This window comes from Macaca thibetana, chromosome 15 (genome assembly GCF_024542745.1).
Source record: "Macaca thibetana thibetana isolate TM-01 chromosome 15, ASM2454274v1, whole genome shotgun sequence".
NCBI lineage: Eukaryota > Metazoa > Chordata > Mammalia > Primates > Cercopithecidae > Macaca > Macaca thibetana.
The window spans coordinates 25,017,433-25,089,521 of NC_065592.1; the positions used below are offsets into that span (position 1 = coordinate 25,017,433).

A 72,089-nucleotide genomic window follows, 5' to 3' on the forward strand; every position below is an offset into this window, starting at 1 on the left:
ACATGATGTGAAAAAATAAAACTTTATTGTTTAATACACTGAGTGAGATTTGGGGGGTTTGTCTACTGCAGCAACTAGCGTTAATTACCCTGACAAATCCCCACTGCTTTACCTCCCTCAACCTCCCACAGATACTCAGTGTCTGTTGAATGAAGAAATGAGCACCAACTCCACACCAGGCTCTCTGATTTCCAGGTGACATCCTATAATCTTCCTATTAGGTTGGGATGTTGTGCCTTTTATTCCCTAGACAAGGGAATAAATGCCTTGGTCATGTAGATATTTTAGAATGGATAATTCATTGTCATGGGGGGACTGTCCCCTGCATTGTAGAATGTTTCATGGCAATCCTGCCTTCAGCCCACTAGCTGTCAATATCACCACCGCCTTTGGTCGTGACAACCAAAAACGCCCGCTGCTATTAACAAAAGTTCCTACAGCCAAAAGTACCCCCAGTTGAGAGTCACTGCCCTAGGCCTATGATCTGTAAGTACATTTTCTACATCCTTCTCTGCCAACAACCCCTATACCCCACTACACACACTACAAATCCAAGATACAAAGATGGAACAGGACGGGACAGCCACAGGAAACACACCTGCTGGAAAGAATGGGACACACACAGAAGTCACAGATTCAGAGCTGCTCTGAAATCCTGCTGGGCAGATGTCCTGAAGGCTCCAGCTCTGGGTGAGGGGCTGTGAATCTTCTGTCAGGGAAGCTCAGCCTTGTCCATTGTTCTCATGACCACTGGATCCACTCTTTGGTTGGGAGTTGCAGGAGAGTTCTCCTTCCCACAACACTCCTTGGAGTTTAAATAGTTTCCTTAATCCACTTTCTGTTCATGGGAGGCTGGCATCCCAGGGATTGCTTTAACTCTCAAAGATTGTGCAGCCCAGACTTGAGGCTTCTTTGGTGTTGCATTTCACTCAATAACTTAAGAGGCTTCTGATGTCTTTGCCAGTGAACACAGGCAAAGTTCTTTTTAAGATACATTTCCTAAATCTGCCTTTTCCTTTTCTTTTTCATCACTTTGTTTCTCTCTCTCTTCACCTAATAGCAGCTACCTTGAGGCTACATGGAAAAATCAATGACAAGACCACACTTCTAATTTGATCTTTGACCTGAGTCATTTCCCAAACAGGAGATTTTACTGGGCCTTTGCCACGTAAATCCCTTTTAAATTCCATCTCATATTGTGTGGAACCTAGAAATAGTCTGCTGTTTCAACTCCAAGGTCCCATCTTTCTGGGCTCTATTATTCTGAATTTCTGTTTGCAACTCATCTAACAATTTCTTGAACTCATGTAATACTCCTAATACCTTGCCAAATACAGCTATGCTACCATCACCCTATTTTCCTACTTGTTACCCTGAAGTGATGAGTTCAATGAGTACTCTTTGCCCTTCTAGTCATCACAGGTGACAACTTTCCAAAACCTTGCCCCTGCGTAACCTGATCTCCATCTTTCCAGTCTACGGTTCAGTTTCCAATCACCTGTCTCTTGACCACTAAGCTAAAATCATTTCTATTACCCTTTTTTTAATGAAGCACCCTCACTACCAGTATCAATTTCTGCATTAGACTAATTGGCACTAGCTGCTAAAACAGACAAATGCTGAAAATTTCAGTGGATTAATAAAATAAATGTTTATCACTCACTCATTCAAAATCCAATGAAAGTAGGGAAGACTTTTCTCGTCTTGGAGCTACAGAGGAGAAAATTGCTTCTAGAACTTAAGCAATAAAGGACGAGATTGTTCAAAAGGCTTCGAGGGATAAAGGCCCACTTAACCTGGGTAAAGAGATCAGATTAAAGGTGTGCTTCCTCTCTCTTCATGGCCTTGGCAAACTCAGTGGACACGTAATGTATATGGTGTAGCTCTAAGACACAGGAGGACCATTCATGAGTATGATCACCTGGTGCCCCGTGAGCATCACCTCCCTCCAAGTGGCTTGTTCTGTACTGGCTCCCAAATATCAAGAGAAACATCAATAAGCTTGGAAGCCTCCATGAACAGGGGAGTAGCTTCTATAGAGAGCTAGAAACTGTGGGATGGGAGAAGCCAATTGTAGTAGACTATTATTGTTCACAAATATTTGCTGTCCCTTCCTAAGAGCAAATTTCCCTTCCCCACCTCATTGGCATAGGCTATGGCCAATGCCACATGAGTGAAGGTGATATGTTTCACTTCTGGTAGAAACTTTCAGAAACAGGGTATGAAGACTCGTGTTCTCTTTTTCTTCAATCACCATGATCAGCAATGTTTTAGATAGAGTCTACTTGATCAACCTGAGTCCTGGGGTGAATATGGGTTGGAGCAGAGTAAAGTTGTTTTAGCCTGTGTTAAATACATAGTGTGAGCAGGAAATTAACCTTTGCTTCTAAGAGCTCCTGAGATCTTGGATTTGTTTGTTACTACAGCATAACCTAGCTTGTCCTGACTAATAACACCAGTGAAGGAAATGCAGGAGATTGACCCAAAGAAGAAAGAACATAGTTGGGAACAAGGTTGTTATCATCAACAACCTGAAGAGCCAAGAGAAAAATCAACACTAGATTTGCTCATGTGTCACTCCCAAACTGTGGAAATCACAGGGATATAGCTCAGTTTAAGGAATGATGTTCTGGAAGAGTAATGAGCAACTGGTGATTGGAGTTAATTGCAGAGGAGCAAGCAGCAGTCTGAGATAAGAGAATGGGAGATGGCTCCAAGGCCTCTCTCTTCTGGTGCTAAGATGCTATCATTACATGAAAAATCTGTATTAAAGGCAGCCTTTGGCCCAGGAGTTTCCACATGTCAGTGAGTACTATGGTCTGAAGGTCTGTGCGCCCCATCAAAAAAAAAAAAAAAAAAAAAAAAAAAAAAAAAGATATCTTGAGGCTTAATCCCAAATGCAATAGTATTAATGGGTGGAGAGAAGTGATTAGGTCATGAGGGCAGAACCTTTGGGATTAGTGTTTTTATAAAAGAGGCCTGAGGGAGTTGGTTTTTCCCTTCCTCCATGTAAGGACACAGCAAGAAGGCACCATATTTGAAACAGAGAGCGAGCCTTCACCAGACACTGAATCTGTTGGTGCCTTGATCTTGGACTTCCCAGCCTCCAGAACTAAGACCAATAAATTTCTATTATTTATAAATTACCCACTTTACGGTATTTTGCTATAGCAACCATAACAGACTAAGACAGTGAGGAAGGCACAGAGACTTAGGACCATGCAGTATCTCAGCTAAGCCAAAGAACCCATCCTCCTGGGGAGGCCCCAAGGCCCAGGATGCAGTACTTCCCGGGAAGTTTCACTGTGTTTTCTCCTTTTTTTTTTTTTTTTTTTGAGACGGAGTCTCGCTCTGTAGCCCAGGCTGGAGTGCGGTGGCCGGATCTCAGCTCACTGCAAGCTCCGCCTCCCGGGTTCACGCCATTCTCCTGCCTCAGCCTCCCGTGTGTTTTCTCCATTAAACACAGCTATGCATTGGGCATTTGTGTCATTGGGCCGCTTCCTCTTTCTGTCTCTGTCCTTTTCTCCCTGTCTCTGATTCTCTCTGTCCCGGTTTCCTTTTGTCCCTGGACCTCCGGCCTGTTATCCTCCTCTGTGTCTCTGGGTTACTGTATTTGTATTTCTTTTGCCTTTGTGTATTCCTGCCTCCATCTCGGTCTGTCTTTCTGTTTCTGTGTGTCTTTTCACCTCTTTCCCAACCCTCCCTCTATCTCTCCCTTATACAAGTTGCCTCCATCAATAAATCACTCAAACACTTTTTTATGAAAAATGCACCCGTAGGAAACTGGTCCTTGAGCATTTCTCTCTCACCATAGCTGGTACTAAAACCATTTACTTGTTCAACTGCATCTTCAGTTTCTGACTTGTTGTCTTTTTATTTTTTTAATCACTTTCTTTTCATCCCTCTAATGAAGTTTCTCCCCTATCCAGGCAGGCATTACTCATCTCCAGCCCCAGTGACTGAAACCTTGTGCTCAACCTCTCCACTCTAAATTCTAAAATTGTTGTCTCTGGCCCTGATTCCAGGGCAGCACTTTTCCTTCCATTGACCCTGAGCTCTGTGTCCAGTTCCAGAAACATTCCCCAGCAAGGTCATGCCAAGGGTGTGAGCTTCCTCAGAAATGAAGGAAGAGAATGTTCCTGAACACAGATGCCTGAATAGGGTACTTTATCCACTCCAGCCCTAAGGACCCTGCTAGACCTCTTCTAAAGCCATATCTCCTGCTTTTTGCCCACATTCACCCTTGGGCCTATCTCATGGCTCCTGCTCAAAACCCAGTAGGCATCTTCTCTCTGATCCCTACTGCCCATACCTTCCAGAGAGAACAGAGCACAGTCCTAGCAACTAGGAACCTGGGCTCAGCTTCAGCTCCAGCCCTGCCACTCGTGTCACCCTTCTGAGTCTGTTTCAAAATTGAAGTAATAGTGCCTACCTGTCAAGGTTGTATGAGAATCAGCAAAGGTCATATACAAAAAGGTCCTGATACAGAGCTGGAATAAAGGTGGTGATGCTGAAACATTTATTCCCATTCTACCACAGCACCATCATGGCCCCATGCCCCTTCTCATCTTCAGGGCTGACCTGTAGCTAGGAGGCACAGGAGTGGCAATGCTGACTGTTTACAGCCAGAATCTACTCTGGTGGGTCAGCAGGGATGCAGTTCTAGTTATTACTTTGAATATCCCCCACCACCACCACCAATACCAAAACTCCCTCATCTCCACCTTCACTTTCCCTATCATCTCCATCCATAAAATACACTCAAAGCCCAAGCCAAACCACCCCTTCCTCACTCTAAATTCCCCTTGGATCCCTCCTAACCAGTGATCATCTATCCACACCTTGAATTTCACTCACCAGGCATCAGCTACAAAGTGTAATGTACGGTGTCCCCTCAAAACACTTATTTATCACCTACACTGTACCCTGGACTTGGGAGACTTGGCAATGAAAAAGACAAAACTCTATCCTTGAGATGCTCACAGGCTAGTGGGTGGCAGCCACGGGTAAATAAATCATGACAATGCAATGTGATAAGAATACAGTCATAGAGATGTGGGCTGCAGACACACTCAAAAGAGGGAGCTCTAACTTTGCCTGGGGCTGCCACTGTAAATGCAAGATCCACTTTGCTTTTAATAGCAAGATCCTTAATAGCAAGATCCTTAATAGCAAGATCCACTCAACGCAGCTCAGCACTAAAAGCTAGTACTGTCCTCGTGAGAAGTATGGCTACAACCATGGAAAAATAATAACAATCTCCAACTTCAGATCGAGGCTCCATATATATCTCCAGGTTCTGAAAGAGTCTGGGCCACAGAGTCAGTATCCAAGGAATGAGAGATGGTCCATACTCTCAGCCAGGCCTCACAATTTAGCAGCATTCTTAGTTAAAACTGAGTAATAATCTCAAGGCCAGAGAAGGAAGAAAGGGTCCAACGAAATAGTCTGGTTGGCCAAGACTCCTTGGGCTCCACCTGGCTGGCTCAGAATTGCAGATGCTCTGTCACTACCAGGTGCATCTCTCTACCTCGGTGCTGGCTGTTCTCTATTCCTGAATCTCTGCCAATCCTCTCTCCACATGGACACCACTCTCTCAACCAGAGCTCATCACCCACCCAGAGACAGGTCTACTCCTACATTCTAACTGGAACCAAATAGCCATCAAATTCAAAGTCGTAACTCCAGGCTCTTTCAAGGAAGTGCTTATTAGCTTTAAGAGTGGGGCCAGGTTCTGCAAGATCTCATGTGTCCGGCAACCCTGCCTGGACCAGCGCCAAGAACAAAGAAAAAGAATTTAAAAATGTTTCTCTGTGAAGCCAAAATAGACACTGTGAAATCTGTGCACTAATGCTCATCCCATGACTCAGGGAAAGTTTGTTAGGACCGCAAACAGTGTCCACTGACTCCCATTTCTTTTCTATTTTTGGATCTCAGATACACAAAATCGGAATCATCATCATTCTCAAATTATGTCACATTGTCATCAAGGTTCATACCTGGACTTATTTTTATTAAGTCAATTAGTTAATTAGTTGCAATGCTATAAGTACCTAATAACTCATGACATAAAATGAAAGCTAGGACCTGGATGGGGCATCAGATGACACCATAAGAAACCCCTTGCCAACCCACCCTCTGAACCCCCTGCTCAGAGTATCTATCACCCAGATTCCTGTATTCATCAGTGCTTTGCTCTCCATTTCAATGAGTGCTATGTACATATGTCCATATGTGTGTGTGTGTACCACAAATATGCACTTCTTATTTTTAACTTTATGTAAGCTTTGTTGTAGATAATCTTTGGAAATTTACATCTTCAATTAATATTGTTATGTTAAGATTTATCCGCATTGAAGCATGTTGCTGTTGATCCTTTATCTGGATGGCTGAACAATGCCCTATTGTGTGGCTCACCACAGTTTATTTGCTGCCTCCCTGATGATAGGCATCTGGTGTGCATCCAGGTTTGTGCCACTGTGATGATGGTGCTACAGTTAAGCTCCTTGTTCCTCATACATATCTCCCGTTGAACATATGTGAGGGCTTCTTTCGGGTATATGCCTATAAGTGAAATAGTTGGCTTTTACACTCTTGAGAATTTTGATTAATCCAAAGGGAAGCTAGATTTAAGCAAAGCAGGAAGAAAGAAAATAATTAAGAAGAAAGGAAAAGAAGAAAGATTTCTGAAAGCCTGATTTTCAGGGCAAATTCCGCATAGGAATAACATTGCTCTTTGTGATTCAATAAGTGCAGAAGACTCAATTGTCTTCTATTTCTTTAGTTTTCTAAAGTTAAAATGTTACTTTTATAATCATAAAAAATAAACTGCTTTAAAAGTTTAAACCATATTTTAGAAAGGTTTCTATTCAAAATGGTTGCACTTTTTCTGTTGCCACTTAGAAGACAGTAAGTTAGCCACTGAAATTTTCTATTTCATCAAATAGCTCTTTTCCCAAGAGAACCAGAGAGGGGAGGTCTTGCCAACCATCAATGCCAGTCCAGGAAAGTAGCGCTATGCCCAAATAAGCACCCTTGCAGAAAGGCTGTGGATATTGCTCAAGTCCAAAAAATAGCTAGAAGTAATTGCTGAAAAATGAGCTTTTTTTATTAACTAGAGCAACAGAGAAAACATCTGCTGACCCAACCCAGCCGCCCTTGCTAATCTCTCATTTGCACATCATGAGGAAATTGCTATGGCACATTCTGAAAAATATATTACTTAGCAAACAAGGATGTAAGCAAAGATGTGCAGAAATGGGTGGAAGGAACAACCAACAAGCAAAGAGAAGACACAGGGAAGCACGAGACCCTGAAAACGTTAATGGTAGAAGCATCCTTAAGCTCCCTCTCCCCATTTAACACATGGAGAAAAGAAGGCCTGAAAAGTAGAAAAAATGTAGAGTCATCTTGTTTAAATAAGAGTAGAAGCTGTAAAAGACATCAACTCCAATCACTTTTCCAATAATCAAATTTCCTCTAAAATATTCTCAATAAGTGGCCGTCCAGGTCCTGTCCTTACCCTTGAAATGGAGAGCTCCCACCTCTGGAAAAACATGATTTATCTTTGGACATTACTGACAAAGTCTTTAAATTGAGCTGAAGTGTGCCTTTCAGTAACTTCTACTTATTGCCTAGTTCAACCCCCTGAATGCCATACAGAATGGTAACAATAATAACAGCAACAATAATAATAATACCAGCCCATAAACAAAATCCAAAAATCTCTAAAAACTGAAAGCATTTGGCAGCAAAAGCTGACCTGAGAGGGCATGTGTTGTTGGGAATCACTACCTATTGTATTCAGTATGAGCATGTTGGGCTGCAAAATTATTTCTGTAGTTGATTATTAGGTGTTGTTTCAGACCCCACCAAAAGTGTTATGAAATATAAGGTATGTGTAATGGATTATTCAGGAGAACCATATATAACTATTATTATTACAGGTCCAAAATGACCAGATATATGCAATTTCAGACAGTTCAACTGAATGCTTTTTGAAACCTGGCTCCAAGGACTTGAGATACAGGATTTGAGGGCCTGCAACCATATGGAGAACCTCCGCTTTGAGCATTAACCGTGTGGTAGGTGTTGTGTCAAGCATGACTCTCAAATTAGTATCTCCACGCCACCCTCTGCCTGGAAGCCCCACATAACCATCCATCTACCTATTAATTGCCTCCACTTGGTCATCTAAAAGTCCCCCTAGACTTTGTTTATCTCAGTCTCCGCTCTCAAGCATCTAGCCATAACCTGCTCTGCCTCCATTAAAGACGTCTTTACACACCCCATGCTCAAACCAAAAACCCTCAACTCAGACTTTTCTCTTTCTCTCTCACTCCACATCTAGCATAATATGAAATTATGTCTGCTCTAGTTTAAAACATTAATATGTCCAGGATCCACTATTTCTTGTGACCCTCAGTGTCATCACCTCATCCAGGCCACCATCCTGCCTCTCCCGAATGATTGCAGTGGTCTCCAAATGGGTCTCCCAGACTTCACACTTCCTGCTTCAGACTGTTCTCAACACAGCAGACAGGATGATCTTTTCAAAGTAAAATCAGAGCCTGCCACCTCTCCGCCCATCACCTTCCAAAGAACCCCTACTCCACTCTCCACCACCCCTCTTCCCGTCAAACTCAGTGAAGAAGAAGCCAAGTCCTACCCGGACCCAGGAGGATATACACGGTGAGCCTCCTCCATCACTCTGACCTTGTGCCCCGCCCCCGCCACTCACCCTCACCCACTGCCCCAGCTGACCTGGCCACCTTGCTGCTCCGTAAATACACCATGTACACTGGCTTCAACGCCAGGCTGTCTTCCTCCTGACACATCCATGGCCTCCCCGACCCCATTCAAGTCTTCACTCAAATATCTCCTCTCAATGACGTCTATTCTGACAACTCTATTTTAAATTGCAATTAAGATCATTTTCTATCTTTTTTCTTTTTTTTCTAAACCACTTAAGGCTATCTAATATACTGTAAATTATTTGTTTTAATTACTGGTTATCTCCCCCCACCAGAATATAAACTTCATGAAAGCAGGGGGTTTTGTCTGTTCTCTTCACTGCTTTATCTACAGTACCTAGAACACTATCTTGTACATACTCAAGTGCAGTAACTCATCATTTATCTGTAAGTGATTTACCTTTTGCCTTTGAATCCACTGAGATTCAAGAAGGAAACAAGAAATACCTCGTGACAGCCAAAATAGATCTCTGTGTTATCAAAGAGGATATACAGATGGCGAATCAGTATGTGAAAAGATGTTTAACATGATTAGCCATTAGGGGAATGCAAATTAAAACCACAGTGAGATATGACCACACCCTTATCAGAATGGCTAAAGCAAAATATAGTAAAGGCACCAAATGCTGGAGGGAGGATACAGAGAGGATGCTGGATCTTTCACACATTACTTGTGGGAAGTAAAATGATACAACCACTCTGGTTGTAGGTAACTGCCATACAGTTACCTACAAAATTAATTGTAGGTAACTGCCATATTTAAGCAACTGCTTAAATTTTATAGGTAACTGCCATGGTATGTTTTTATCATGGCAGTTAGTTTTACCATGGCAAATTAAATATGTGTTTACCAGACAGCCAACAATTTCACTTTGGGCATTTATACCAGAAAAAGTGAAAACATGTTCACACAAAATAATCTGTACACAAATATTTGCAACAGCATTATTCATAATAACTCAAAACTGGAAATAACCCAAAAGTCCTTCAGTGGGTGAATGGTTAAACAAACTGCTGTGTATCCATACCATAGAATGCTACTCAGTCATCAAAAGAAAGGTTAAGTTACAATAGCAAAGATTTAGGTTAATCTCAAAGATATTTCTTAATAGATTTGTTCAACCCGGAATGAGTAACCATGGGACCTGAAAATCATCCTTCACTAGAATTCTTTGAAAATACATTAGATGCTTATTTTAGTAGGTGGTAATGAGTCTGTTGCATAACAGTTAGGAGCAATAGTCATGGGAAAGGGATATGACTTAATACCTGCTCTCCCAGACCTGATGGGGAGACAGAAGAAATGGTCAAACATGGTCTAGTAGGACGTATTCAATGATAGGGAAGAAAGGGAAGCAATAGGAACATAGAATATGAGCATCTTACCCAATCTTGGAGGCAGGGAGATACAAGAATGGTTTCTCCACACAATTAAGGAACCGGAGCATAGAAAAGAAAGGTTAAGTTACAAGAGCAGAGATTTAGGTTAGTCTCAAAGACATTTTTTAATAGATTTGTTAAACCAAGAATGAGTAGCCATGGGACATGAAAATCATCCTTTGCTAGAATGAGCATAGGAGCATAGTGATATGAAGGAAGAGGACTGAACACTTCCATTTTGCAACAGTACAGCTAGTCAATAGTGTATCCAGGGAACTGCAGCTTGGGAAAGTAGTAAAAGTTGAGGCTGGACACTGGGGAGGGGTGGCAGTGAGCAGGGACCAAGCCATGAAAGGCCTTTCCAAGTAGCCTGAAGAGTCCAGGCTGTGAAATAACCAGAAGTAGCAACTGGATGGAGGCTCTAGTCAAACTGGTTTCTACCATACATCACAGGCCATTCCTTAAACTTTCCTATTTCTAGAACCCATCTTTTCCCAGGGTCCTCTACTCTCCTCTGAGATCAACCCTCCCTGAGCTCTAAGGCCGAGTTCCAACACCACCTCTTTCTCCAGGAAGCCCCCTCAGCCCCCTCATTGCAGGGTATTACTCCCTCCTGGTTAAGAGGGTGCAGATATTTATGAACATACATGATCCAGCAGCACCTACAGTGAAGTGTGATGGTGAAGAAGCCAGCAGCCAGCCTGCCTGAGTCCCCATCCTGGCTCTACCACTTGCCCTCTGTGCTTTATTTCCTTATGTGTAAAATGAGAATGATAGCTTTATTGTCACAAAAGTTATCTCAGGATAGAATAATTTTATTGATATATTTAACTTAGAGCAGTGTTTGGCACAAAGTAAGCACTTAATAAATATAACCTTTTATTACATGTTGTGGCCCCCACACCGAATTGCAGGCAAAGCACATCACATGATTAATTAACTTTAATCAGGGAGTAGCGGTTAATGTTCTACCCTCACAGACAGTCACCTCCATCTGTGACCTCGTACTCTGATTAAACAATGGTCAGTGCAGGCTGGAAATACACTTTCCTTTCATAGGCAGTCATGTGCTAGAGGTTACAACTCCAAGCCGTGATTTGGAACTAGGTCATCTTCCTAGCTCCTCTGTCTTCATCCTTGGATGACCTAGGACAAGTGCCTTCACCTTTTAGAACTTTGCTATTCCCATCTGTACACTGAGAATGAGTTTCTAGGAGGTTCAAAATGACAGAGGGCTAGGCAGCACTTCGCAAAGGGCTGATGCAAATGTGATTTCCGTTTCCCAACCTGCAAACCACACACCTCCCATCCCTCACTTTCACTTCCAGAAGCACACTCCCCAGACTGGCACAGCTGGTAAGCCTCCAGTGCAGGGAACAGGTATATTTTAATTTGCCCCACCCACTGACTTGATGAATTCTTTCTCTCCTCCTTCAGGGACTTTCCTAACTTCCTTCTGTAAACGAAGGAAGGAGCACATGATCATACTGTATATAAATATGCTTGGGAAAGCTTTCTTCTTCTCCTTCTTCTTTTTTTTTTTTTTTTTTTTTCCTTAAACCAAACTTGGTTTCTGTTGTAGGCGGTACATTCTCTAGCAGGGTAGGGCCACAGTGTGCTCTTGAAGAGGGGAGGGGAGAGGAAAAGGGAAGGAGGAGACTGAGTGATTAAGTCACCCGCTGTGAGAGCTGGTCTTCTATTTAATGGGGGCTCTCTCTGCCCAGGAGTCAGAGGTGCCTCCAGGAGCAGCAAGAGCATGGCCGAGGATCTGGGACTGAGCTTTGGGGAGACAGCCAGTGTGGAAATGCTGCCAGAGCACGGCAGCTGCAGGCCCAAGGCCAGGAGCAGCAGCGCATGCTGGGCTCTCACCTGCTGCCTGGTGTTGCTCCCCTTCCTTGCAGGGCTCACCACCTACCTGCTTGTCAGCCAGCTCCGGGCCCAAGGAGAGGCCTGTGTGCAGCTCCAGGTAAGCCACATGCCACTCTGACCTTGGGGGAGATCAGTGGACTCTCTGCAGGGAGCGGCCACTATTTCAGCTCTGGACAGAGGACAGAGTTTCTTGGTGTATCACATTTCTTGTTTCTACATGCAGAGGAAATGTAGAGTGGGAGGGGTGGAGAGGTTCAATTTGGTGTTTATTCTCAGTATTTCTAGGGAATGAATAGTCCCTTCTTTTAATACGGGAATAACCTTAAGCCTCATATTTGTTAGATAATTATAATCATAGTATACTGGTAATTTGGGAACATTCTTTTTATTTAAGAAAAAAACTTTTAAAATTACATAACTAACACATGGTCATTGAAAAAAAGTTGGAAAATACATATAAGGAGAGGAAGAAAGTTATCATTACCCATAATTCTTATAACTGACCACTGTTAACAGTTTGGGATATAGAATTCTGTACAGAATTCTATGTAAGATGTAAAATGGAATTTTTTTAATGAGATAGATTATTCTGAGTCTCCTAATATATTACGATTTTATTTATATGCTAATGAATTCACAACAGCATGATGCTATAGATACACATTCCTATATGTGGAAGCTATAATTTCTTACCCACTCTTTTTCTTGGGTTTAGAACTTTTTCTCTTTTTAGAGCTTAAGAAAGAACCTCCTTCCTTATTATCTATCTCTAAGGTCTTGCTGGGGCCTGGGAGAAGCCTAGTCAGAAAAAGAATATACGGTCTAGGGAGAACAATGGTAGGGGCAGGGATAGGTGTCAAGAAGAAAGCATAATTCTTGGCTAGGAACATCAAAGATGTACCTCAAAACCTAAGGAATGTGTCTTTCCATTAATATCCTTTTTAAAAATGCCCCTTCATAATCTATGATGGCTGATTTCATTTCACTTCAAAGTATTAAATTGCAAAGGGAAAAAAATTGGGTTTTCAATGGGTGTAACTGGAAACCTCGTCTGTAAGCAATCCTGGCCAGCTTCAAAGCATAGACACCATGAGTAAGCCATGGAAAATCTGTAATTCTCTCTGCCCCATCAGGGTCAACAAACAGACTGTGATTCAGGCAGCAGCGTTCATAGCCAGATGCCATTGCTTGTAAAATGTAGAAATATACAGACAACCCGGAAACGCTGTTTATGATAAAGGAGAACCGCAGGTCATGGGAAGTCAGACTTTGACCCCTTGACCACCAAGGGGCCAGTTTCTGCTAGAAGTCAAGCTGCAGCCCCCAGTTGGTGCTCTGGGACTCTGTCCCTCTTTAGCCAGGAGGAGACAGTTGTCCTTGAATGAGACACTGAGTGGCCTCCAGAAACCTGCAGTGGGGTCTGAAGGAAGCCCAGAGGCATGACATGTTCCCATTGCCACCAAGATGATGTCTGAGAGCCCTTGGTCAGCAGAAGGCAAGGAATACTTTTGTCTATCTAGAAAACCAGCAAGCAGAATGTCACAGTCCAAGAAGGATCCATGACTTGCCCAGCCAGAAGGTGAGATGAAGACATGCGCTGTTACAAGACAGGAAGCTCAGTGAAGAAAGCCACGGGGTCTTTTTTACTCACTGCTACCCTGCCAAATCTATCACTGTGCCTGTCCAATTGCAGATGCTCAAGAAATGAATAAGGCTGACACCATCCATTCCATTATCATTAAACTCATCTTCCTGGAGAGCAGATGTATGGGGATGATTGCAGCTCTGGGTTGCCCAGGCTCTGTAACTTCTTAGTGTGTCAGAAGAAAAGGAGAGGGAAATGGTGGTGAGGCTGGGCTCATGTAGCAATCAGGGTCCTGAAAAGAAACAGCTAGCTCACTCAAGAAAGTGTGTTTATAGAAGAATATTTAAAGAGTTTGAAGGGGTTTAAAGAAGGACCTCTTTGCTGAGATGCAGACAGATTGAAGGGAACTGAAAGGGCTGGAGCATCCAGGACTAGCAACAGTGGGAAACCAGCGACCATGCCTTGGTGCGAAGGGCACATGGAGGGAGAAGTGTTAGAGAAACCCAGAGAGAACTAAAGCCTAGCAGAGGGCCTGCCTGGAAGACCTAAGGGCTCTGGAGAGAAAGGCAGTCACTGCCAAAACAGCAGCGAGAGCGCAGAAGGAAGGAGGGAATGCTGACTGCTCCCCCATCCCCCACCCTGCCTCCAATCCAATCCCATTGACCAGGCTCAGCAGGAAACCAGGGCTCAAAGGTCCAGGGGCAGCTGAGCCAGGAGTCAGCTTCACAGGACAGAGCAGGGCCCGGGAAGGGCTGAGAGGGGATCTGGAGGGACTGATGGAGAAGAAATGGTTCAGAGGAGATGGGAAAAGACTGGATTCAAGGAGGGAAAACTAAGGCACTAAGGAGAGCTTGGGTAAACATACAGTGAAATATGGCTCACTTCTGGATATGAAAATAGGCATATGGCTTCATTTCTTTGAGCCTTTTTCCTTTTCTCCAAAGGGGGTATTAATATCAATACTCTGACAGCACCAATAAGGCGTGTGCAGGAGGAGCACTATGCATGTTGGAAATGTGGGGAGAGCTACATGCACAGAGTGGCTGTGATGTGATCATCACTCTACCCCAGGCACCAGGCAACTACTGAGAAAATTTGATGTTCGCCTCAGGAAGTAGGCTATTTCAACAGAGAGGCACTATGGAATTCCAGATGTTCTCCTGGCCCAGTCACAGGGATAGGGGTGGTTCAGGAAAAGCTTTCTGGAGGAGGGAAGGAAGGCACCTGGGCTAGATGCTGTGGCTGAGGTCCAGATCACAGACCCCATTATGGATAAAAACCAGTCAGATGATCACAGGTCTTTGGAGATAACAAGGCCTTTGAAGGTCAGCTAGCCTAAAGCACCTAATTTTGCAGATAGGGACACTGAGGCCCAGGGGACTGAAGAGATTTGCCCAAGTCCGTACCTCTAGTCGGTGACAGAGCCATGATTTGAAACTGGACCATCTGACCTCCTTCCCTGTGCATTCAGGCAGCCATGTTTGTGCTGTTTCAAGTGCCAGGTGGCCACACCATGGATCAAAGGAAGAAGGAGATCAGTAAAACCATGGAGAAAACTATTACTACAACTATACCAGTTACTGAGCCTCACCCCTCTCCCAGTGAGGAACTTCACACGGCAAATCTTATGTCACCCGTAGAGTCACCCATCGAGAACTCCTGGCCCAGCAGAAAGTGAGGCTACCTGTGTTTTTCCAAAGAGAGAATTAAGAATCAGAGAGCTAGCACAGCATGCTTATGTTACAGAAATACAATTAAAAACAAAGTCTGGCCGGGCGCAGTGGCTCACGCCTGTAATCCCAGCACTTTGGGAGGCCGAGGCAGGTGGATCATGAGGTCAGGAGATCGAGACCATCCTGGCTAACATGGTGAAACCCTGTCTCTACCAAAAATACAAAAATTAGCCGGGCGTGGTGGCAGGTGCCCGTAGTCCCAGCTACTCAGGAGGCTGAGACAGTAGAATCACTTGAACCCGAGAAGTGGAGGTTGCAGTGAGCTGAGATCGCGCCAGTGCACTCCAGCCTGGGTGACAGAGCAAGACTCCATCTCAAAAACAAAAACAAAAACAAAAACAAATTCTTCTCCCAACCTAGAAATCCTGTCCACAAAGGTAGTGGAGAAAGAAAACAGTTTTATTGTTGAATAAGCATTAAACCAGAATGTGATGCACATCACAGGCAATCTACCAAGAGATGGCAAAGACAGATATCTTACCCTCTTATGCAGCCAAGCAAATACAACCCATTACACACAAGTTAACTGGAAAAAAAAAAAAGTACATAACAGTATATATAATATGGTACACTCATTTTATGAAAATATTTACTGATACGAACATGTTTGTAAATACATATTATATCTCAGGAAGAGCACAAAAGAAATTGGTAATTCTGCCAGCATCCAGGTAGAAAACTGGGCGGCTTGTCAACAAGGGAAGGAGGGAGTCTTTTATAAACCTAGCCTCTTTCATACAAAATGTGTACGCTACCTATACAAAAAAAGTATAGAAATAATAAAACCTGGTAGGACCTTTAGATTTCTGCAGAATATTAGGCAAATGTATCTTGGAAGAGTTGAGGGTTGAAAGTTAAAACCCAGTTTGAATTCTGGCCTAGACACTTCTTAACCATGTTACTTTTAACTCTTTCGGGCCTCGGCTTCTTTATGTGTGAAATGGGGATAATTACAAATAAAGTATTTGCAGTGTCTGTCATGGAGTGAGGGATTAGTAAATGTTAACAATTATTTTTATTATGATCAGGGAATTTCCCTGCTCAGGGAAATTACATCATAGAGGACAACTTCTTCACCTGCCCTGGAATTTGCCGTCGCCTGGCCAGAGAGTAGGAGTTGATGCTAGAGGGATTCTTGGTCCATGTTTATGAGCTGTCTCTGTGTTTCATTCCCCACCCAGGTCTTGCCTCCCAACCCCCACTAATTTCTCAATCCATTCTTTGCCTGGCTGCACTTGACAGCCCTGTAGGCTGGGTATTCTTTGGGCCCTACAGTATCTTCCACTGCCCTCAGATTGGGTCCACAGGCCCTACTCTGGCCCAGGTCCCCTGAGACCAGGCTTCCATCCTCTCTGGACACAGTTCTGGCACATGGAGTCTGTGCAGGCAAAGCAGAATGCACCAAGGTGATTCAGCCCAAGCCCAGCAGTGGCACTCAGTACCACACAATGAATCCTCAGGCATGCCATAGGAGGCATTCCTGCCCAGCATTTAACCACTGCCCAACCTTTTCAGTCCTTCCCTTTTCAGTCCCACTTCTAGCATCATCTGCACACTCTCCCCACATTCTCCTTGGTTTCCTCCAACCTCACTTCCACACCTTCCTGAAAATCTCTACAATGCTCATGACTTTTATTCCCTGAACCATTCTTCCCCACTGAGGCCTCCTGGTCTCCAATCAGACCAATAGGGTCCTGTAGTGATGGCTTGGGCTTCAGAGTCACACAGACTTGAGGAAAAGCCGTGGCTCCACCACATCACAGCTGCGACTTCTTAATAACTTATTATATAGCAGAAACCACGCTAAATTTTTTCACATTAAAGGTTTTGAGACAAGTACATGAGATCACACCTATAAAGCATCTAGCATGGTATCTGGTAGGTAAACATGTGCAATACTTGTTTGCTATCAATACTGCATGCATCATCTCAGTTAACAATGGAAATCGCACAATGAGGAAACTACTATTATTATCCACATTTTAGAGATGATGAAGCTGAGGTTTAGAAAGGCTAAACAATGTGCCCAGCGACACAGTTAAAGAATGTGACACTAAGATTTAAATCCACTCTATATATTTATCCTAATCACCATGTTGTCTGCCTCTGGGAATAAGTCCAACCAAGTATTCACCTCCTGGAATAGGCAGGAGGGTTTAACTATGAAAAGCGCCTACCCCATATTAAGTGCTCAATAAATGCCAGTCCTCTTCCTCCCCTGTGGGCACCTATCTGTACCTGGCACACAGAAAGCACTAAGTGTTTTCTGGATGGAGGGAGGGTTGGAAGGGCAGGCAAGGTACTAGATCTCCCTGGGACATAGACTCGCTGTCTATAAAATGAGGAGATTAATACACTTTCTATATAGCACTAGGGTGAGAATTCTGCAAAATGTCCAGAAAGCTGCTGTCATAGAGTAGATGCTCAGCAGACGTGATTCCCTCCCCCATCCCCACTCCACCTGGGATGAGCCCTCTTATCTCACTCAAGTTGTTTCCTCTTTCGGAAGGATGATGGATCATGATAATCTCTTTCAGTCTTGTCTAGAGAAAACAAACAGGTAGTTGAGATAAAAGTACTTTATAAATTGCAGACCTCTAATCGCTCGATGAAGATTCCCCTGCTGTAACCTCAGGAAGCATCAGCATACCTGGAAGATATTCACTCCAAAGTCAGGTTGTGGGCAAAAGGAAGGGAAACCAGAAGCAGTGAAGGTGCACTGAGGAAGCGCAGAGGCAGGAAGGGCGAGCAAGCCTGGCTGTGAATCTCGGACATCCGGGCAGCTTGCAGCTGATAACGGCAGAATCCATTCAACGTGAACATATTGCAGCTGGTAATGCCAGACATATTGAATATTGAACATGAACATATTGCAGCTGGTAACGGCAGAATCCATTTAAAGTGAACATATTGCTGAGTGCCAGGGCAGCTTGGAGAGCTCCTGCATCCCCACCCAATGGAGCACACACTGCAGACCACACACTGGCTACAAGAGGTCATCTCCCAGCCTGACCCCTCCTTGTAGCTGACAGCAGCAACAAGCGGGGGATGTGAAGTGGGTAGGGCATAAATTCCATTCCCTCAACCCATTTGCGTTCTGAAAGGGCAGAAGTTCAAAAGCCTGAGGAAGCCTATCGAATGTCTGTCCTTGGTGAAAAGCAGATGCCTCCCAGAGCTCCTAAAGCATCCAAATCTACTCCTTGTGATAAAGAGATACAAGGGTGACTTCTTGTACAACTGAAGTCGTAAGACCAAAAGGAGGATGTGCAGAACCAACAATACAGCCTACAATCATACACTGAGCCCAAAGAAAGAAGGAAAATCAACCTTATGTATGTGGCCTTTCTGAGCCATCACAATAGACCTGGGAGGAAAGAATTATTGTCTGCTTTTATTGATGAGGAAACAGTTCCATTGAGGTCAAGTGACATGTCAAAATCAGAGCACCAGGAAATAATGGAGCTGGAATTTCCAAATTTGCTCAGCTGTAAACACCAGCATCGTTGCTTTGCACTGTGCTGAACGTTGCACATAAAGCCCTATCCAGGGCACCTTGGAGGATGATGAAATGAAATGACCTCAGAATAAAACATTTCCAGGTTGGCATTATCTTTGTGCAAGTATAAACAGGGAGAAGCAAAAGGAAGAGGCAAAGAGGCAAACTTCTGCATATTTCTCCTGGAAGTGCTGGGAGGATGTTTAGGATCATAAAACATTTATGCCTTTGCAATTACAGCATTTACGACAGCAAGAGATGAATATCTCTCCCTGTTTGTGAATAGAGATAGAGAGTGACTATAGTACCTGAGAGGAAAGGCTACATGGATCATTAGTTAAAATACACTTAGGGGATTTTTCTGGGGAAATGCCAGGAAATCCCAAAGACTATCTTGCTTCAGGCTCGTTCATCTATTGTACATTCAGCTAATGTTTATGAAGCTCCTAATACGTGCCAGGGTCTGTACTTGTTCTAAAGGTTCAGATCCCAAGCCCTCCATGCACTCTTTGACCTCGGACAGTTGCTTAACCTCTTTTCATGCCATTCTAAGCCACAAAAAGGTGATGCTGACCCCTCCTTTAAAAGTAACTGGAGTATTAGATGAGGCAGACACATAAATGCCCAATACAGGACCTGGCACCTGGGAAGCATTCAACTAAACTTCAATCTCCTCTTTCTGCTTTCTTCTACTCAATTTAAACAATTAAAGTAATTCCAAAAATACCTATAGTAACAGACCATGGTTAGTTGGAGTCAGGGATTACCAGTCAACATACAAAAAAAAAAAAAGCAAATGAGAGGAAAAGTTCCCTGACCTACAAGAACTAAGGAGGGTAGACGAAGGGAAGTACCAGCTGTTTTTGGCTGGGCCTAACATATGCTGGTGGGAGCAAGCATCCCATCTCCCTCTGAGATGCATTCCCATGGCCATACACATTTGCTTTTTCCGACTCTGGCTCCTGGCTAAGCCTTGCCACTTACAACAAATCTTTCTAGAGCCACAGCTATGCTCCACACAGAGCATGATGAAGACCTTTAGAGGCCCTAGTACTAAACGACAAACATTTTTAATAGGAACAAAAAGTTGTCTTTCCTAGATTTTTGGATTGTAAAACTCTGGCTGAAGTCACTGCATCCTCAGCCCCTCTCTGACTCTCTTTGTCTGCCTCTGTCTTCCTGATGCCTGACAATCTGTGCATTTTGCCAGTTGGATAATCTGGCAAAAGTGCCAGGCACTGTCTGAGGCACTAGGAATACAGGTCCCCACATGTAGGCAGATTGAATTTTCACAGTGAGAAAAGTCATAAGCACACAAATAAATAATAAAATTGGATCCTGGATCTCAGCCAGTGGTTTGAGAATATATGTATAGAGGAATAATCTTCACTATCAGACACTATGTCAATTCAATTGGAGGCTAATGTTGCCATGACCAGCACCTCTCAGGAGCCAACATCTCTTTGGTGCCCCCAGAAAAACGACAAGTGATGGAGATGAGTCAGGGCTGGAACACAGAAGACACTGCATTGGCCTGGTGTTCCCAGGAACCAGCCTGAGAGCAGGCATTGGGACAATTGTAGTGCATAAACCTTTTCCCAAATAAGCTATTATTCCATCCTGTCAAATTTCTTCCTCATTCATTACTGCTTCCTTTCACAATAATTTTCCTCCTGTGATAGACAGAGTTGTTACTAAGAGAAGCAGCAACGGAAGGTTTAGATGTTGTTCTTGGAGAAAGAGTTTCAAATGATGTCCTTCTTGTGGACTCTTGGAATGTTGTAGTCTTCAACATCTGCCAACAGGCTCAGTCACCACCTCCAGATGTTTAGTGACACACTGGACCATGTTTGTCTATGCATATATGAAAATAAAATGTGTGCCCAAGTTATAGAAGTCCAGCAGAACAAACAGGGAAATGTGTCCACAGCTCAGATACATGCTAATGACAATGGGATTCTGAGTCAAGAAGGAATGTTGTAAACTCTTAGCTGAGTGTCATCTTAGCCAAAGACAAGCAGGATATTCAAAATTTCTCAGCAGAGAATTAAATAAATCAAAAGAAGGCCAACCAGGGCAGGTACCTTTCCTACACCAGCGGATGCAATCAAGATCTCTCTGATTCTCTTTGAGAACTCCACCTTCAGTTTTCTGCCTTGTCAAAGGATCAATTCCTTCAGCTGTGTCAATATCAAGGAAGACAATAGGCTACAGAATAAGTTCATTTCTGGGCTGCTTCTCCACTCCCTCAAGACCATCCAAGTTATTGATTCTGGATAAGTGATCACAGCAATTGGGCTTAGGTTTTCAAAGACTGCCGTACTCATGACCCTGTGCTAAATGCACATAATGTATTTAATTCCCAGCAGAAAGTCTTGATGTTTTCCAACTATCCCCGTGTCCTGTTGAGCCTCCTTACATGTCGTATCCATACATATGACACCACATCACAGATGCAGGGTATTGAGGCATTTGCTATTGTGCAAGCTGTTGGCCTTGTCTGGAATGGTCATTACCTCTTTTATCATCTGGCTAATACCTGCAAGACCTGCAAGACTCTGTTCAGGGGCAATTTCTTCTGATTCTCCCATTTCTGGGCCAGGTCTTTGTGTCCCAGAATCTTTATTGAATGAATACTCATTCAATAAAGTAACTACACTTACTCTGTTTCTTCAGATACCTTGAATCAATTCACAGTGGTTGCCTCTCATGGCTTGGAACACAGAGAGCTTAGAGAGAAGTAAATAATGGATAGCAATACTGGGATGATAAGTTAGGACTTTGAATGCCAAGACAAAATGAGATTGGACTGGGTCTGAAGGGCCATGAGGAGTCATTGAAGGTTTATGAGCAGCATAGTATCTAGACAAAGTGATGCTTTAGAAAAAGCCCTCTGAAGGCCGGCCAGGAAATAGATCAAGGAAAAGGAGAAAACAGAAGTACAAAGACCCTGCCAGGGGCTGATGAAAGAATCCAGAAGAGCAGCAAGCCAAGGCCTGGAATTGAAACCCCATGAGAAACACAGCAAAATAGAAGTGACAGCCCTTGGTTTTGTGGAAGAAGAAAAAAAGAAAATTTCAGGACTGGTAATTGAGAGAAAGCAGTAATGGTGGCTTTAACAGAATTGAGAAGTGGACGGAAAGGGGCTGGAGAGACCATAAAGTCAGTTAGTCATTCAAAGACAAGATTTCTGCCCTCAAGGGGCTTCTAGTAGAGGTTAGGTAGCATGACCTGGGAGTGAAAAAAGGCTGCATGTCCCAGCTCTAACAAGATCACTGATATCGCAGACCTGCTCATAGACCTAGGCTCAGCAATGACACAATTAAATCCACATGATTACACAGGCAGATAGCAAGACATCCAAACATATGATGCCACACCACAAACACGTGCACAGATGCTAAAACACGTCAATATAGTCTCCCCACTGATGGAGCTGTATTCTCTCACACTCACACAGACACACAGTTCCTCATTCATGAGACAGTCCTCCCTCAGCATCCACGGGGATTGATTTCAGGACCCCAATGGATATCAAAATGTACAGATGCTCAAGTCCTTGATATAAAATGCATAGTATTTGCACATAACCTAGTCACATCCTCCTATGTACTTTAAATCATCTGTAGACTAATTATGATACCTAATACAGTGTAAATGCTATATAAATGGTTGCTATGCTATATTGTTTGTTATTTGCATTATTTTTCATGGCTGTAATTTTTTTCAAATATTTTTGATCCACACTTGGTTGAATCTGCAGATATGGAAATCATAGAACCTGATTATACACTCACGATACACACATTTTGAGACGTAAAATAGATCAAGTGTTCATATAATAAGAGGATCACTCTATTAGTGGAGATTGTGTAGCAACAAAAACCAAATCAGAAGATTGGGTTGAGTCAAAATCATATTAGAGAAGGCTTTTTTTAATATCATAAATTTTGCTTTATTTTTATTTTTATTGATACATAATATTTTATATATGTGTGGGGTACATGTGATTTTTTTTACATATGTAAAATGTGTAATGACCAAGTCAGGGTATTGAGGGGTATCCATCACTTTGAGTATTTATCATTTCTATGTGTTGGGAACATTTCAAGTTTTCTCTTCTAGCTACTTTGAAATGTACAGTGTAATATATAGTTGCTAACTATTGTCACCATACTCTGCTATCAAACATTAGAACTTAAACTTTCTATCAAACTGTACATTCGTACCCATTGTCTAACCTCACTTCATCCCCGTCTTCTCCCACTCACCCACCCTTCCCAGCCCCTATTGTCTGTCATTCGACTCTTTACCCCCATGAGACCAACTCTTTTAGCTCCCACATATCAATGAGAACATGCAAAGTGTGTCTTTCTATGTCTGGTTTATTTCACTTAACATAATGACCTCCAGTTCTATCCATGTTGCTGCAAATAAGATGATTTCATTTTTTATGCCAAATGGTATTCCATTGTTTATATGTACCACATTTTCTTTATCCTTCCATCTATATCTTGATAGAGATGTGTATCAGATTGATTCCATATCTCTACTATTGTGAATAGTCCTGCAATAAGCATGTAAGTGCAAGTATCCCTTTGATATATTCATTCCTTTTCTTTTGAATACATACCCAGTAGTGAGATTGCTAGATTGTATGGTAGTTCTATTTTTAGTTTTTTTGAGAAATTCCATACTATTTTCCATAGTGGCTATACTAATTTATATTCCCATCAACCATGTATAATAGTCCAATGTATGATATTATTTCTAAGCTAAGAGCATACTTTTGCTATTAAGCTTTATGCTCAGGTATGTGAGTGGTTGTTCCTTCATTATCCATGCATTCTTTGCACCGACTCATAGATTTTCTGATTTGCTCTTCACCTCAATCCTATGAGTAATTTAAGGCTAAGTGTGTTATTATTCCCACCTTAGAAATAAAGACACCAAAGCTCAGAGAGGAAAAGTCTTGCTCAAGGTCATATTGTTAATAAATGATAGAACAAAGATTTAAATTCAGATCTGTCTGTCTCCAAGGCATTTACTCTTCCACCATCATGTGGTATCTGAAATAGCTCACAAACTAGGGTAGCAGTCATTTAAAAAGTCTTTATGTATTGCAAAGAAACAAGGAAGAATTGTTGAGGCTGATGAAAAGAATATAGTCATTATTTCCTTTTCTGTATCATTTTTAAGAAGAGTCCCAGTTTTTAAATTATGGTAGAGAAAAGAAAACAAAGCAAGTGCCATTATTTGTTCAAATAACAAAAGCATAGACAAGGTGCTGAGTTCCCCTAGAATAGAACAGGAAAAGCTCTCAAAAAAAGAACCTTAAAGTTGAGCTTCAAGACAAGCCTAAAAGAGAGGAAGGTCATTAGAAGTGTCAGGGGAGGAAAGTGGACAGCAGAGAGGCAAGATTCCCATCAACAAAAATATTTTCATTCTCATTTCCCTCATCACAGAGTACCCAGGCTGGGCAGCAGAAGCTTTGTAATCATACCTGTGCTATGGGCAGCTGTGTGAGTGTTGGGATCAAAAGGACCACAGTTGGTCTAAACTATGCTTTCTTTCCCAATAGGATCTAAAAGGACAGGAGTTTGCACCTTCACATCAGCAAGTTTGTAAGTATGCTCATCTTCAATGCCTTTCCTTGTGGGGAACAAGAACATTTCTAGTGGTTCTATATGTAGGAAGTTCAGAGATAAGTCTTTAAGTATAAGTTGCCAAGCTGAGGGATGCAAATCCAGAGGAGAAGTGAGGCTCCGCTGCAGGCACGAAGAAGGCAAAATGGCACCATGGCCAAGTGCGTGGACTGTGGAGCTGATGGCCTGAACTCAAACCCCAACTCTGGAAGCTACTAGCAGTGTGACTTTGGGAAAATAATTTCACCTGTCTCTGCCTGCATTTACTCACCTGTAAAAATGGTTATGCTAGATCCTACTCAACAGGGTTAATGTGAATTAAATCAGATAATTCCTATAAAGGGGTTAGAACAATGTCTAGCACATCAAAAGTATGCAACCGATTTTTGCTTTTTATCATCAGCAATACCATATTTATAACTGCAATTAGACCATGCCTAATCCAACATAATAGTTTCTGATAATCAAAGGGAAATTCTAAGGTCTTCTCCAGAACTAATAGGCAAACAGAGGCCCAGAAAGGGAAAAGGATCCACCAAGGTCATATAGCTAAAGAATAGTTCCCATCCACTCCTCGTCCCATTTCTTTTGGGTCATCTATTCAGTGAATATAGTTAAAGGGACCATGGAAGAAGGCAAAAAGCCAGTTCACTCCCATGAAGGAAGTTTGAGGGAAGGAGCAGTGGGTTGTGCTTTATTGAGCATTGGCCATGTGCAAAGTTCATGCTAAGCACCTCCATCTATACTGTGCCCATCTTAGATGAGATGAGAAAACAGCATCTCAGGCAGGCTAGATAAACTTGCCCAAACCCATGGGGCCAAGATTCATTTGTGTTCAAGACTCTTTCTTCTGAGTCTTCCTGTTCTTGTTGGTGCTTGCTGCAGGTGCCACATTCCAATCCAAAATCCTGCAAGGAGTGGCACTGGACCAAGCTGGAAGAGATCAAGGTTTCTCTCCTATCATAGGCACCGTGCAACTCACAAAGGGCCATCTTCATTTCAGTCACCCTTTGTCTCATATGAAGCACATTTCTCCTTTTCTTACAGATGCACCTCTTAGAGCAGATGGAGATAAGCCAAGGGCACACCTGACAGGTAAGCCTCCCTGCTGTGTTTTACGGGAGACCATGGGCCAGAATCCTGAGATTTCTTTCAGCAGTTTAGCAAAATTCATTCTAGGGGCTTAAACTGAAAACTACATTCCTTGGTAAGAGACTCCTCCCCTCAATATTCCAGTGTGTGTGTGTGTGTGTGTGTATACATATGTGTGTGTGTACGCACACACACACACGTTTTCTTTATCCACTCATCTGTTGATGAACACTTAGGTTGATTCCATATTTTTACTATTGTGAATAGTGCTGCAATAAGCATGTGAGTGCAGGTGTCTCAGTGGAGGGTTTTTTGGATGTCTTCTTCCCTGTGGGTGGTCCAAAGGCCCATATCTCTTGGACATTTTCTTTCAGATTCTATCAGCCCTCTTTCCTTCTTTCCTGTCTCTCTCTCTCATTTATACACTGAGTCATTCAGAAATGGCTTCTCTCCAACTAAGACCTGCAAGTAATTCTGGATCTGGTCACAGACAAAAAGTCCCCAGAGTTGCCAATTTATCTAGTTCATCTGTGCCCTATTCAAGATGATGTAACTAAACATTTACCTTCAGGGAGGTGTTTCCAAAGAATTTTCATCGGTGTATGGAAATCAAGAGAAATTCCATACTATCACCAGTTGGCCAACTTTCCAAGTCTAGTGTAGAAATCCCATGCACCTCATACCTAGAGTTCCTATACCTCTGTGACTCCAGAGGAAAGAGCAAGACAGTACAGAAGGATATGTTAGAATCCATTGAAAACCTAGAAGGTTAAAAAGGAAGCATACCCTCCTGACCTATAAGAAAATTTGCAATCTGCAGGGGGATATCCTTGTGGCCCAAGACATTGGTGTTATCATTTGACTAAGAGGAAATTATTTGTGGTGAGCTCTGAGTGAGGATTAGGACCAGGGAGATGCCAAGTTTCTATCACTTACCTTATGCCTGTAAGACAAGTGTTTTGTTCCAATTGATGAATGGGGATAAAACAGTTCAGTCAATTACTCACAGGGCAAAGAATGGGAATTTGAAAGGTCTGGTGCCTGGCCTTGTCATAGGTAAACAAGAGAGGCATTCGTTAGTTTTATTGGAGTCATTTGGGAAAGGATAATTCTTGCAGCAAGCCATTTTCCTAAACACAGAAGAATAGGGGGATTCCTTAACTTTCACTGTTCTCCAGGATCATAGGTCTCGGGTAAAATTAAAAATTTTCAGGTCAGACCACTGAGTCTCAGAAAGACAAAGTAATTTGCCCCAGGTCACTAGTCCAAGATACTATTCTCTTTGAACAAATGTGTTTGTCCAGTCACATATTCTTCATTCGTTCCTCCCCAAAGCAGTTTTTAGCTGTTAGGTATATTCGATCACTTTAGTCTTTTTTGAAAATGATGAGACCCTTTTTTAGCAAAGTCTACAGTTTCCAAATGAGCAAATTAATCCTCTCTCTTGTCTTTGCAGTTGTGAGACAAACTCCCACACAGCACTTAAAAAATCAGTTCCCAGCTCTGCACTGGGAACATGAACTAGGCCTGGCCTTCACCAAGAACCGAATGAACTATACCAACAAATTCCTGCTGATCCCAGAGTCGGGAGACTACTTCGTTTACTCCCAGGTCACATTCCGTGGGATGACCTCTGAGTGCAGTGAAATCAGACAAGCAGGCCGACCAAACAAGCCAGACTCCATCACTGTGGTCATCACCAAGGTAACAGACAGCTACCCTGAGCCAACCCAGCTCCTCATGGGGACCAAGTCTGTGTGTGAAGTAGGCAGTAACTGGTTCCAGCCCATCTACCTCGGAGCCATGTTCTCCTTGCAAGAAGGGGACAAGCTCATGGTGAACGTCAGTGACATCTCTTTGGTGGATTACACAAAAGAAGATAAAACCTTCTTTGGAGCCTTCTTACTATAGGAGGAGAGCAAATATCATTATGTGAAGTCCTCTGCCACCGAGTTCCTAATTTTCTTCGTTCAAATGTAATTACAACCAGGGGTTTTCTTGGGGCCGGGAGTAGGGGGCATTCCGCAGGGACAATGGTTTAGCTATGAAATTTGGGGCCCAAAATTTCACACTTCATGTGCCTTACTGATGAAAGTACTAACTGGAAAAAGGCTGAAGAGAGCAAATATATTATTATGGTGGGTTGGAGGATTGGTGAGTTTCTAAATATTAAGACACTGATCACTAAACGAATGGATGATCTACTCAGGTCAGGATTGAAAGAGAAATATTTCAACACCTTCCTGCTACACAATGGTCACCAGTGGTCCAGTTATTGTTCAATTTGATCATAAATTTGCTTCAATTCAGGAGCTTTGAAGGAAGTCCAAGGAAAGCTCTAGAAAACAGTATAAACCTTCAGAGGCAAAATCCTTCACCAATTTTTCCGCATACTTGCCTTGCCTAAAAAAATTAACAGAGAGTTGGTATGTCTCATGAATGCTCTCACAGAAGGAGTTGCTTTTCATGTCATCTACAGCATATGAGAAAAGCTACCTTTCTTTTGATTATATACACAGATATCAAAATAAGCAAGGATGAGTTTTACGTGTATATCAAAAATACAACAGTTGCTTGTATTCAGCCGAGTTTTCTTGACCACCTATTATGTTCTGGGTGCTACCTTAACCCAGAAGACACTATGAAAAACAAGACAGACTTCACTCAAAACTTACATGAACACCACTAGATGCTTCCTGATCAAATATCAGCCAGCATACTCTAAAGAATAACTCCAAGTTTTGGCCAGGCATGGTGGCTCACGCCTGTAATCCCAACACTTTGGGAGGCCGAGGCGGGTGGGTCATCTAAGGCTAGGAGTTTGAGACCAGCCTGACCAACATGGAGAAACCCTGTCTCTACTAAAAATACAAAATTAGCCGGGCGTGGTAGCACATGCCTGTAATTCCAGCTACTCAGAAGGCAGAGACAGGAGAATTGTGTGAACTGGGGAGGCAGAGGTTATGGTGAGCCCAGATCGCACCATTGCACTCCAACCTGGGTAACAAGAGCAAAACTCTTTCTAAAAAATAAAAAATAAAATAATAACTCCAAGTCTTTAGAAAATATCATCTGAAACTGTTACATCAGATTTGTGGCACTCTCCTGACTGTGGAAGATAGCCAACTGACTGTGGATAGCCAGCTGATTAGTTCCCTGAAGAAACCTGAAGGCAGACACCTAGTTAACTAGATCAACTATATACTGCCAACTCATTGGATGCTGGGAGACAATGGACTCATTCCCTGGGGGAGAAGAAAAAAGAAGTCAATCACAAAATCTGAAGAAGTTAACCTAGATCTTTGAGGTTTGATTTGCAACTTTATATACAGAGTATTATGTGGGTATTTTCCCTTTAAAATATTCAAAGGGATTTACATATGGGATTAGCCAATGAGCCTAGCCAAGACCTTCCCTGGAGGAGAGGCTGGACATTGCGGAGGTCCCTTCTGTGTTTCAGTGGGTTCATATCCTCTAGTCTGTATGAGTTTCCTATGCTAATACGTCAAGGGCAGGAGAGGCAGCTCTGTTCTCTTAGCCTTTGTTGACTTGCCTGTAAAGCAGGAATCTGCCCATTTGTTTCCAAGGAGCAAATGAGCTCATGAGAATGAAACATGTTAACTTCATGCATTCTGTGCCATCTGAGCATTTTGGCATGATATGACCCTATTATAAATACTTCCTATTCTGGGAGACCTCACAGATGAGTCTGAGAGCAAATCTGGCACCAAAATCACTCTCATGCTGGTTTCCAGTAGACTGTAGAGGCAGAGATGCATTTGAGAGGCTCCTGAGCAGAGTGTCCAGTGTAGTAGGAGTACTTGATCAGTATTTCTTGAGTTATAATTAAATAAAAATTAATTTCTGATTCCTCAGTTTGGAGGTTAAGGCTCTAAATATATTTTCTACCCTCTGCTAGGCTAACTTAAACCAGGCTTTTTTCTTGCCTTCAGTTTCTCAAAACAGTCAGCACAGACTCAGTGGGAGCACAGAGGAGTGTGGTCACCTCCACCTGGCTCACCAGAGTCTTCATAGAGGAAGTGAAGCCTGGAAGAAACTGGGGGGGCCCCAGATGACCACAGGGAAAGGGCATCTCAGATGGGGGAATTACCCTTGACTTAAAGCAGAAAAGAAAGATTTCTCAGTAACTCCAAAACTTGCTTGACGAGAGAATATTCCCTCAACCAATTCCTAGGACAATATTTATTGGTAGATCAAGAATGTTTCCTCAAAAACTCTAGTCTAGCTCCATGATCAGAACTAACACTCATTAAAAGCATAAAATGTTCTTTCTGAACCAGTCTTCATGGTGCATGAGAGTACCAAGCAGCTTGGGTATGCAGGAGGAGATTTGCACAGAAGAGTGGCCTGCTCAAACCTGCCCACTGTTCTGTAGGTGATCTGGTGGATCTGGAAATTTATCCCAAGACAGGAATTTCCTGATATTCGAAGACAATTGAGGCTTTGGGAAATTTTTTGCTGTGTATTTATTTGGCTCCTGTCATAAGCTTGTTTTTTAAAGAATGTATCATAGCTCAAGTTTTTACTGCTGATTTTGTTAAATTCTGTACAGTACAGTATATTTTTTACAGAAAGGCACAGTCAGACGTTCCTAATATGGCTCATGTCAGAACCTCTGTTCCCAAGGCATTACCTCCATAGCAAAAATTAGTGCACTGTTTTCAAAAGTGAGGTGGGAAAATGCTTTTAAGATCATGTGATGTTTCCCTAAAAGGGGTTAATGGGGTATATTCAGGGTTTGGGAGGGAGGAAGAAGCATGCTTTAGAAAATAGTAAATTTAGGGAGAAAATGCTTTGCTGGTTAAATGTCGCTCAAAAGGCTGAATTCAAATCAATGCCACAAACATTTACTGAGTACCTACTGGCCCTGGGGACACAGAGATAAATTATTTAGTCTCAGACGCGCTCATTCTAACTTCCCAGCACCTCTACTGTCTGCAGATTCTTTAATTTATATTGGCTGTATCTGCTAATTAATTTGCTAACTTTAGGCACGTGGATCTATTCTCATTATGAAAATGGATACCATTTGATGAAGGCTGATGACTAACAAAATGATTTGTGTTTAAGTGGTTTTTAAAAAATAGCTACTCAAGGATAGTTTTCCATAAATCAAGAAGGTAAAAAACAAAGTTACCATTTTTTCTTGTAGAATCCATTATTTAAGTCACAGGCAGAGAGAGGTTATTATTTGCTATACTCAAGTTTGATCATCAACAATCTTAAAAATATTAGAACTTCATAGATGACCCAGAAATGCTTTGAAAATCTGTGTTTCTCAGCAATTACAGAGACCATGAACAAAATGCACAGAATCACTAACAGTTTGATGCTAGCATGGTTTCAGTCTATTTGGGAGAACAGAATTGCTTATGCTACTAAAATTTCTAATTTTTTTTTTTACTAAGCTACAGTAAGAAAAGGGAAAAGTGTACCTTTTCACTCCCTGAAATATGTCAGGTTGAATCAATAACAGAGCACACCAGAACTCTTGGCTCCATTTCAATCTAAACTATTCAGTTCTCATCACCCCAGAGGAAATTCCGCCTCTGTGCTAGTCAATAATCCCCCTGGATTATAAAAGTTTAACTAACTCACTGTACACAAGGCATGGCCATTGCCAACATTCTCTTGCAATGTATTTTCCCAAGCCCTTACCCAATTCTGTTTCCATGATTGTGACATTGGGGATTAATTCTGCAGGACAGAACTGTTTATATTCTGTACCTTAAAAACACATGCAAAAGTCTCTTGCCTCAAGATTTCTGGCTTTCCTATGGCCCAGAGTCCTAGAAGTGTTTTAATATTTGTAGCAGAATTTTCAAGTGTACATCATTATCCTGCATATTAACATTTTTGCATCATATTGGCAGCTGGACCTACAGAGAATTTAGTAGACTGTTAACCTAATAACCCTTGAATTCTTTTGCACCAGTGGTGAGAGAATGTGGATCAGAGCCACCACATCCATGCCCTGTCACTCTCTAATAACCACATTTACAACTTCCCCAGCTCTGAAACACACTTGCCTCCACCCCTTCCATCACCCCATTTTAAGATGAAAATACCATACCAGCCTGGATGGAAGAAGTTACTTGCCCAGGACCACATGATGAATTAAGAGCTGATCTAGAACTAGGATGCTGTCTTCCTGAACCATAATCCTGGACTCTTCTAACCGCTCTACTCTTAGCAAATAGAGTTCATTTTAATGATTGGAAGGAAGATGGGAGAAGTATTTTCAAATACCTGTAGGACAACATGGAAGTGGGAGGAGACTTCTTCTGTATCTCCCCAGAGAAGAGAGCTGGGGCTACAGAGTTGCAGTTACAAGGTTGCCCTCTCTGGCTTGATCCCCAAAGGAACTTTCTACTCCAAAATAGAATTTTTCTAGGAAGCTATTTCTCAGTCCCTGGAGATACTCAAACAAAGGGCTTGTCACAAGGATTTTTGTAGAAGCTATTCTTCACAGAGGTTAGGGGAGAGATTAAGCCAAAGGATCTCTGAGGTCTTTTTCAAATCTATGATTATGTGGCCTTTTTTTCATTGACTTCCATGTGTTCTAGTTGATCATTACAAACCTGGCAGGCCTTCTCAAGAGTTCAGTAATCCGCCATCATTTCCCACTTGTCCAGAGAGTGTCCGACACAAAATACCCCTAAGATCTTGGCCAATAGAGAAATGTCATGGAATTTTAGAGATGACGGTATCTGCAGAGTTTATTCCAAGTTACATCATTTCAAGGATGAAGAAACCCAGGCTCAGAGGGAGCCATCACCTCCATGCCCTGTCACCCTTGGTGGCCAGTGCCAGACAGTAGCTAGTTGGAGTGCTAAAAGTAGAATTTAGATCTCCTAACAATAAGCCCAGCAGTCTTTCAACTTCATTCATAAATCATTTTTATTTTGAGCATCTGTCACATGGCAGCACTTACCCGGATACTAGGGAGGTGAGAGGGAACGTGACAGGCAAGTCCTACTCTCACAGTGTATACATTCAGGAGGAACAAGACACACAGTGTCAATAAATAAAGTAGCTGAACTTCATCAAATGATTTTATTCTTAAAGTCATTAAAGCATGTAATGTTCCCCTTTTTTTGTTTCAGGGGTGTAAAGTGTAGGTGTTTATGTGGTTTTAGTGACAAACCCCATGTGCTTTCATTGATTTTATGTTTTATGTTAAAACATCAACCCCAAGGTAAAATGCATATTGTATGTTGTTGGATACATACTTAACTGGTATGCATCCCATGTCTTTGGGCACTAGTGTGTATGAATTCTAATCTCTGTAAATGAAATGTTGTATGTGTTAATATATTTAATAGATGTAACTTAATAAACTGGCATTGAAGACTGAAGAATTTTCACACTAATTGTCAATTCTTTTGTTAATGTGTTCCTTTGTTTTTCTTTCTAGATTAAGTCTAACGGTAACCTCTTGGGATTTAAAAAAAAAAAAAAAAAAAAAAGCATCTAATTCTCCATGTACTTGGCTGCAAAATGGCAACTGACTTCCATGGTTATAATAAAACTTAAAACAAACTTAATTTTAAGGTTATAATAAACCTTAAACTGAACATCACAGATGGTATCATTCTGGTCAGATGAGGGAAAGGAAGGGAAGGAGAGAATCTACAGGGTTCCTTTTATGAATTATAAGACTTCGTAGTTGAGTAGCTTAATCTCACATTGAACAACCCTGTAAAAGAAAGAGAGACCAGAAAGACCCATGCCAGTATATGGAAGAGTTCGAATTTGGATCAAGGTCACTCCCTGACACTACACCTTCTGCCTCGCATCAAAACAGCAATCCACAGGAGTCAAAAAGGTTCAACACATCCATCACTTTCTATTTTCCAGCACAGTAACTAGGGTTGCTGTTGGTGCTCAGTCAATGATACTAGATTGAACCATATTAAATTGCCATTTCCGAAGGTCAAAAGGGGTCACATGCCAGAAATTTCATTTGTTTCCATGTGATAGTTGTATGTAGAATCAACTTTAAGGGAGAGGGGGTAAGGCTTTCCTCTAAAATATCAGACTCAAAAATTTCCCTCCCCGTGGGGAACCAGAATGTATGTATTGATGGCCTTCTGAAATTCAGTTCTCACTCTACTCCTGGGGGTGATAAGAACAAAATATTTTTACACTTGGGGAGAGAAGTGAATTATTTTCCCTGAATTTATTAAAAACCAAGTATCTGCAAAAGTCATAGTACCAGTTCTCTAAAGGAAAAATATTGATAGTCATTTAATCTAGGTCACCAAAGACAACCTTTTCAACTAATTCTCAAATGGACCCTCTATGCCTAAGAACTTCGGAGCAAAGAGACAAAACTATCCAATGGTTTCTCCTGATGTTTGTCCAGTTGTCCACAGGGGATATCTAGTGTCCAACCAAACCCCAGTTAACATTCAGTCAGGACACACATGGGTGGCATCTGTTCCAATTTGTTAGATGTGATTCTGATTAATGGATGCTCATACCACACTGGTTGTTACTCTGACTACTATTCCTATTTACACTGCTTCCACTCCCCCCTCCACAACATGCGCACATCATCATTATCTTCATCATCAGCCATACTAAAAATGCCGAAGATGGGATTGAAAAAGATGCAATGGATCAGAAGTCCGTTGCCCTGGGCTCCAGACCCGGGTCTGCCAAACTGGCAAATTCTAAGGCCTTGAACAACCATTTCAACAGGTTTCAGTATCCTTCTCTGAGAAACCAGAGGAGGGGTGGATGAAGTGAGCTAAACTCCCTTCCATTTGCAGGTCTCAATAATTCTGTGCTTGTATTGTTTGAGTTTCAAATAAGCTCCCTTTTTTCAGGTATGTGGTAGAAGACAAGAGGGTTTCTCCAAGAAAAAGCAAAATCCCCCCATGTACCTTAGACTGCAAAGCTCTCCAGTCAATATATGGGGACTTTTTACCTCTTCAGTGCAGGAAATAGAAAGGTAACTGGAACTGAGCTGTGAACTCCCAGGTCTGCCAATGTTGTCCCATTTTGACAGCACTTCATTCCTCCTCTCCCCACCTAGTCTCTCTGACCTTTGGTGGGGCTTGGTGGCGCACTTTCCATTCTGTATAGCCAAGGATGCCATCCTCACAGGCTCATTTTGGACCTTAATACCAGTCCTCAAACCAGCTAGTGTTTCCTGTGTTCTTAGGCCATGTTAGGCATTGAGCTCAACTCGTCACATAACTCATCTTATTTCACAATGCGATAAGATAAGCATGATCCTCTTGTTTTATAGATGAGGGAAATGAGGTCTGAGGGATTAAGTCCACTTTCGCAGGATGACTCAGTTAAAACAAGTTTCCAACTCAGTCAGGATAAAAGTGCCCCACTTGCTGAATTCATTGCCAACAGAGAATAATAGCAGCAAACATTTGGGAGTATTTACAGTGCTGGACACTTCATCTGTATCATCTCATTTAATCCTCAATCAAGGGCAGAGTGTGGTGGCGCATGCCTGTAATTCCAGCACTTTGGGAGGCCAAGGCGGGAGGATTACTTGAGGTCAGGTGCTCAAGACCCGCCTGGCCAACATGGCAAAACCCCATCTCTACTAAAAATACAAAAATTAGCTGGGCATGGTAGCAGTGCCTGTAATCCCAGCTATTTGGGAAGCTGAGGCAAGAGAATTGCTTGAATCCAGAGGCAGAAGTTGTAGTGAGCCAAGATCGCACCACTGCACTGTAGCTGAGCTACAGAGTAACACTCTGTCTAAAAAAAAAAAAACGCAATCCTTAATCAAAGGTGGATTTCTGGCTCTGAGTCAATAAGCACATCTACTCCTACCAAAAGTGGCATTCCCAGGAATGAGCCATCAAATCTGCAAAGGATGACTGGGTCTTCTATTCAAAATAGTAACCATTGATTGGCTACTATTGATTGACCCCAAAGGGATCCAAGGATATCCTCTTTCTAGAACGCAGGTCCTGCTTGATCCCCCATCCCTGGTTCCTGTAATAGAAATATTGGTACCACCACTATCCTGTCAGCCTATCCTTGCCCGAGCTGGGGAGCCCCAGCTCTGGCCACAAGCAGACCAGCTCCAGCTACCAACCTCAGGATCATGGGGTTCCCTTCTCCACTGGCCTCAGGATCCTCTGCAATGTTACCCTCCACCAAGCTTGGCCTCTGGTGCCCATTTTGCCTTTGTCTCTATTCTCCATTCTGCTTTTGTCAACCACAGAAAGATTTGAGCACCTACCCCAGGCCAAGCACTGTGCTAAGCACTTAGCAAATACAATTTCCTCTCCTCGTCACAGAACCCTGGAGAGCAAGTACTATTATCATCATGGTGATTTTGCAGATGAGAAATCTGAGGCTCAGTGAAGCACACTGACTTTCCCAAAGCCTCACAGCCAGAATGATAAATGTGGATTTGAACCCATCGGTCAGTGTTACTCCCACCTCTCATCAACTGTCTTGGTCTGCTTCTCAGGTTTGCCCACATCTCTGCCTCTTAACCATTGTGTGGTCTTGAGTAAGTCATTTAACTTCTTTGGGCCTCGGCAAGGAATGCCACTTTCACTCTCAGCCCAAAATTTCTAGGATTCCAGCTAAATAGCGACCAGCTGAGCATTCCCAGGTAAGTCAGGTCTCAATTTTTAAGTGGCATCTTACCCAGAGCCTCTCCTCTTCAGCCTGTGCATCTACCCCAGGGAACCATGAAGCACCATCACCAAAGCTTTTCCCAGTAAGTTCTGCTGTGGCTGCTCCTGAGGAAAGATACTTAATGGGTTCCATGGTTATCTCATTACCTTTCAGCCCAACAGTCCTCAATTTTGACTGCACATTGATGGGAACAGGGATGAGGATAGAATAAAAAGCCCAGTATCTAGGTCATGCCCCAGGCTAATTAAAGCAGAATCCTTAATGATTGAAGACACACAATAGTTTTTTTAGAGATAGGGTCTCACGCCTCTCTCTGTTACCCAGCTGGAGTACAGTGGTGCAATCATTGCAACCTCCAACTACTAGGCTCAAGCAATCCTCCCACCTCAGCCTCCTGAGTAGCTGGGACTACCCGACATGCACCACCATGCCTGGATAATTTTTGAATTCGTTGTGAAGACAGGGTCTCTCTATGTTGCTCATGCTGGTCTCAAACTCCTGGCCTCCAGCAGTCCTCCCACCTCAGCCTCCCAAAGTGCTGAGATCACAAGCATGAGCCACCATGCATGGCAGACAATGATATATTTTCTTTAACCTCTCAGGTAATTCCAGTGCGCAGCCAGAATTGAGAATCACAGTTTTCAAAGCACTGGCACATGAGAGAAAGATCAGGGCCCTGAAGCTAGATAGATGTGCATTATGTTTTCAGTTCTGCCACTTTTTAGCTATGAGATTTCAGAGAGCTGAGTTAATCTACCTGAGACTCAATTTCTTCATCTGCAAAATGGGAATGAAAGTAGTACATGTTGTGAGTCACATACCTGGCCAGTGACCATGTCAAGATGAGAACTCTAGTACCAATACAATATCAATATTTTTTGATATCTCATAAAAGTTCTCAGTGGACTGGATTCCTTTGTTGTTGATTTTTCCCCAATACACAGTTATGCCCATTGAGTTTGACACTCTAGTTATGTTAATTACATAAACCACAATTCATCCATTGAATGAGAGCAGAATAAAGCTATTCCTACGTGCCAAGGTTTAAGAATGCTTTAGACAATGCAATGTATTGTGTTTTGTAAATAAAGACATTAAAACGTTTATATACTGTGAACTGAAAGCTCATGGGTACCTGCCAATACCAGAAGGAAAGCGTCTCAAAAAATATGAAATGCTTTAAAAAAAGAAAGTAGTATATTCCTCACCACACCCTTGTGAGGATAAAATGAGATGAAACCCACAAAGGTACCTGGCTCCTCATCAGTGCTCAATATAAAGCAGTTGTTCTATTAGAAAATTACCTGAAAATTCTGCTGTCTCTATTTCTTCTCTTCTACATTTAAAGAAGCAACACCAAATTATAGAAATTATAAGATCATAATAAAAAGGCACATAAAGGGCTGGAAACTTGGTTATTCATTCATGCAACTGATACCTAATGAGTACCCTCAATGCCAGGTGCTGCACATGAAATAAACATAGCTACTAAACTCATAAAGCTTCCATGCTATTGAGTTGAAGTTGGAGGGGTATGGGAAGGTTTACAATAAAGGAATTACTGTGCAATAATATATTGTGATGAGTTATCTAAAGGGAAAAAAAAAAGGCTGTAAAGACAGAGAACAAAAACAGACCCAATTTCCAAGTCAGTGATTCAGTGAAGGCCTCTCCAAGGCCACTCTGCACAGTGTGTTTGATTTAGTTAACATTTAGACTCATGACTCCATAGCACAATTACTGGCTGATAGCAATTGTGATTCATTCAGTGAATATTGCTAATTACTAGAGCCTTCGTGGGCAAAGGACAAAGTGGCTGGTCACTGGCCAACTGCCAGCTGTTTCTGGGCCAAAGCAAACAAGTTGTGCCTTAGAATCCACTGGCATGGTTAATGACAACCCCACCAATCCCTAGAGCTCCACTCCAGGCTCTCAGTGGAAAACTTTCCTCCTGCAGCCACTACAGGAAGATCCAACATTGCCCTTGGCACTCCCTACTGTTTTTCAAGAATGACGCCCAACTAGACTTTGCTTTCGTGTGTGCCAGGAAGTTTTCCTGGGTTTTGCCCTTGCGCTAACAAACATAATCTGACATCATAAGGATAAGGAAAATTATCATCATGTGTCCCTTCTTTCAAGAGCTCCATGGGGAGGAAAGTACAGTCTGGATGTGAATACCCATTTTACAAAAAGATAAATCAAGGCTCAGAAAGGAAGCCATCATAGTCATAGGAATAAAGGGACTGAGCCAGATCTGACCAAATCCAGTATCATGCTTCTAGTCCCATGATGCTGTCTTAGGGTTTCAGTCCATGGGCAAAAGGGTCAGAGAGACCCCACTCTGCAAGTCTAACAAAAATAAATCCCTGTGTTTATGGGCTTGATAAAGGCCGGAATTGAGGAGTGAGGTCTGAATGCTTTGGGATCTGCCCTGCCCTTCTCTCCAGGACACTGTCACACTCTGTCCATGTGCCCATGGGCACTTGTTCTTCTGAGGCATCACCATCTCTCACCAAGTGTTCCAAGACAGAACCCTGGGTCATCTTAGGCTGGCCACTCTCCCCATCCCTCACATTTAATCACTCACTAAGGCCAACTCCTGGGTCTCAAATTAGACCCCTTCTTTCCTTCTTTATGTCAATAGCCTCCCCACTGGTCTCCCTGCACCAAGTGAAGCCCACTGTAGTCCATATGCTCTACAGCAACTAGAGTGGTCTTGCTATTACAAAAACAGGTCATAGAATTCTCCTTCTCTGAAAGGCCAGGGTAGCTTCCTATCACCTTTAGAGGGAAATTCAAGCTCTTGGATTTGGCATTCAAAGCCCTTCTTGATCCAGTTTCTACCAACCTCTCTGCTTCATTTGGTTTCCCATGTCCCATCTGCCTATGTTATAGAGGCAGTGATGTGCTAATAAGTGGTGAACATCCAGCTCTCCAACGTAAAGCCCTGATTTGCACCATTTGTTGCTATCTGTATTGTAAATATTTCCACCATGACCAATTACAAGCAACCAATGTGTTGCCAGTGAGTTCAGAGGGAATGTATTTCAGCCATATGGATACAATAGACATTTACAACCGCAAGAGGATAAATAATTGTATAATGTAGTGATAATTAAGAAGCGATAATGTAGGAGTATTCATTACCTTCGTTGTAATATAATTTATATAAATGTAGGTTTATGTAATTTAATTTTATTATGGTTGTGTTTAATGACCATCTCACAAAACCCCTAGTAATTTAATATTCCCTTCTTGTAAATTGGTACACATTGGCCCTAGCACCCCTGATTAAAGCACTCTGGGTAGAATGCCTGCCCTCCCCTACCCCGTGGTGAACTGCTAGTCATTTGTCAAGACTCTGCTCAGCTGTCCCTTCATCTGCGGGGCTGACCCTGAATGCCTCGTGCAGGGTCTCTCGCAGGCACCCTCCCCATCCCTTGTCTCAGGCTTGTTGTCTGATCATCTGTCTTTCCCCATTTGATGGTGTCTTACTCACTTTTAAGAACTGGCATCAGCTGAACCCTACTAAATGTTTGTGAGACAAACTATTCAACATAGATTCATATCTGGATTCCTTCCCTATATACATTTCTCTTCCAATTTCCAGTTTTCTTTCAGTCCTACCTATTCGCAAGGATGTCACCCAGACCAAAAACAGGCTTTATATGGGAAGTAGAAGCAGGTTGGGGAAAATGGAGGGGGAAGTTCCAACCCAAATCTGCAAAATGCATTTTAATCATTTATGGTTTTGAATAAATATAAATCCATATTCCACTCATATCTTCACCCCAGACCAACTTTCCCTAGTGAGGAAAAAGGAGAGGGACTCAGAATGGAAGGACCTAGACTTATCAAGTAGCTGCTTGTAGGGTGACAACTGGAATTGACCCACAGCTAAACTGGAAGAGAGAACCCCGGGCACCTGCCATGGAACAGGTTTAAGTGGCCACTTCTCATTTACTCAGTTTTTATTCAAGTCTCACAATAATTTTATCAATCAGAAATAATTACCTCCGTTTTACAGCTAAATAGACTGAGGGTTGAAGATATGCTGTGACTTTTCCAAAGTCCCAAAGGTAATGAGCTGTGGAGCCAAGATTTAAACCAAGGTCTGGCTGACTGCAAAAACCGTGTTGTTACCCACTATAATAAAACATACTATTCCTCTCTTCCCTGTCCTCTTTAAGAGAACAAAGAAAAAAAGAGAGAGAGAGAGGGAAAGAAAGGAAAGACAGAAAGAAAGAAAGAGAGGGAGGGAAAGAGAAAGAAGAAAAAAAGAAAGAAAGAAAGAAAGAAAGAAAGAAAGAAAGAAAGAAAGAAAGAAAGAAAGAAAGAAAGAAAGAAAGAAAGAAAGAAAGAAAGAAAGAAAGAGAAGAGGAGGAGGAAAAAAGAAGGGAAGGAAAAGAAAAGAAAGGAATATTCACACCATTATTGAGAACCTTCCTTGAGGCAAGTATAACACTAGGTGCTTTACCCTTGTTAACTCATTTAACTATTACTATGGTTTGGGTCTGTGTCCCCACCCAAATCTCATGTCTAATTGTAATTCCCAATGTTGGGGGAGGGACCTAGTGGGAAGTGATTGGATCATGGCAGTCGATTTCTGTCTTGCGGTTCTCATGACAGTGAGTGAGATCTCACGAGATCTGGTTGTTTGAAAGTGTGTAGCACCTCCCCCTTTGCTCTTCGTCTCTCTCCTGCTCCACCATATGAAGATGTGTCAGCTTCCCCTTCGCCTTCCACCATGATTATAAGTTTCCTGAGGCCTCTGTAGCCATGCTCCCTGTACAGCTTGTGGAACCACGAGCCAATTAAACCTCTTTTCTTTATAAATTACCCAGTCTCCGATAGTTCTTTATAGCAGTGTGAGAAGAGACTAATACAACTATGTATAGAAGATAAGTATTATTATTCCCATTTTACACATAAAGAAACTGAGGTTCAGAGAGCTTGAGAAAATTGGCTAATGTTGTATATCTCATACACAATAGATCTTAGCTTTCAAAAGCCTTCTTCCTTCCAGGGTCCACATTTCTGACCTTGAGACAAGCTTCTAACCCCACTTCCCTCTGCAGCCACTTAAACTGTACCCCACTTCCCCCTGCAGCCACTTAATTTATATTTAAGCCACTTAAGAAAGTGACTTAAATAAAAATCAATATTTCAGCATCAACTTGAAAGAATGTAGGCCAATAAATAGTTGCCCCAAGAGGACCTGGCTAATCAATAGAATTATTCAAGAAACCAGGGAAGTAGCTCAGCATTTTATCAGACAAATGATCTAAGCCATGTTCTGTGGCTTTGTTAAATGAAGAAGGAAGCTAAGAAGATAGTACTGAAAAATTCCAGACATTTCCATGTGCTTCCCCCACAGTCCCCCAAAGTGAATCCCAAAAGGTTAAATGTGGTTTCATCACAAGCGTGGGTATCAATTTTATAAAGGAGGGAAAAAAAGTCATTTATGGGAAACTTAAGCCTTTTATCCACGCAGGTATATGTTGAGTGAACTGTGAGCCCCAATTCAGAACCACAGGGAAGAAAATGAAGCCCTGTGTGATACAGCATAGAATAGCCCACACCAAGAGACCAGAGACCTGGGTGTCTACAACATTTTGTTTTGCCATGTGCCCTTATCCAGGTCAGTATAACAAAATTTTTGTGCATTCATTCAACTAACCCCAAGCACTTAGTTCTAGGAACTACTCTAAGTTCTGAGAAAAGCAAAGATGAATAAAACATTGGAACTCCCAGTTCTAGCCAAGACAGAGCAATGGCTACAGGACTTGCCTGCTTATTATAACAACTATAAAACTGGACATTAGACAACAGATAACAGGTCTACAGTCTTTGAGAGAAGGAAAATATGTGAGATGTGCTGCATGTTTACCTCAATTTTCTGCCTGTAAAATTGCCAGTGACCCAGGAAAGTGAACCCAAAGAGAGAGCATCAATCTTACAAGGTTGGGGAAATATGTAACAGGTTTTGGGGCTGTAGTAATCACTAGAATTTATAGCAAAGAATAAAGGAAAGAAGGATGCTATGCAGAGAAGCTGCAGAAATCTTCATGTAGGTCCCTTTGGTTGAATGTTAAACTATGCAAGTGCAGAAGCCTCACAGAAAACAGCTGCAGGGGCCCAAGAGCTGAATGGGGATTACAGAGATCTCACACTATTAGGATAAGATGGAACTATGACAATCCAGCGTAGAAACAGATCACTGTAACCACAGGTATTCATTGAGACTCTAGAAAGACCATGAGTAGGAGTAGGCTGTACTACACTACCTTAGTCTCATTTCAACAAGCCCTTAAACCAAGGACCAACCCCCCACCTAGGGGAAAGGGGTGGGAAACTCAATACTTTCCAAAGAAATGGAATGAAGTTAATTACAAAGATTTTCTTTGTACTCCTAGAAGTTGTTATGTCTCTCCAACCGAAGTAGTTGAGCATCTGGGGTCCAGAATAATCCCCCAGATAGCCTGGGGTCTCTTCCTAACTCTACAGCTAATAAGCCACTAGTAGAAGAGTTTTCAGATCCTGAGATTCAGAATCAGGATGCTATGGAATGAGGTACTCTGGATTCCTTACAGTTTGACCATCTTGGTATTTAAGGCACCAGTGACTCTTCAGAAGCTACTGCAGCAGGCCCTTTTGACTGCAACTTCCAGCAGCAGCTCTTTCAGGGGACGAATGAACTAAAAATTCAGCAGTTAGCACAGTTCAACAGCAACAATACATATTAGTTCCAGCTCAGCAGTCACATATAGAAACTCTTCTAAGACTGAATGAAAGGAAATGAAACTAGATCCCATATTGCCATAAGCAATCTGAAATGAGTCTGCTGTTGTCGCAGATGGTTTGTTGAGACTGTCCTTCTCATCCATGCTTTCGCCAATAGTTATTCAAAGTCAGCCAATTCATTGATGACCTCGTTAGTGTGACCTTCCCAGATCACTCTACATAGAGCTCTGCATCTCTTTCGTTTCCTTCATAGCCTCTTGCATTATTTTTTATTTCTTTTAATGTGTTTTAAGGTAGTAGTAACACATCTGCCTTCTCACTGCTGACTCCCAGCACCTGGCCCAGTGCCTTGCATATATCAGGTTGGTATATAAGTAATTGTAGTTTTGCCATTTTTTTTAAGAAATGGCAAAAACTGCAATTACTTTTGCACCAGCCTAATAGTAGGCACATAATGAAAATATGCTGAATGAAGGAATACTTAATTGAGAAATAGCCTACTGAAAGGAAGAAATTTAGATACTATACATCTTGAACTGTTTACATTGAAATGCTGTACAATTTTTAATTATAGTGAGTCTTTTAAAAATGTTAAGACTTTATATTTGAAGTCAAAATTAAAGCATATAAATAAAATATTTCTACAAAAAAAAGTTAATTCTATTCCTGAGACCTATTAAAGCTATGAAATACATTAAAAATACTGCAGCTTAAACCACATTACAAAAATATCTTTAAAGCCACAATATATCTACAGTTTTTCCTCCTTAATAGAGTTTTCTGGTGCTGAATTTTCAGGACACAAGAGTTTTTCATTTTGGCAACCTTAAGCATTTTAATTTTCATCTAATTCAATAACTCTAATTGTGTGATAGTTTTAAAAGAGTTAGATTGAGAGCATAGGGATGTAACGTTTTAGAATGAAAGTAAACCTTAGTTTTAGTAGTGCCTTGGAGAAAATGGAGAGAACCTGAAAGAGTATAACAGAAAGATACCAAAATAATGCAGTCAATATTTTTATTTCATCAAAATAAAATTGTGAAAATTTGTTTTCTATCTTGTTATATAAGAGTCTACCTAATATCTTCTATTTTGCCTCTTAGCCACAAAGCTTAAATACTTGCTGTCTAGAGCTTTACCAAAAAATTGCTTGCCCACACCTGCTCTACACTGAAAATTACTGAACAATGTTTGGAGAATTTAAAGAAGACCTTAAAAAGTGCAGACATTGGCCAGGTGCAGTGGCTCATGCCTGTAATCCCAGCACTTTGGGAGGCTAAGGCAGGCAGATCACAAGGTCAGGAGATCGAGACCATCCTGGCTAACACAGTGAAACCTGGTCTCTACTAAAAATACAAAAATCAGCTGGGCATGGTGGCACTCGCCTGTAGTCTCAGCTACTCAGGGGGCTGAGGCAGGAGAATCGCTTGAACCCGGGAGGCGGAGGTTGAAGTGAGCCGAGATGACACCACTGCACTCCAGCCTGAGTGACAGAGCAAGACTCCATCTCCAAAAAAACAAAAGTGCAGACATTTACCACTTTTTGGATTATTAAACTCAGTATTGCTAAGATATCATTTCTCTCTATTAATGATTAATAAATAATTCATTACCATCTAAATCAAAACCCCAGTAGACTTTTTTTTTAATAGAAATGATAGGTTGGCTCTAAACTGCATAAGAAATTGCAAAGGATTTAAAATAACCAACAAAATCTTGTGAAAGAAAAATATGGTTGGAAGTTTTACTCTGCCTGCCTTCAAGACTTATGGTAAAGCTATAGTAATCAAGGCAGTTTCATATTGACGCAAGGAGAGATCAATATTTCAGTGCAATAAAATAAAGACTCCAAGAATACTCCTTTATTTATGCCTTTTATTGATTTTTGATAAAGGGTCAAATAATTCGAAGGGGAAAGTCTTTTCTATAATTGATGCAGGAACAACTAGATACATTTTTGAAAAATATTAACTCACATCATGAATCAAAAAAATTATTTGAAATGGACTGTAGACCTAAAAACAAAAGCTAAAAGCAAAAGAGTATATCTTCTTAACCTTGAGGTAGACAGAGATCCTTTAGACAGGACACAGGAAACACTAACTATAAAAGAAAAAATAATAAATTAGACATCAGAATGCATAAAAAGAATGCCTATAACTCAACCTTTAAAATTCATAGCCCTTGACCAGGCGAAGTGGCTCACACCTGTAATCCCAGCACTTTGGGAGGCCAAGGTGGGTGGATCACCTGAGGTCAGAAGTTCGAGAACAACCTTGCCTCAAATTCTGATGCAATCCCTTCTCTATTAAAAAAATACAAAAATTAGCCAGGTGTGGTGACTTATGCCTGTAGTCCCAGCTACTCAAGAGGCTGAGGCATAGGAATCACTTGAACCTGGGAGGTGAAGGTTGCAGTGAGCCGAGATCACACCACTGCACTCCAGCCTGGGTAACAGAGTGAGACCCGGTCTCAAAAAAAAAAAAAAAAAAAAAAGTTATATAATCCAAAGCAAAAACGGACAAAGACTTGAACATACACATCACCAAGGATGATATGTAAATGGCACATTAAAAAGTGCTTAAGATCATTAGTCATTAGGATAATACAAATAAAACCACAATGAGAAAGCACAGCACACCCACCAGAATGGCTAGTATTAAAAACACTGACAACAGCAAATGTTGTCCAAGACACTGAGCATTTTGAATTCTCACACGTTGCTGGAGGGAATGTAAAATGGTACAGCCACACCGGAGAACAGTTGGCAGCTTCTTGTAAAGTTTCCATGTATAACCACCCAGATCAAACAATTTCACTCCTAGGTAATACTCAAGAGAAATTAAAATACATATCCCCAAAAGGGATATTTAGAGAAGATTTATTCATAATAGCCAAAATCTGAAACTAACCCAAATGTCCATCAACAAGAGTATGGATAAACACACTGCAGTATTGTATACAGTAGGTTACTACTCACCGTGCAACCACATGTACGAATCTCAAAAACATCATGTTAAATGAAAAAGCAATATATGAAAGAAGGCATATATACTATTCATATGAAGTTGTAGAATAGGCCAAACTAATCTACAGTGATAAAAATCAGAATAATAGAAATCAAAACAATGTTATCCTCTGAGCAGGGACTGGCAGGGAAGGCACACTAGGGAACTTTCTGGAATGAAGAAAATAGTCTATATCTCAATAGTGATATGGGTTACATCAATATATATATTTATCAAAACTCATCAGACTGTACACTTAAAATCTGTGCATTTTACTGTATGTAAATTGCACATCAGTTTTTAAAAAGAGGACAACCTTGACATTGTCATGAAGAGGCTCACACTCTAATCTGCAGATTTCTTCAGGACATAGATGGAACCCTTCCTTATCATTTCTTCATTCCATCCATTTCGACTGCAATTTCATTTCCTCCATAATAGTTGCAGTCCTACCCCTGCAATGGCTTCCTAGACAGACTGCCAGTCTGTAGTCTGACCTCTCCAGTGAGGCCCTCACATGGCAGTCAATGATTGGTTTCGAAGAGAAATATTCCAGTGTCACTCTCCATTGCCCTTAGGATAAATTCCATCTCCTCTCAGGCATTGCCCAGCATGATCCAGCTCATATATACCTCTGCCTCACCTCCCACCACTCTCCCTTTGCAAACTGTATTGCAGTCCACTTAAGTCACTTAGCTCTGATTTTGCACATTGCTTCCCATTTTTAACGTTCAAACACACATACCCCTCTTCACTTAGCCAACTCCTCTTAATTCAGGACTCAGATGAGATGTCATTTATAGCATTTCCTGACATCCTCCTTCCCCTCCTCTGCCACCACCAGGTTGGAGGCCTGCTCTGAGCTTGTACAAGTACCTCCCTATCATTTTATGTAGCCATACTGTAGTCAAATTTTTAGTGTCTGTATCTGTCACCCCCACTATACTGTGAGTCCCATAAGGGCAGGGAACATGTCATATTCTTTTTGTGTCTAGCTTAGCAGTGGCACATAGTGGGTGTTCAGTAAATCAGAAGATGGAATGGGCCAGAAACTCAAGAATGGCCACATTCTGATAACTAGGATCCAAGAGCTCAGCCTCCCAACAAGGCCCAGGTACAATGAGCACCAAGCCAAAGTGGGAGTTGGTGAATGACCTAACCAGTGAAGACTGACAGGTCTTTCTGTTGAAGTAGGAGCTGGAACTCATGCACCTTGGATTTCCTGAGAATGCCAGAATCTACCAACTCCAACACATAAACTATTCTAAGCACTTAATTTCACAGACCTTTCCACAACCAAAGTCTCAGAAAAATGCAGATCCTTGAAGATTTTTCTCTGAAGAAAAATATTTACCCCAGTCCATTAAAAAACAAGCAGTGAGCGTCTTTCCAAATGGAGCCCCACAGTGATTGCAAATCTTAGAGAAATTTCGACAGTGGATACACCTTGGGAGGTCGAGGACTGGAGTCAAACTACCGCGGTTCTGTTCTTCACTCCTCTCCTTACCTGCTGAGTTTCTCTGGGCAAGCAACTGATGATCTCTTAAATTCCACCAGCTGCAGGACCATGGGCAACCTCTCAGAGCCCTGGCCTCTTCATTAGTAAAATGAGAATGAGGATAATTATGCCTCCTCATTCAATTATTGTGTGCCTTAAATGAGACCCCACGTGTAAACAGCTTAGCTCACTCTAAGCTCTGAGTGTTATTATCTTTATCCCAGAATTCTATTTCCATGGGCTGAACACTATCTAATGTTTTCATGCCCTTCTCCATTTGTGTGAAGTATTCAAGAAGGAAAGTAAAAGTTCTCTTAGGAGGTATCAGCTCACAACTGATTTGAGTCAGCTTTTGTGGGCGAGCCTGTATTTTTTTTTTTTCTTTTCTGCTAATGTGAGCACATTTCTATCTTGTGTAGCCTGCCATGTGGACTCAAGGCCATCAAAGCAAGTTAATTTAAATTTTACTACAAGGGTGAAACAAGAATTCTAGGGAGAGTGAGATAAGCTGCCAGGTGCTTCTCTAGCCAAAGATGCTGGTTTTGTGAAATCACTATTAACCCTCTGGCTCCTAGAACAAAGTGGGACCTCAGAAGTGGTATTGTTTCATTGTGTTGGCTCCCAGCCCTCCTCTCGTCTCATTCCAGCTGCACACCACACACATGCACATTCGTCCCCCCCGCCCATGCACACATAGACATACACATATCACGCCTATACACACACAGACATATATACATTAACCTCATGAACACACACACACATAATCACTCTAAACACACATTCACTCTCAATTCACACATTCACCCCTGTGCACACAGACACACACACATTCACCCTTCATGCACACAGCCACACACATTTCCCATTTACTCCATACATACACACACACACATTCACACGCACACACACATTCACACACACTCCCATGCACACAAACACAGATACATTCACCTTCGATGCATGCACAGACATGTACACATTCACCCCCATGTACACACAATCACTCTAAACACACACATTCACACACACATGCATTCGCCCCTCGTGAATACACATGCATATTCACCCCTTGGGTTAGACTGTTTGGGCCGCTGTAGCAAATTACGGATGGAACCCAAAGCTTGGAGAAGGGGAATGACTTGCCTGATTTACCCAGAGAGAAAGTGGAAGGAACAGGCTTTGAGGCCAGATCTGTCTGACCCAAAATCAGTGCTTTTTCTGAAATGTCAATAGGAAGGGAAGTCCTCAGAACTCTCTGGATCACCTTGTACATCTACTCGCCTCTCCAAAAGCACTTTTATTGCTGTGAATCAATGATATGCTGAGTGTCTTAATTCCACAAAGAAACCAAATTTCAGGCATCTACTCATTTATTCAAACAATTTTCTGGGTGCATATTGGGTGCCAGACACTATATTAGGTACCTGGGACCCAGCACTGGACAAGACAGACATGATCCCTGCTCTCTATAAGCTTATGGACATAAGCTTATATGGACATGTCATATTCTTTTTGTGTCTAGCTCAGCTGTGGCACATAGTGGGTGTTCAGTAAATCAGAAGATGGAATGGGCCAGAAACTCAAGAAATCTCAGTCCATTTGGGATGCTATCACAGAATACCATTGCTTGGTTGGCTTATAAACAACAGAAATTTATTTTTCACAGTTCTAGAGTCTAGGAAGTCCAAGATCAAGGTTCTAGCAGATTTGGTTTCTAGTAAGGGCCCACTACCTTCCAGGTTCGTTGATGACCATATTTGTGTTGTGACCTCACATGGTAAAAGGGACAAGGTAGATCTCTGGGGTCTCTTTTATAAGGACAGTAATTCCAATCATGAGGGCTACAATCCATGACCTAATTTCCTTCTAATACCATCCTATTGGGGGTTAAGATTTCAACTTGTGAATCTACCAAGGATACAGACATTCAGTCGATAGCACACTCCATGCAGGCACACATGTTCACATACACTTTCCAGTGCCCTCATGCATGCACACACATACACATACACACACACATCTACCCCCAAGCACATACACACATATTCAACCCCATGCATGCACACACATTCACACACACATCCACTCACCGTCCCATGCAAACGCACATATTCAACCCCCATGCATCCACATACATTGACACAATCTACCCCATGCGCACACATACACACACATTCCATCCCCATTCATGCGCACACTTGTATATATCTGCACACTCACTACCCCAATGTATGCACACTCACCCAAAGAAACTAAGACTCCCTTTGCTCTACCTCTCAGGGGACCAGTCCCACATACCATTGGCCTCACATTTAGAGAGGGAGCAGAATGATCCTACTTTGCTAGTCCTGTAACTTTTGCCCTTGCTTTGGGGGTTCAAAGAATGATATGGCACGATGTCAATAGAGTAGAGGAGCAAAACTAACTTGGAAACTGGATTGGAATCTTTGTCTTCAACCATATCAATTCTAATACAATAAAACCAGGAGCCCCTCTTCCCACAGAGCCCTTTGTACTCAGTTCCCAGAATATCTGGCACTCTCAGCCACTTGAAGCTCTCTCAAACACTCTTGGACAACTTAATGTCTTTACATGAAATATTCCAAAAATCTGGACAGCTCTTTCCCACCTTCAGTCCCCTCTCCTCCCTCAACCTTCTCTGGTTCACTCCTATTCATTGTTTAGGACTCAGGTGGAATGCCCCTTCTTCCAGGAAGTCTTTTCTGACCAGACATCCCAGCTGGGTTAGCTTCTCCCTCTTTGCTCCCTGGCAGGCCTTAGCTCACCTGCTTATCCACTCTGCCACTGTCGTGTACACTGGCCTCTTCCACTGGACTGTGAGCTACTTGAGCCAGAGGCTATGCTTTCTTCATCTCTGTGTCCTCATGTTTCTCATGTAGCAGGAACCCACCACACATTTGTGGAATGTGCATCTTCTGTTACTCACACAGGTAAACAAGAAGTGAGGAGCTACTGATGCAGAACCACTTTCTGCAAGTTATTTTCTGATATGTTTGGACAAAAACATAAGAAGCTCAAGGCTAGAAACCCTGAGACATTAAGGGCCATTGCCTAAAAGAAACCCTTTGGGTTAAAGCTTACATAGTTGAATCCCTTTTTGAAGCCTAGTGCCTATAATGTATTCAATAAATAGTTATTTAAAGAGTAGAGGAATGAATGAAGTGGATAACACTGTCAGGACGTGAGGAGTTCTATAGAAAGCCGTGACCTATAGAAATAAGGAAAACAGGCTGGGCATGGTGGCTTATACCTGTAATCCCAACATTTTAGGAGGCCAAGGCAGGTGGATCATGAGGTCAGGAGTTCGAGTAAAACTCCATCTCTACTAAAGATACAAAAAATTAGCCAGGCATGGTGGTGAGCGCCTGTAATCCCAGCTATTCGGGAGACGGAGGCAGAGAATTGCTTGAACCTGAGAGGCGGAGGTTGCAGTGATCCGAGATGGTGCCTTTGCACTCCAGCCTGGGCAACAGGGCAAGACTCCATCAAAAAGAAGAAGGAAGGAAGGAGAGAGAGAGAGAAAGGGAGAGAGAGAGAGAGAGGAAGTGAGAGAGAGAGAGAAGGGAGGGAGGGAGGAAGACAGGGTTTTACCAGTCTTCTTTGCACCACAGAGTCACTGAACCTGGGCATGCCCTGTCCCCTGTCAGTCTTAGCCTTCCTAGCTTTGCAATTAGAGCAGTAGTTCTCAAATGGAGTTCCACAGAGCCCTGGGTGGCCATAGAGTATTTTCTTGGCATCTACAGGCAGGAGGGGATACTGCCCTCACTGCACATGGCATGCCCTGACACTGCCTCAGTTGAGACAAATCACTTTGATTTGCTTTATATTTTGACATTCTGTCTAATATTTGGTACAGGACATGATTACACTCTTGGGGAGATGGGAAGTCCTAAAACAATTAGATTAGATTCATTCATTCAGCAAATGCTTATTGAGCATTGTGCCTGTTCCAGGCACTAGGGATATTAGCAGCACACAAGAGAGGAAAAATCCTGACCCTCATAGTGCTTAAGTCCTTGTTCAAGAAAACAAACAATTGAGAAAAAAATCAAAATAATTTCAGATAATGATACATCCATGAAGGAAAAAAGTTATGGTGATGTGATAAAGGATTCTGGGGGAGCGACATAGTTTGGATCCAGTGGTCAGGGAAGGTATTTCTGAGAAGGTGACCTGATGAAGGGAAGGAGCCAGCCATGAAAAGATCAGGGGGATGAGCATTCCAAGGAGAGGGAATAAGAAGTGCAAATGCTCTGTGAGGGGAAGAAGCTTAACATGTTCCAGGAACAGCAGAGAGGTCAGTGCAGCTGGATGTGCGAGTGGGAGGGGAGTGAATAGGGAAGGGCAGTGGAGGAGGAATAGGGAGATGAGCAGGGGGCTTCATAGGCTATGACAAGGACTTTGGAGTATAAGTCTGCAAATCCCCATCTTCGGAGGTAACCTACAAGGAGCAAGAAGCCCAGCCTGGCAGGATAGGTCTAGAATTTTTCACATAAACTGGAGCAAAACTGAGACTCTAAAAGAGGCAATATTTCAGTCTTTACAGGAGATGAAATCTATAAGGTCTAGGGCTTGGAAATTCTAAAACCATAAACTGATATAAATTCAGACCGTCTGAAAAATGAGAGAGGCTGTTTTCTAATTGATTATGGCTAGGAATGTATGAGTTTATCTCAAATCCAAGACACAATGTGAAAATGATGGGTCTGTCTGTGTAGAAGAGGAAGGAACCAACCAGTCCTGTCTGACGCCCTATTTCTACAACAATTCTCTTCTTATCTTAAGGCCCAACCATGCACTTTCCGGTCACATGACCTTAGACTTTATCTGTAGTCCAAATGGGATAATATACCTACCTTCCATGCTTCTTATAAGTATAAATATGGTCAGATACACAAAGCACTAGTCCAATGCCTAAGATATATAATCGGTTCTCAACAAAGAAATAGTACAGTAGTAGCATCCCATTTCTGGCATAATTTCCTAATTTAATCATTCTGTTACATTTATTTAATTGTAAGCTTCATTACCATCTAAGCAGGAATGTACATAATTCATAATGTATGGGCTTCATTTTCCAACTTGTAAACATCTACTGCAAAATAAGATCTAATTCAGTGGCACTCAATCATGGCTGAACACCAGAAATACCCGGAAAGGGGCCAGCATACCAATTCTCTACAACCTGATAAATCAGAATCTCTAGGGTCAGGCTTGGATCTAGGTATTACTTTAATCCTTTCTCTGTGATATAATTTAGAATGTCTGATTTAGTCCTGCTGCAGGGGAATAAGTTCATCCAGCAAGCAGGAAATGATTATATATGAATGATCCCATTCTCCTGCTTAAAACCTTCCAATGGCTTCCCACTGCAATTAGCATCAAATCCCCACTATGGGGATTTGCTGACTGTGGTCTGCCAGACTCTCACCCGCCTTTGGCGGCTATGCCAACCCTCCTCCTCCAGGAATTCTCAGGGACTTTGCACTTGCTGTCTTCCTGCTTATGATGGTCCTCCCAGAATGTTGCATAGCTCCCTCCTTCCCCTTAGTTGGTCTCAGCTCAAATGGTAACAAAGCCTATGTTATAAAAATCTTTGTTCTTCCTCCATGCATCTTGCTTGCACTTAGTCATTTTGGTAGAGGGTAGTCACTAACAATTCATAAACCTCATATACTGACCCCGCGTGCTACCCACAAGATTAATGAACCTGGTTTTCTTTCAAAGAACAATGTCGCTTAGTCATGCAGATCTCCTTGATGGTATCCAGAAGTTTGATCAGCTGAGGGACGCAAGCAGCTTTGATCATTGGGGATCTCACTTTCCACATACCTACGTTACTCACAAAAACCCCCAGTTATGTTCAAAGACCAGTCAGATTTGAGAGTTTGCCTCTCCCATCCTCACACTTTGGCCAAATCAAATAAAGCTTTCTCTGCTCCTAAGCACTGATGTGTCAGTGTTTGGCTTACTATGCATCAGGTACTTGAACCTAGCTTTTAGGGTTCTACAACAAACTGTCCCCTTATTGGCGAGGTTTTTCTCAACCCTAGCAAGCCTGATCCCCATCCTTTGTTCCTAGCACTTCCCAACTGCTACTTTGCCCATACACAGCATACACCACTCTCCAAAATCATGCTGGGTTTTTGTTTTTTTTTTTTTTATTACGTATATCTCTCCAGCCCCATTCCGCTGGAATAATCTTGAGGGGGGAGACCTACCTATGTTGTTAATAGTATAACCAATGCATACTGAACACTGTCTAGCACAAAATAAGCACTCCATAAATATTGACTGAATGAATAAACTGGATACAGTAACCTCATAAAATGACATCAAGCCTATAGGTCCTTTCTGTTCATCTGGTGCCACAGGAAAACTCCCCTCCCGAAATGCACTAGGGTATTTTAACAAGGGTTTGAAAACCCTAATCACTCAGTTCCCACACACTTAATGAAGCTGCTTTAAGTTTACTCAATTAGGAAACTTTCTCTCTCAACCTTGCTAATTTAATAGGCTTAAGTTCCGAGAAGTCAGGATTTTTTTTTAAAGCATCTTGATAGCATTCTTTTTAGCCAGAAGAGTTTGATTTCATTCTGGGGATCCGTATTTCTAATGATGTGTCACTAACTTTTGTAGTTATGGCACAAGGTGATAAATTCCCTGCTCCCAGAACTTCGAAGCAATAATTACACTGTGAGCCTCAGACTTTCTCAAAGACATATTGCACACGAATATTGCATAATGCAAATTCAGCAATTTGCTGAAGCACAGAAGACAATGAGGTATAGAGCTGTGATTTCAATATTTTAAGATGTTCAAGTGAATGTGAGATGTTTACGTAAATCTGAGATGTTTACATGAAAGTGAGATGTTTACTTGAATGTGAGGTGTTTACATGAAAGTGAGATGTTTACGTGAATGTGAGATGCTTTGAAAACGCACCAGTCAGTGGGCAAGATCTCAACTAACATGGCACACAAAAAGAGAGAACACAAAATCAGCAAGTCAGATCTCATGGGCGTCTGCTGATCGTTCTACCAGGGCAACAGATGTGACACTACTGGACCCCTGGAGGGTCTCACCCCACACTTCTTTTAAGAATGTGAGCTGAACATAGGTGGGAACTGAACAATGAGATCACTTGGACTCGGGAAGGGGAACATCACACACCAGGGCCTATCATGGGGAGGGGGAAGGGGGGAGGGATTGCATTGGGAGTTATACCTGATGTAAATGACGAGTTGATGGGTGCTGATGAGTTGATGGGTGCAGCACACCAACATGGCACAAGTATACATATGTAACAAACCTGCACGTTATGCACATGTACCCTAGAACTTAAAGTATAATAATAATAATTAATTAATTAATTAAAAAAAAAAAAAGAATGTGAGCTGAAGCTGATTCTGTCATTTAAAGGTATAGGTGTGTGTTGTTTATACAATATTCCCAGCAAACAGAGGACAAAGTTGCTCAACTAAAGAAACGGCGGGCCAGGTGCAATGCCTCACATTTAATCCCAGTTCTTTGGAGGGCCAAGGCAGGGGGATTGCTTGAGGCCATGAGTTCAAGACCAGCCTGGGCAACACAGTGAGACCACCATCTTTTAAAAAAAAAAAATCAGAAAGAAAGAAACAGCAGCCCCACTGGATATAAAACTGGCTGTGTTGCCCATGGGTCTGCTCTTCAAAGCTAAGTCTTTCAAAGGGGTTTTCATGGGCCGCCTTTAAAAGCTCACCCTGGTTAGATGGGATTCTACCGTATAAAAAAAAAAATAAAGACGGGCCAGGCACAGTGACTCAGGCCTGTAATCCCCGCACTTTGGGAGGCCAAAGTGGGCGGATCACGAGGTCAGAAGATTGAGACCATCCTGGCCAACATGGTGAAATCCCGTCTCTACTAAAATACAAAAAAAAAAAAAAAAAAAAAAATTAGCCAGGTGTAGTGGTACACACCTGTAGTCCCAGCTACTCAGGAGGCTGAGGCAGGGGAATCAAACCCTGGAGGCGGAGGTTGCAGTGAGCTGAGATCGCGCCACTGCACTCCAGCCTGGTGACAGAGTGAGACTCCCTCTTAAAAAGGAGAGAGGGAGAGAGAGAAAGGAGAGAGAGAAGGAAGGAAGGAAGGAAGGAAGGAAGGAAGGAAGGAAGGAAGGAAGGAAGGAAGGAAGGAAGGAAGGAAGGAAGGAAGGAAGGAGAAAGAAAGAGAGAAAGACAAACAAAAAGAAGGCCTTATCTGGTGCAGAGATCTGGGATAAACTCTGAGAGTCTCCCTCACCCAATGCAGCCTCCCTTGACTTTCTTCACCTGTCTAGAGACCAAGTTCAGGACCATCTGTAAAATGAGCATAAGGTGTGGTGCCTGCCCTGACTGCCACTAAGAGGCCTGCCTGAGCTCACATGACTAAAAAGCCCTCACTTGACAAAAGAGCTTAATAAAGGTGTGCAAACCTGTTGAGGTGGGGCATAAGGTGAATTTTGAAGCCTATGTTGAGACAAAAAAGAATAGGCACTTCAGTCGTGGAAACAGTGTGAAAAATACAGGAACACAGGGAGAGGAGCTGGCTATACAGGAACACAGGGAGAGGAGTTGGCTATTTAGGGAAGAAGATGAGTTTACTGGGAGAGAGACTGGCATAGAACAGCAATAACCAGTGAGACCACAGTGGTAGGTGGAGCTGGGCTGTGGACGTCCTGAGGCTTTATTGCGAGGGCTGTAAGAGTCACTGTATATCGTTAGGCAAAATGGTGCTTCTAGGAGATCACTTTGCTCTAGTGTGCTTCCTCCCTGGTGACCCACTTGTGTTTTTCATTTATTGTGGCATTTTACTTACCTCTGTCTCAAAGAGGACAAAAAAGATGAGGAGATTAAAAAGAAGAGTTATTTCAGTGAGCATTTGTTGAGTACATGTCGCATGCCAGACATTATTTTGGAAGTTCTGGAGGCATCATAATGAGGAAGATAGGTAAGGTCTTTGTTCTCATGAAGATAACATTCTACTGGGGGAAGCTGGTAACAAACCAAGTGCTACATGGAGAACATAGCTAGATAGAATTATATGACAATAGATAGATACCCACATGGATAGACCTCAAAAATATGTTTATTTTGTTGTTTTTAAAGCAAGTTATATAACAATATGTATAGGATAATTAATAACACTTCATTTTTTTCAAATACACAGAAAATAACATATATCATTTATGGGTAGTTACATATTTAGTAGAAGTATAAAAATAGACATAAAATTTGTGAATGTTATTACCTTTGGAAAGGAAGGAAGGGAGAAGGCTATAAAGTTTTACTTCTTTAAAAAAACAGCATGAAGTAAATATGACAAAATCTTATTTATTAATTTTGGAGAGTGTGTAAAATGTCTGCTGTGGAAAATAAAGCTGAGGGGAGGAAGTAAAAAACAAATTCAGCGATGGAATCAGGAGTGATTGGATGAGCAGAAAGGAACGAGTTGTTGATGATAAAAAGAGAGACAATTACAGGCACAGAGATTAAGTAGCACAGCGGCTTTAAAGTACGAATGAGCTTGAAGTGTTCAAGGAACCAACAGAAGCTGGTGTGATCCAAGAAGAATGTGTGGGAGGGAATGCAGTAGGAGATGAGGTCAGAGAAGAAGACAGAGGCCAGATCATGGAGGGCTCTGGATAAGGAGAAAGCGTTGAGTTTAAGCCAATTAGAATCCACTAAACATAAGCAAGGTAGTGACAAAATCTAAGCTATATTTTCAAAGATCAATCTACCTGCAGTTTAGAGAACAGATTGGAGAGGCAAAAGAGTGGAGAGAAGGACACCAGTTGAAAGACTGTTTGGATGAACCAAGGCAAGAGAAAATGGGGCTGTGATCTTTATATGTAGATTCAAGAGAAATTGATTATTTTAAACTATGTTTTTCAAGTCTATTCCACATGATTTAATACTGGATTGATTGTGGGGATCGAGGAAAATAGATGAAGGTAACACGTAATTTGGGGGACTTTAGCATTTGGGTGGCTGTTGTTGTCATTTACCAAGGTGAGGTCAACAGATAGAGGGATGGACTTGGGTACAGGGAGAATCCAGAGCTATACTTTCACTATGTATGTTGGGGGATGCCTATGCAATAGCCAGGTAGATGTGTCAGACAGACAATGGGCTCTGTAAGTCTACAGTTCCAGGGAAAAGTCAACACCAGCCAATATGCTTGGGAGCCATCAGCACAAAGATATTTGTAAAGCAATGGGACTGATGAGGTCACCTAAGAGATTGTACAGACATAGATGGAGAAAGAGGCTCTTGACTACTCTGTGGCATTCCAAGACTTAGAGGTTGAATAAAAGAGAAGGCAGAGAAAATTGAAAAGTGCCAGTCAACAAAGCAGGGAAAAATCCAGGAATGTGAGAAGTCAAAAAGCCAAGGAAAAGAGAGTGTTTCAAAATGTGATGCTGCAGGGAGGCCACACGAGGTGAGAGCCAAGAAGCGACCACCAGATTTGACAACAAGATCATTGGCAAACTTCAATGTGGTGGTCACTGCATAACAAATCAACAAATGGTTAAGGCTTTAAAAGAACAATTTATCATCTCTCATGATTCTGTGGGATGACAGATTGTTCCTCTGTTCCATCCAGTGTTGTATGGTGTCCTGGGATAGTTACAGTCATCTGGAATTGATCAGATTGGAATATCCAACAGGGTTCACTCAGTGGCTGGAATTTGATGCTAGCTGTTGGCTGGGACCTCAGCTAGGGCTATGGACCAGATTGCTTACACTTGGGCTATCCATGTGGCCTGGGATTCTTATAGCATCTCAGTTCTAAAAGGCAGTGTCCTAAGAGAGACCATTCCATGACATCTAGGCAGAAGCTACAAGGATTTGTATGAGCTAGCCTCAGAAATCAGGAAGCACTGTTTCTACTATGTTCTATGATCAAAGTAAGCCCAGAATCAAGGGGAGGGGAAACAGACTTCAGCTTTCAATATGAGATTGGCAAAGAATTTTCAGCCATCTTTAATATTTCACAGAATCATAGCCGATGGAAGTGGGTTGAGAGGAGAACTTGTGGTAAGTGAGGAAGGCGAGAGAAAAACTTCAGACAACTCATAATTGTGTGCACTCAAAGTCATGAGTACTCAAACACACACACACACACACACACACACACACACACACACACACACCCCCATGGCCCTCATTCTGCTAAGCTTAACTTCCAATTTACAAACCTATGAAAACTGAGAAATAGGAAATTAAATAGTCATAAAAAATAAAACAGTAAAAGTACCAGAAGAAAATATGGATAAACTATTGCACATACAAAAGTAGAGATCTATGGGTATACAAAGGCATACAGAGTAGTATAATGAACATTGGAGACTCAGAAGTGGAGGTAGAAGGGGGGTTAGGCATTAGAAACTACATTTTAGATACACTGTACACTACTTGGGTGACAGGTACACTAAAATCTCAGACTTCACCACTATACAATTCATTCGTGTAACCAAAAACCACTTATACTACAAAGACTATTGAAATAAAAATATTTTAATTAAAAAATTTTTAAAACTATCCCCAAAGAAGACTATTAAATGGTAAAAAAATAAAATAAAATAAAGGTGGAGCTCTTCGTAAAAACTGTGACAGTAGAGTCATAAAGTAAAAGGCATTTTGACTAGATGAATATTTTTAATTCCCACAAATCAAAAATGAAGATAAAAAAATAAAAAACTAGGAAAATTATCAATAAAATTACTATTTAAAAAATTATTTCAGATCAAGAAGGAAAAAGAAAACACTCCAGTGGAAAATGGGCAAAGGATATATAGACAAAAGAAGAAAACAAAATAGCCAATAAGCAGATAATAAAACTTTAAACTTCACCGGCAATCAAAGAATGCAATTCAAATGCTGAGACTCTATTTTCCAGAAATTTAAGTTGCAATTTTTGTTGTTTGTTTGTTTGTTTTTGAGACAGGATCTCACTCTGTCAGTCACGCTGCAGTGCAGTAGCACAATCTTGGCTCACTGCAACCTCTGCCTCCTGGGTTCAAGTGAATCTCCTGCCTCAGCCACCCAAGTAGCTGGGACTACAGGCAGGTGCCACCACACCAAACTAATTTTTGTATTTTTAGTAGAGACAGGGATTCACCATGTTGGCCAGGCTGGTATCAAACTTCTGGCCTCAAGTGATCCATTCGTCTCAGCTTCCCAAGTTCAGGGATTACAGGCGTGAGCCACCGCACCCGGCCAGTAATTGTTTTTAACTGAACACCCAAGGTGGGCTAGGCTCAGGGAAAATAGCACTCCCATATATTGTCAAATAAAGTCTAAATGAAACTTGCCTGTCAGGAGGAACATTCAGCAATAGTTATTAAAATTCCAGCTGTATAAAGTGTATGTTGTTCTATGAACAGAGCTTATTGGCATTTTCATGCCTTTACATGTTCCCTTCACTCTCTCTGGAGATCCTCACCACCCCCTTGGTGGGAAATTCCTATTTGTCACTCAAAACCCAACTTAACTGTTAACTCCTCCAGGAGACCCTCCTTAAACCCGCAGCCCTCCAAGATAGGAGCAATCCTACCCTCCCTTTTCCTATTTCTGTGCTTTCTGAAGTCTGTGTGGCTGTCACGCTGTGATATAATTTTCCACCTTTTAGCTGGGCAATCTTTAGCAAGTCACTTAAATGACTCTCAATTTCATCTGGAAATGAAGATAATAGTACTGATTTTGCAGGACTGTTGGAAGGATTCAGAAACGCTCAGCTTGGTATATAAACCACAAATGACTATTTTTCAAATTCCTGGCAAATTCACGCTCAGTCCAGCCTTCTTTTGCTTCTGGGTAATGCGCTCCCTTAAATATGGTTCTGTCCATTTTTGCTACTTCCCAGTCAGCTTAAATATAAAACAGTCTCATTTCTATTATTATAGCTTAGTCCAATCTGTTTTTGAATTCCCATCTCATAAAAGTTCTCCTCTCCCTGATCCCTCTGCCCAGGTTGTGCTTGGGTCTCAGCTGCAGAGGGCAGAGGGCACTACATGTGGTGCACTCTTGGCCCATTGGCCCACTGTTCTCTGGCCACCCTCCTTTGGTGTTGGAATGGGAAAGAAGGAGAAGGAAATTTGTCTTTGTCTTCACTTGACTATTGCTGGAGGATGTGGCTGTTCTCTTCATTGCTCATAACTCCTGTTCCCTTATGTGAGCAAACCCACAGGTTCTTCTGGGGTGATGTTGAGTTCCCTTCTTGTCGGATATCTCTGCTTTTTAGTCTCCCTCTTGAAAGGACTGGCTGTTTCACTCCAGGCCTGGTGCTCGGATGCAGGTCCTTTTGTAGAGGCAGTTTACAGTTCTCTGAAGGGCTCACTGGGGATTGCCCTCTACCCGGTCCCCTGGTATGGCAGATCTGCCCTGGTGTGGCAGATCCAGCTGAGGCTTGACCTCTTCCTCTTCTCTCAACCCTCCCCTCTGCAGGTGGTCCATCATATAGCCTCTGCCTGCAAAAGCCCCTTCTTCCAATTGGTGGTCCACTTAGAGGAATCAGCGAGAAAGTTTAAGCCCCAGGCACCTTCCTGGGGCCCACTAAACCTACGGGAGACTCCCTATCAGTTCCCTGAGAGCCCAGCCTGCCCACACTTCCTCTCTTATTTCCACCTGCTCTCACCTACCCTTTTCCACAACCAGAACCCCTAGCTTCAAGGTTTCTTTTTCTCCCCAGGTCATGAGATTCAAAAGCCTTCAGAAGTAAGCTAATTGGCCCTCTTCAATGTGTTGAAGAGGGTGAGGGAACAAGAGTTTGACTTTGGCAATTCTTTTAGGGAGGAGAAGGACAAGTCAAACACCCTCCTCAGAGGAGGGGAAGAGAAAGGAGAGTTGACAGTCCACAAACTCAGTGTCCCCTCCAAAAATTCCCCCTGCTGACTCCTGTGCCCTTCTTCTTCCCTTCTGACTGATAAGACAAACAACCTTGTTCAGCCTCTGGATCCTGGGGACCCGTGGAAGTCATTCACATAGAACTAGACCTTCTTTGATTGAGATTTAGAAGAATTTAGTAACAATAGGGTGCCATCTCTGCTACAATCCCGGTACTACATGGTAGCCTCCAGTGACATGAAAACAGGCTGTTTTAGACCAATCTCTTTGATTCAGAGACAGAGAACAGGTACCTAGCATAGTGCTAGTGTTTGGGGAGTTAATAAATCATAGTTATTGACCTTGTCTTGGCTGGGAAGCCTTTCAGAAAAGGGATTCTATATGGTTAAATCACTTCAATTTAATCCCATAATTATCAGCTAAAGACCTTATGTGCCCTAGATCTATGGATAGTACTAGCCTTAAGGAGCTTGTGTCTAGTATGGGAAATGGACAAAGAACCAGATGATTACAGGCAATGAAGGGGGTGAAGGGGTATCCCAAGGAAAGTTTGTCCCAAGGCAAGAAGGAACAACTGAGCTACTCCTCCAAGACTGAATAAGAGTTAGCTTAGCAAAAAAGAGCCTGTTTTAAGCAAGGAGAGAGCCCAGGCAAAGGTCTGGAGGTACAAGACAGGGTGGGAAACTGGAGGGGCTTGAGTACAACGAGAGAAGAGCACTGGGGGTGAGAAGGGAAGATGAGGGGCACAAACAGAGAGAGGACATTGGAGCAGTAGAGGGTGCCAAGGAACAAGGTGAACCGTAGGCCACGTTAATGATTCCAGACCTTCTCTAGAGGGTTGCGGGGAGTTGTGCACATGCTTGAAACAGAGGAAGAATTGGTAGGATTTCTAGTTCAAGAAGGCTAGTCTGGCCACACTCAGGAGAAGAAATTGGTTGGGAGAGACGTTGGAGTTAGGAAGGCCTGTTGGAGACTGTTGCTGTCCTCCAGGGAAGAGGTAACACTGGCCTGGACTAAAGTGTTGGCAGAGGGATGGAGAGGTGAATGAGGGCCAGAGATATTAAGGAACTATATACAGCAGCCTTTGGCAATTGATAAAATGTAGGAGTTGAAAGAAGAAAGTACAAGTATGATGCCCAGATTTCTGGCTTGAGTAATTGAGTGCATAGTAGTGTTGCTCTCAAAGCTAAATGACCCTAGAGGAAGGTCAAGTTTGGTTCAGGATATAGGATGGTGGTGCATTTAATATCATATGTTATTTATGTGCTGTTTGCAACAAGCCTTGTGAAATAAATAGTACTCCTCCCATCATTTAAATGGAGACTCTAACACTCTGTGAGGTGAAGAGTCATAAAGTTAAGAAGTAGAGCTAGGAGAGAACCCCTCCTAACTATATATTTCCTAAAAACAAGGGAACACCAGGAGGCCAAATTCCCAAAATCAACACGGGTCTGATCATCAATAATATTACCCTGGAAGCTCCAACTTCCTGTTTAGGAGAACAAAGGAAGAAAATCCAAGCGATTTCACCCCTAGTAATTTCTGTTCATCTCAAATTCCCCACCAGAGTTGGCGCCTGGACTTCCTTTATCTCCACTGCACAAATTGCCAGCCCTTCACCCGTGGTTAAAATGGTTCCTGTATGGAGCGAGGTCAAATCTGAGAAAAGGTAGCATTTCCTCTTATGGCAGAATTGTCCCCACCTACTCCCTGGCCTCACCTCACACACCCATAGCTCCTCAGCTGCTGTCGTCTTGGTGTCATAGCAGGGCCCACTGCTCTTGCTTCTTCTGGCAATCATGCAAAAAGGAAGTAACATATCACCATAATTATTCTGCCTAGAACAAACCACTTCTGTCTGCTCAGAGCCGAGCCTAATTTATGCTATCTGATGTCTGTTGCTTCTGGGCTTTTGGAGCCTGCAGGTTTCAACCTTCTCCCCATCTCAGCAAATGCAATCAACCACCAGATTTGTATCAAACACCTGCGCTATGTCCGTCATCAGATCTTGCTCAGTGGAAAGCTCAGTGATGAATTCATATTATAAGCTGAGGCCGTTTTGCGTATAAGGCCCAAATTAAAGGCACAAATTCAAAAGGTAGGAAAAAAAAAAACATTTTCAAGCACCTACTATATGCCAGGCACTGTATTAGTGCTTTCCATATGGCAACTCATTCAATTCTCACAATAAATCATGAGATGGAATTTAGTCCCTACATTCTGTATATGGTGGGAGAAGAAACTCCATACAACAATGACTAGCAAGCTTTGAACAAACTTATGTTCTCTTTTTACTGTTCATACATGTAGACTACATTTCTCAGACTTCCTGGTAGTTAGGTATAGCTATAAGTCCTGCCCAATAGAAGTTACATGTGCTACTTCCAGACCTGGCCTAAAAAAACTCTGTATAGGCCAGGCATGGTGACTTACACCTGTAATCCCAGCACTTTGGGAGGCCAAGTTGGGTGGGTAACTTGAGGTCAGGAGTTCAAGACCAGCCTGGCCAATATGGTGAAACCCCATCTCTACCAAAAATACAAAAATTAGCCAGGCATGGTGGCACGCACCTGCAATCCCAGCTACTAGGGAGGCTGAGGCAGGAGGATTGCTTGAACCCTGGAGGTGGAGGTTACAGTGAGCTGAGATAGCACCACTGCACTCCAGCCTGGGTAACAGAGCAAGATTCCATCACAAAAACAAAAACAAAAAACAAAGAAAAAAACCTCTGTATAATCCTTTACTCTCCTTCTCTATGTTATACCCCAGAGGACCCTGGAAGCCACATATTGAAGATGACAGAGACTCTTTCAGTCTGATTCCCTGAATCACTGCATGGAGCAGAGTGCCCCTGGCCCCTGCTGTTGGACTTTAGGTGAGTGAGAAATAAAATTCTATTACGATCGGGATTAGTGACCTTAGAATAAGAGAAAAAAATTATATTGTAATAAACCACCAAAATTTAGAAGTTTATCTCTTGCTGTAGCTAACATTCTTTAATGAATACAACAGGCTTCAAAAACATCAAATTACCTGCACAAAGTCAATCCCCCAGTGTCAGAAAACACATTTTTTTATTATACTTTAAGTTCAATGTGCAGGTTTGTTACATATGTATACATGTGCCATGTTGATGTGCTGCACCCATTAACTCGTCATTTACATTAGGTATATCTCCTAATGCTATCCCTCCCCGCTCCCCCCACCCCACGACAGGCCTCGGTGTGTGATGTTCCCCACCCTGTGTCCAAGTGTTCTCATTGTTCTATTCCTACCTGTGAGTGAGAACATGCAGTGTTTGGTTTTCTGTCCTTGTGATAGTTTGCTCAGAGTGATGGTTTCCAGCTTCATCCATGTCCCTAAAAACCCTAGAAGAAAACCTAGGCAATACCATTCAGGACATAGGCATGGGCAAGGACTTCATGACTAAAACACCAAAAGCAATGGCAACAAAAGCCAAAATTCACAAATGGGATCTAATTAAACAGCTTCTGCACAGCAAAAGAAACTACCATCAGAGTGAACAGGCAACCAACAGATTTAGTCTTGCTTTATTCAAAGTCCCAGTAGATAAAAATTTTCCTTTTTTTTTTTTTTTTAACATTTTGCGTATATATTTGGGTGGTATGGAGAGGCTTTCTGGAAGAAGCATAACTTCATTATTAGTATAGCAAATAGGATTTTAAAAGACAGAAAGAAGGGTGGCAGTGAGAGGAGTTAGAGGAAGGAGAATACAAAGTATTCTTAAGGAAACTGAATGGAGCAATGCTTCTGTGCTAGAGAATTACGAAGCAGCAAATTGGGACTGTAGATCAGGCTGTATCTGTCAGGATAAATTAGGTTACATTGCATTAACAAAAAGAATCAAAATCTCAATGGCTTAACACAACCAGAGTTTATTTCTGGCTCACAATATATGTTCAGTGTGAGTCCCCAGGAGTTTGACACGTATCACACTGGTCATTTCTTTGGGCAAGGAAAATAATATAACTATACTAAATTCAGAGATGGTAGAAGTACAATTCTACCATATACCCAGAAAGCAAAGATCTGGGAGTATTTGATAAGCCGCACTAATGGCTACTATAGAGTCAAAATGGTAGGGATGTCAAAGTAAAGAAATACATGTACCTTCGGGAAAGTTTTTATTAAGGCTTAACCATGTAACTTTTATCAAAAGCCAGAATTGTTATTTTATATAGAGAGCAGAATTATAGATAGAAAGACTATGTACAGCTTTTGAAAAGACAGTTTGGGAATAAACATAGGAAATTTTGAAAATGTGCATACCTGAAACCTCTCAAATTCTTCTCATATACAAAATTCCATAGTATTTAAGCTCTTTGATTCTAGAGGCAGACATATCTGAACTCAAATCCAGACTCTGCTATCCACCAAATATGCGGTAATAGACAAGTTATCTAGCCTATCTTAGCCTAGCTTTCTCATCTGTGAAATGAGAACAATGGTAGCAGCTATCTTACAGATTTGTTGTGAGAGTTAAATAATTTAACACATGTAAAAGCACTTAGTATAGTGGCCGTCACTAAGTAAATTCTTTAAAAATTTTAGCAGCTCTAAACAGTTGAGAATTCACAAAGATGTGCACATTATCTGTGGTAGTTTGTAACAGTTAAAAAAGAAAAAAAAAAAAAAAGTAAAATTGGGCCAGGCATGGTGGCTCACATCTATAATCCCAGCAGTTTGGGAGGCCAAGGTGGGCGGATCACCTGAGGTCAGGAGTTTGAGACCAGCGTGGCCAACATGGTGAAATCCTGTCTCTACTAAAAGTACAAAGTTAGTTGGGCATGGTGGCAGACGCCTGTAATCCCAGCTACTCGGGAGGCTGAGGCAGGAGAATGGCTTGAACCCGGGAGGTGGAGGTTGCATTGAGCTGAGATCGTGCCATTGAACTCCAGCCTGAGGGACAAGAGTGAGACTTCGTCTCAAAGAAAAAAAAAAAAAAAGTAAAATTCTCTATGTTTCATCAATGGAAAAATTGCTACATGTGTGGAGGGAGAGAATAAAAGAGAGTGAGAGAAGATCAAATGTTTTTAAAAATAAAATAGAATCATATATATTGATCTGGAAAGATATATATACTATATTGTATAGTTGAGAAAAGCAAGTTGCAGAACACAATGCATAGCTTGATGTCAAGAGTATGTATATCATACCCCATATACATATATATTGAAAACTTAAGGACCCCTTAATTTGTCCAGAATTCCCTATGAAAAAAAAAATGTGCTAAGTTCTGGGGCAGTGCAGAAGACTGGAGAGCAAAACTCAATAAAAGACAGAGCAAAAGTTCTCACAACATAGTGTGTGGGAGTCCTACTGGAGGGAAGGAGGCTGGCTCAAACACAGGGCATCAAGACACCTGCCAGTGTTTGAAGTTGTGGACAATACGAGGCCCAAGAACTAAGCCCCAAACAAACAAACTACATAACTGAAAGTACCACAATCTTCCAAGCACAAAAAGATAGGGAGTGAACAGGCTTTCAATCACAAACAAACAAACAAACAAACAAAGTCCATGACTTAAGAACAAGAATGAAACACAGATTGACTGAGTTTTACTAAAATTGCAACTCTGCGCCAACCCCACTTAATCACTGATGAGGTTGAAATAGCAGCCTTTCCCATTGTGGAAGACAGTGTGGCGATTCCTTAAGGATCTAGAACCACAAGCACCATTTGACCCAGCAATCCAATTACTGGATATATACCCAAAGGATTATAAATCATTCTACTATAAAGACACATGCACATGTATGTTTATTGCAGTACTATTTACAACAGCAAAGACTTGGAACCAACCGAAATTCCCATGAATGATAGACTGGATAAAGAAAATGTGGCACATATATACCATGGAATACTATGCAGCCATTAAAAAGAATGAGTTCATGTCCTTTGCAGGGACATGGATGAAGCTGGAAACTATAATTCTCAGCAAACTAACACAGGAACAGAAAACCAAACACCGCATGTCCTCACTCATAAGTGGGAGTTGAACAATGAGAACACATGGACACAGGGAGGGGAATATCACACATTGGGGCCTGTTGAAGGGTGGGGGACAAGGAAAGTGATAGCATTAGGAGAAATACCTAATGTAGATGACAGGTTGATGGGTGCAGCAAACCACCATGGCACGTGTTATATCTATGTAACAAACCTGTAGGTTCTGCACATGTATTCCAGAACTTAAAGTATAATTTGAAAAAAAAAAAAAAAAGAAAGAAGTATCAGCCCTTCATCTAACAGAGCAAAGGGGGAGCCCCTATGGTATGCCTCTATGGCACACAATTAAAGATTTTCTTTCTTAAAAACAAAACAAACAAAAAAAAAAAAACAAGAAAAACAGGGTCTCTCTCACCCAGACTGGAGTGGAGTGGCACAATCACAGCTCACTGTAGCCCCGATCTCCTGGGCTCAAATGAAGCTTTCGCCTCAGTCTCCTGAGCAGATGGGACCACAGGCACATCTATGTGGCCTAACAAGCCACCATGTCCTCTTAATTTTTTTTTTCTTTTCTTTTCTTTTTTTCCTTTTTTTTTTTTTTTTTGTTGTTTTTTTGTTTTTTGGTAGACATGAGGTCTCACTATGTTGCCCACATTGGTCTTGAACTCCTGAGCTCAAGTGATCCTCCCTCCTCAGCCTCCCAAAGTACTGGGATTACAGGCATGAGCAACCATGCCCAGCCATAAGATTTTTTAAAATGCAGCAAAATATAACTAATGATCAAGACAAAAAAAGCAATACAGGCAGATATTGGTGTTACCAGGTAGGGACTTTTAAATGGTTATAAGCAATAGATTAAGAAAACAAAGCAAGAGGTAGACAAAGCAATTAAAAAGATGAAGGATTTCAACACAGAACTGAATCTACAGATAAGAATCAACTGGACATTCTATAACTAAAAAAATTCAAAAATTGAAAATACGTAGAATAGGTAAAGAGCAAACTAGACACAGAAAAACCAGGAGTAGTGAAATAGAAGACCAGCCATACAAAATATGTGAACTGAAGCAACAAGAATTTAAAAAGAGAACAAAAGAAAAGTGGAATAAAATGTAAGATAGAGATGTATGTTGGATTCAGTCAACACGTATAAAATATGCATAATCAGAGTCAGAGAAAAGAGAGAGAGACAAAAATACATCAGGAATATTTCAAGAGCTATCAAGAGATAATGACTGAGAATTTTACAAAACTGTGATAGTTACCAACATACAGATTTAAGAAACTCAGTTAATTTCAGTCATTTTCTTTAATAGTCAAAATGCTAAAGATCAAAATCAAAATGAAAATCTTGAAAGCTAATTGAAGGAAAAAGACAATAGAAAGGCTGACAATTGACTTTTCAATAGAATCTGTGTAAGGCAGAAAACAGTAGAATAACACCAGGACAAAACACACACACACCACCACCAATCTAGAATTCTAGACCCCGTGAAAATATTCTTCAAAAATGAAGGCAATGGGCTGGGCGCAATGGCTCACACCTATAATCCCAGCACTTTGGGAGGCCAAGGTGAGTGGATCACTTGAGGTCAGGAGTTTGAGAACAACCTGGCCAACATGATGAAACCCCATCTCTACTAGAAATACAAAAATTAGCCAGGCCTGGTGGTGCATGTTTGTAGTCCCAGCTACTCAGGAGGCTGAGGCAGGAGAATCGCTTGAACCTGGGAGATGGAGATTACAGTGAGCAGAGATTGTGCTACTGCACTCCAGCCTGAGAGACAGAGTGAGACTCCATCTCAAAAAAATAAAAATAAAAAGGCTATAACTTTCAGTTCCAGCCATGATAGAATAGTTTATGACAGATTATTCTCCCACTGGAAGTAACTGTTAAAGTACATATAATAATATATAGTATTTCAAAGCATTTGGTGTACAACCAACAAAGACAGGAATTAAGGAGTTACAGTCTTTGAAAGAGAGAATGCAATTGAGGCAAACTTTACATTCTCCCTAGTGTATTTTATGAGGACATTTTCCAAATCACCGTGTGGAAGACTAGAGCTCAGACAGAAAGCAGCAGTCTCAGTGGGCCAAGGGGTAGATGTTGGAATTCAGGGCTGCTGAAATGGTGAGAACTTGAAGAACACAGGAAAATACAGAGAAAGACTCCTAAATTCCACATATAATCCACATGTGGCCAGCTCCCAAAATGCTTAATCGCAGGCCAAGACTCCAAGAAACCCAGCAGAAAAAACAGCTTAAAAGCTAAAGAGACAAGAACAACTTTCAGCAACTCCACGGTGTTGGGAGACTAAGGTTGAAATTCAAGCCCTGCCAAGGTGAAAGACCTTGGTAAATACCCTAGATTTTCAGTTGAGTCCCCCAAAAGACCATCCATTAGAATAAATGACCATGTACTAACAGTAAAGTCTGTACGCTAGGGGTAAGAGGAACCTTGAAATAGACTGGCTCTAATAAAGATTAAAATCGGGCTTTTGACAATTTCAAGGTGATCTGCCAGTACTTTATCTGCCTTTCAGAAGAAAACTTAACCATCTTTGGAGGAAGATAACATCATGCAGAACCTCTACAATTTTTCATCCACTATGTCTAGCATCTGATCCAAAATTATGAGGCATGATGAAAATTAAACATAGACAAAAGAAACAGACTCAAAGATGATTCAGATCATCTCAGATGTATTAGATGGAGACTCTAAAATGACTATTTTAATATAGTCAAGAAAATAGAAATTAGAATAGTGGGAAAGAAAGGAATTTCAAGAGAGTCAGAATTTATGAAAAAGAATCAAGTAGAATTTCTAGAACTGAAAAATATATTTGAATTAAAAACCATGGATAAATTAACAGCAGACTAGACATAGGAGAAGACAAGTCAATAGAAAATATGCAAATAGAAGCATGGAAAGTAACAAGAATGTATGAAAAAATTGGACCAGTGTCTAAGAGACAAGTGGATCTCAGTCAATAAGCCAAGGCTTAAAGAGGATAGTTTCCCAGAGGTCACAAAGCTAGCAAATGTCTGTCTGGGATTTGACGTCAGACAGTCTGACTCCAGAGTTCACCCTCTTAGCCGTTGTACTATACCGCCTCCTGATATTTAAAAAGAAAAAAACAAACAAACAAAACAATCCCAAACAATGGATGCCAAAGGCTGTCAAAAGCAGTTTGAATAGATTTCCCTTTGTTGAATTCAAAATCAACACTTGTGAATTATTAGAACTATGTCAAATAAAGAAAAGCACACAGAAAGCCTTTTTAAAAGCTGAGCTGGCATCTAGATGCTCCTAGAGACACAAAGCCTGCATCCTCCCCTCTCCCCTACAATCACCATCACTGTCCCACGACATCTGTATTCATTGATAGCCATGGGAACATTTGTTTTATAACAGGAGAAGGAAGAGTTTGGATAAAGGTCTGGAGAACAATTTTTTAAAACCAGATGGAATGGGATTACATTGCCTTTATTCCCCCAGTCTGGCCTTCTGAAGTGGGTTTTTGTCCCTGTGATTCATTCATTCAAACATTTATTGAGGGCCTTCTCTGTGCCAAGCACAGTTCTAATGTCTGGGGATTCACCAGTAAAGAAAACAAGAGGGAAACTTCAATTTGCCAATTAACAGTTATCTCAGTAATTTCCATGTTCAATAGCCTCTTTCTTCTCAGGTTCTTTTGGGTAAAGCCTCACCTTTGCTTTTTCTCTGTTCTGGGTGAGTGAGGAGGCTGATGTGGCGTCACTATGATATTAAAAGAGGGGGCCTCCAATCTATGCTCTGGCCTCTGGGTCCTCATGCATGACTGAGAGATGCTGGGCCTGATATGGACCTGTGTCTTCATCCCTGGGTGACTCAGTCCCACCTCAGCTCTGGCTAGCCCTGCAGGTTCTGCTGGGTCTCAGTCACATATTCCACTGGGCCTATGACAAAGATACCCATGCTAAGCCTCTTCCACAGTCTCCTCCCCAGGAAGAATGCCCCCAGGATGGATGGAGGAATTGTCTGGATGCTTCTCACTCCTTGGGGGAGCAGCCAGGACCAAGACTGCTCCCCGCCCAACAAGTGGTACCACATCTGGCTCTGTAGCTCTGCCTCTGTGCTTCTTAAAATGCTGCCTCTTCTCTGCACCATACCCCTCTCCCTAATTGACATGGGTGACCCAGCACAGAAGCATCCTCCAGCGACCCAGCACAAACCTCCTCTGCTTGGGTGCTCCCTTCATCTTGAGGAAGGCCTCCCCTTCCAGATGTTAGTCCAGACAAGCAGGGGCAGAATGGGACACACATATCTGAGTCTTCGCATCCTCTGACCCTCACCCTAACAAGGTTTTCCCCTTCCTCTCCCAGCCCAATCAGAACATCTCTAACACGACATCCCCCCTCACTCCTCATGGTCTTGTTGTCTCAGTAGAGGGGAATCCTCTTCACATGGCACAGGAGGCTCTGTGGTCTAAGCTGGCTGAAGTTGACTATTTACATAGGAGCCACTGGACTACTAGGAAGCGAGAGTGATCACTGACAAAAATACATGGTTTAGTCACCAAAAAATAACACTCCTGTACTCCACCCGTATCCAAAAAAGATAATTGTACACAGTTCCATAAATGACTTAGATCCAAAGGTCAGGCAATAACAAATGTTGGCAAGGACGTGGAGAAAAGGAAACCCTTGTACACTGTTAGTGGGAATGTAAATTAGTACAACCACCATGGAGAACAGTTCAGAGGTTCCTCAAAAAAACTAAAAATAGAGCTAC

At 41.9% G+C, this 72,089-nt stretch overlaps 1 protein-coding gene across 1 annotated transcript; it reads left to right on the forward strand.

The window, feature by feature from the left end:
* The first annotated feature begins 11,769 nt into the window (after window positions 1-11,769).
* TNFSF15 (TNF superfamily member 15) lies at window positions 11,770-32,932 on the forward strand. Its single transcript, XM_050760526.1, has 4 exons — window positions 11,770-12,099; window positions 24,398-24,440; window positions 25,509-25,556; window positions 27,010-32,932. Exons 1-4 carry the CDS (start codon window positions 11,890-11,892, stop codon window positions 27,462-27,464), a joined length of 756 nt encoding a protein of 251 aa, XP_050616483.1. The 5' UTR covers window positions 11,770-11,889; the 3' UTR covers window positions 27,465-32,932.
* Window positions 32,933-72,089: the final 39,157 nt, after the last annotated feature.

Coding starts and splice junctions, on each gene's coding strand:
- TNFSF15 (XM_050760526.1), top strand. CDS start 11,890: ATGGCCGAGGATCTGGGACTGAGCTTTGGGGAGACAGCCAGTGTGGAA. Junction 24,441..25,508: donor ACCTTCACATCAGCAAGTTT/GTAAGTATGCTC, acceptor CTTTTCTTACAG/ATGCACCTCTTAGAGCAGAT. Junction 25,557..27,009: donor GCCAAGGGCACACCTGACAG/GTAAGCCTCCCT, acceptor TTGTCTTTGCAG/TTGTGAGACAAACTCCCACA.